Source organism: Theobroma umbraticum, unplaced genomic scaffold (assembly GCF_002168275.2).
Source record: "Theobroma umbraticum cultivar Fairchild unplaced genomic scaffold, ASM216827v3 scaffold_50.0, whole genome shotgun sequence".
NCBI lineage: Eukaryota > Viridiplantae > Streptophyta > Magnoliopsida > Malvales > Malvaceae > Theobroma > Theobroma umbraticum.
Window position 1 is genome coordinate 86,567 of NW_018397261.1, and position 72,089 is coordinate 158,655.

The window sequence follows — 72,089 nt, forward strand, 5'->3', positions numbered from 1 at the left end:
ATATAGTACATTGATTGAAAGAGATATTTTATAAGCACCTCGATAAAGACTTATAAATAACTTGGAATTCTAGGTTGGCAACTTAATCCATTATAATAAGTTTAGCGAGGAAAAGATGATTTAAATGAAGTCTTGAGGAATATCATAAGTTTATGCCTTTAATCAATTGTTTTTCTAATAAATTTTGTCTTACAACTATTAGTTTTAGTATGTTAGTTCAATTTTGGTTTTAGTTAATGTTTTAATTTTGATTACTTGGACAAAATTAGTTTGCTACAATTTTAGTACGTAGATTAAGTTGGTGTAATTCCCTGTGGAATTTGACACTCTATTTTCCTCTATATTACTTATTGTGATATGTACACTTGCACGGAGAAATTCAACAACACTAGCTTTTAACATATTAGGACAATTGATAGGATTACTTATCAAGCTTACCAGAAACATGTCAAGTACTAGGATTGTTAGGAAATGATCAAGAATGGAATGGATACATCACTTCAAGCCTCTTAATAGGCCTTTAGCCAACACTTAAGATAACTATTTATGACTATTATTATGTTTTGTCTAGTAGCGAATCCAATTATCCAATATTTAGAGGAAATTGTGAGAAATGACCTTTATAATGAGGTCACTTCAAAAATGACCTTCACTATAATTTTAACTATTTTTAAATAATTTTTGGCAAGACATCACAAGAATACCCTTTAAACCATTTAATCCAAATCAAGTGGTCCTGATTACTTTCTCCTCTCTCACCATTCAAATAAAAATTTCAAAAATAAATCTTGATTTAGCTATACTTCCGTTCAGCTCTCTAACGCCATCGGAGTATATATCTCACCGTCTAGCTCTCCAACGCTATCGAGGTCTATATTGCCATCCAACTTTCTCACGATCCCAAAGTGCAAAGATGACATTAAGGTATTTGTTATGGGTTCTTGGGTTTGTTTTTTTATATTCATAGAACACAAAAATTGATAGGTAAATTATATCAGTTTAGAAACTTAAATATGGCTGGGAGTAGCGAAATCAATCAGTTTATAGGTGATGCATTAATATTTGTTAGGCATTGTGTCACTTGTTTATTTGGATATTAGGGTGTGTGATTAGATATGAGGAATCATAACTTGTTTATTTGGCATTACGTGACTGAATATTTGTTGAGCATTGTGTAACTTGTTTGTAGGCATTACATGACTTGTTTGTAGGCTTTGCGTGACTTTATCTACTTAATGTTGAAGGTAATTATCTACTGATTCAACTCCTTTAATAATAAATTTTGTAAAATTAGAAGAGAATTAGGAATGCTTAATAACCAATTCAGCCCTCTTAATTGCACTTAACAAATTCAGCCCCCTTAATTGCACTTAACCAATTTAGACCCCTTAATTGCACTTATATTGACATTAAAAAAATTGCCCTTGTATGGGCGTAAAAAATGAAGAGTCAGTATTCATGCATATAAATAAACGGAACCATTAACCATTTTAATCAAAATAATCTAAAGCACAATCTCAAAATTGAAATGGAATCCAAATGTACAAGAGTCGATAGTGGGAAGGGGGTGGCCACTGAAGAGGCTACCCCTTGAATGCGTGCCCTGATGGACCAACTCGAGAAGATGGAGACAGAGATGCATGCCTTGATGGATAGCTTTCTGGTCAAGACAAAAGTCTTGGAGACAGAAATCTTTGGCAATAACAAGATTCTGGCTGAAATTTATGAATTATAGATGAAATTAGGAAGAAATGAACTATGGTTCATTTTCTTTGTATCATCTCCTTTTATTTCGATCTTGAATAAAATTAAAATTTTCATTGATCTCATATGTTCTTGGTTAATTTATATTATGCTAAATAACTTGGTTACTTACCCTAATTTCTTTCTTTTTATAAGAAAAGCAAATGTGAGTGGATGTTAGTTATTGCATGACATATTATTAGGTATTGCGAGATTGGGTTATAGGCATTGCATGAATTATGCAATGCATATCTTCTGTTGAGACATTACGTGAGTGGTTTGTATGTATATGGTGACTAGTTGTTATGTATTATGTGATGTTGGGCTAGTACGTGACTGGTTATGTTGGCATAACATGAATGGATATTAGGCATCGAGTGACTTATTATTCGGTATTTCGAGACTGAGGGTGCATGACTTGTGCAATTCATCTCTTGTTTTGAGGCGTTTGTTCACTAGTTTTTAGGAATTGGGTGGCTGGTTTTATGTATTGCATAACCTATTGTTATGTATTATGTGACATTGGGCCATTACATGACTGGTTATGTTGGCATAATGTGAGTGGATATTACACATTGAGTGACTTATTATAAGGTATTGTGAGGCTGGAAGTGCATGACTTGTGCAATTTGTCTCTTGTTTTGATGCTTTTGTTCACTAGTTTGTATGCACTAAGTGATTGGTTTTTATGTATTGCATGATCTGTTGCTATGTATTGCATGACATTGGGCCATTACGTGACTAGTTATGTGGGCATAATGTGAGTGGATATTACACATTGAGTGACTTATTATTAAGTATTACTAGACTGGCGGTGCGTGACTTGTGCAATTCATCTCTTGTTTTATAAAAAAGAAATTTATAAATATTAATTCACCCTTCGCCCCTTCTTGGTATATTGCCTTTAAGACTTATACACTAACATAACATTTGCATACATATTGCTTTGTTCATTTGTTATATGATTGTATTGCAAATGTTCTTTTGTAAATCTTTCAATAAATTAATGAAATATGTCTTTTGTTTCCTTTACTTGTGCACATATTTGATATACTCTTGTTACAAACCTTATGTTGTCTTTATGATCTATATATATGGTACACTGTTTTTTGTTCCTTTTTTAAAAAACCATGGTTGGATCATTTTTTAAAAAAACTTTAATGATTTAATGCTTTCAAAATTTTACAAAGATTTTTTTAAAGTAAACACAAATCCAGGGGGAGTTATTCAAGAAGCAAATTTAGCTCTTAATTTTGTCATATCAAAAGAGAGTGATTATTAGCTTTACCCTAGTTTTGAAATGAGAAAATTGATTGATCTAAATATTCTTTGGAAATTCTTAGAAAATGTTTCTAAACTTAAAGAAAATCCTTAAGAGTTTTGAAGTAAATTATGCAAAGAAATATCTTTTAGACAAACTCAAACTCTAAATTACCAGCCTTAAGAATCAACCTTTTGAAAGTAAAGAATCGATTCTTAACTATATGTAAAGCAAAATCTATTTTCTTCTTATAGGAAGAATTGATTTTCTGAAAAGAAAAAGTCGATTTTAGAAAGTAGAGAAGCTATTGGAAAAAGGAAGAACCAACAACTTGGAGAAAAAGAATCAATTCTGGAGAAACAAAAAGCAAAATTATGAAGTTCAAGCATGAAATAATTGATTCTCCATGAAGTAGATATCAGTTCCAAGCAAAGGATGAGCCAACAAGTACAAGTCTGAAAAGAAAAATTGATTCTCAAAGAAACAGATGTCAATTCTTGAAACTCAAAAGAGAAAAATCACAAACTTGGAGAAAAAGATTGAAATGAGGTGAATGGATAAGAATGGAATGTTAAAAACCATCTTCAAATTTTAAAATTTGGTGCTTGACTACAAAAAAGAATCAACACCTAGTGAAGAAAAAGTCAATTCTCAGGAAAACCAAAAAGGTGCAACCTTTAAATCAAGCTGAAAAGAATCGATGGCTTGAAAATGAAGAATAGATTTTCAAGAAACAAAAAGTTTCAAACTTTAAGGTGACATAAAAGAATTGACACCTCAAGCACAAAAAGTCAATTCTATCAAAAATCATATTTAAGTAAATATTGATTCTCAGTATGGAAGAATCGATTCTTCAAGTACGATAGACTAGGTCTAATTGGCCAAAATGTTCAGAAAATCATTGCAAATTTACCCTAATAGGTAAATACTTTCAAGGCTATAAATACCTCATAGAAATCATTAGAAAATATCAAAAGCAAGAAAAGAGAAAGAAAAGAACAAGAGAAAGAGAAGAAAACAAAGAGAGGGTAGAAAGCAAGAACAACTAAAAATCCTTTCTTTGATTGAAAAAGAGCAAATATCACAATGAAATCATTCTTTTCTTTATCTTTATAATCCTTTGAGTTGAAACATTCGTTTATCAGTTTTTACCACTCAAAAATCTCTCATCCTTTTACACTTAAATTGTTTACCAACCTTGTTAGAGGTCTTAAGCTTCGTATACTTCCTAGAATCCATTATTGTTGGTTATAACTCCACATAAAAGGTAGTGTTAATGGTTATGACTCCTCTTGAAAAGGTAAAGTTTAGTTATACCTCTGTTGAAAAGGTAGAGAGGTTGTGCTTAATCCTTAAAAGGCATTTGGTTGTAAAGGTTGTACTTGATCTTAAAAAGGCAATGACTTTTGTAAAGGTTATGCTTGATCCTAAAAAAGCAGTAACTTTTGTAAAAGTTGTGCTTAATCCTTGAAAGGCAATGGCTTGTAAAGGTTGTACTTGAATATATATTAAAAAGGCAATTGATAATGGATTCCAACTTCTTGTGCTATCAAGGGATAAGATGTAAGCTTCAAAAGTCAAACCTTTATAAAAACTTGGCTAAGTACTCTCTACTTTTTGCATTTTCTTTGCTTAGTACTCTGTTTTTTAAATATTCATACTATCTTTTTTATCTTAAAAAAATTACTTTATAACCAATTCACCCCTTCTCTTGGTTACTTTCCTTTAAGTTTATTTATCTAATACATACCAACAAATTATTAACAAATTTCATTTTTGGATATTTTCATCATCAATCAAATGATCAATTCCTTTTAGGGTGGACAAGAAAATCAACAACATTTGGATATGTTATATCAACTTGGCCATGGATAAAATCATCTCGAACAAAATTTATTTCGATATTTTTTCTTAAGCTTTCAATTATGCTTGATAAAGTTTAACTAGATGTTTCAACATATGAGAAACACGCAACTAATGGTCTTTCATGCCATATTGATGACTGACATTTCTATATTCCTTTTATTTTGTCACTTTTGTCTTTTTCTTATATCTTTTCACTAATCATCAATTTTTGGTAGGTAAAAGTATCCATCTATTTTTGGTGAATAAAAGTATCCATCCATTTCCTGTGGGTAAAGGTATCCATCCACTTCCTATGGGTAAAAATATCCATCTAATTTCGATGGGTAAAGGTATTCTTAAAATAGTGATTAGTGTAATCACAATGATTGTAATTATTATGACAACCTTTTCCACGTCCATGATCATAATTATTAAACTATGTTGCATTCACTTTATAAAATGGACGAAGTTTATAATTTTTCATCAATAACTCATTATTTTGCTGAACCACAAAAAGATATGAAATTTAAAACAAAATGTATTTTCAGATTATCTAAAGTATAATATTCTTCACTTGTTACAAAATAGATATCATACAAAGTCAATTTCATATGTTCAATTTTAAAATATCTTTTTCGAAATCTCATAGTATCAAAAATATATTTATATATATTGAGTAAAACAATGGTTGGAATTCAACAAACAAATCATATAAATATTATATATATTTTCATGCCCAACCTGATTTAATAAATCTAGGAACAAAATATGATAAATACTACATGATAGAAAATTTTACATTAAGGTTGATTTTCAGGGAATGAAAATACCAAAGAGATATCAAATTACTTACCTGATTTGTTAAACCAAAAATCAAAGACCAACTATTAAAATCCTTTTGAAGCTCGAAGATGATGAAAATTAGTAATACCAAAACTTAAGACATTAGAGAATCGTGCTAATAACATATTATGAAATATAAATTGAAAGAACAACTATGAAAGAAAAGCATTAGTGAAGTAAAAAAGATCTTATTCAAGTATGTATTTACAAATGAAGTGACGGCCTACTTATAGGCTAACAATCTTTTAAATCCTAATCTTAATCCAATTTAATCTATATATATATATATAATCAAATCTAAGAGTTCAAATCAGATTATACTTCTTATGTCTAGCCTATTACATTGTTTAACTTGTTCTGAATTTCTTGGGTTATAGCATAATAGACATTCACACATATATTCATAACAAAATCAAACTATTTAAATTTTTTAGATAAAAACAAATAAATTTAAATTATATTATAAAAATATATTTAATTTGAACTATGTTGTTTTTTCTAACTCAACTCCAACGAAATATCAGTTTAATTTGTTTTCTTAGTTTCTCTTGATTTTCACCCCATATTGTTAGTTTTGTCCCTTTCTTAAACCATGCCACCATTGATATATAAAAAGCTAGATTAACGTAATTAATCACAAAAAATTCATTAAATCAAATTATGTATCATTCTTGGTACATGTAAAATCTTAGTAAGGTCGGGGTATACAATAGATAGTAGCCTCCCTTATCCTATAAATCCCCTTTCTTCCCCATTATTTAAAATTTCAAATATGAGATCCTTAAATTGAAAATTCAAACTCTAATATTGAAATATTCCCTTATGAGTAATACTAACTATTCTCTTATATTATTGCAAGATGGCAAAAAAAGAGAGGTCAGATAGGATGGCCATTTTCATTCCTCTTTCTTTACAACGTAATATCTTGTGTTGACTATTATTATGAAGGTGTCATGTACTCATCAAAAACAATTGAAGGTTTCATGCTTCATATATATGTGATCACCATGTGTATCATTCAATCAAATATTCAAATGTAATGAATGGTGTCAAAAACGATGTATTTTAGTTACATTTTCTTTGAATTTTTATTTAAATGACTCATAATGTGATTATTATCTTTGTTTAAGAGATTTATCATAAATTCAAAATCACGGTTATTTCTATATCCATTAGGTTTTTTTGTCACATGCTTTACACAATTAGTTTTTGTTTTTTAACAAATATAAAAATAATATATATATAATAACTTTCTAAAGTCTAAAGAATTTCTCTTATAAGAACAATTTACTCATATTGATTCATTGTAATAAACATAAAAAAAAATTAACAAAATTTCAAGAAAAGATAAACAAAAAATGAAGCCAATAAATAAAACATCAATCATATAGAAGAAAGAAAAACAAACTTCATATCTAATTGTAGCCTCGCCATCTAACCTACCAAAGAAATGGAGTTGAAATATTAGTGACACGAAACCTTCATCCTCTTTCACCACAACAAATCTATATATAGATTAAATAAGATCACAAGTCACAAAATTACCAATAAATAACCATAAAATTAGTATAATAGATGCAAAGCTGATAAATAATTGGTAGTACAAATATATTTTTTGTCATTTATTGCCAATATAGAATTACAAAACCTAATTACATTGAATAAAAACTACATTTTATCAAATATCATACACAAAATTCAAGTGAAAGTGATCTAATTATTCTTTTCTCCAAAAGTTTGTTTTGCAAATCATTAATTAGTAGAATATTAAAATACTGAAATTAATATGGCAATATCTTATTCGACCATTCTAATTAATTTCAGTGGTACTTTGTAGAATATAATAATTTGAGTAAAACACTTTAAGCTAGCTAGAAGTAGAACACTCCCTTCTTACTTGTTAGCTGTTACTAAGCTACTCAAGTTAATTTAGCTCAACTTGATATTGATATTGAACAAATTGAATTTGAGTAGTTGTGTATGTCTTGAGTTGCACTTGAATAACTTACTCCATTTATATTTTTATAGACGGTTTGGAAGTAAAATAGTTTTAACAAGAAAAAAAAACATAGATACTTAAAAAAAATTTTAAATTATTTTAAAAAATTTAAATAAATTTTTATTTTTTTATTACGTTCAATAATTTTTATATTTTTATTTGAAATCAAATAAACTTATGATTAACAGTTGACTAATTATTATTAATTAAAATGTCACTTGTAATTTTATTCATCTAATGTTACTGACATGATATGTTACATGTCATAATGGACGATGACATGACATAATGATATAATCACATGACATATTTCATCCATTATGTTAATGACACATCAACGTCATATGATATAAAAATGATAAATAATATTTTAATTAATAACAATTAATCAACCGTTAATCATAAAAACTTATTTAATAAAAATAAATATATAAAAATTTAATTAAATATAATAAAAATAAAAATTAATTTAAATATTTTAAAATATTTTTTTAAAAAATAAAATATTATATTAAAATAACAACTATTACCATTTTATTTTTCGCGAACCGAACAAGTTCTCAAATTAAGAAGGTTAAGAAAGAATAAATAAGAAAGCCCGTGCCCTTCCTTCCATTGAGGTTACCTCTCATCAAATTACTCTACCATCCTCCATCTGTCCCTTTAGGCGTCAGCCGGAGCCGATTCACCGAAAGGCTGGAGGAAGGCGAAAGGCATGGAACGTGGAGACATGGGAAGGGCACGTGCTGGGCAAAAGCTAGACACGAGCGCGAGTAAAGACATTAGAGCTTAATTCAGCAGCTGAGAATTCAAAGGCAGCCTGCCCCCCCATTCGCCCCTCACCTCACGTGATGACAAGGTACGGACGGCATGGATTAAGCCCCTATTTCCTAAAATTAACCTAAACCCTTTTCTCTGCTTAAATTAATCACTTCATTAATGCTGGTCCACAACGCGGGAAATTTAAATAATCAGAGCCCTCCACTCTCTTCTTTGGCGCGTACGAAGCACCGTTCCAGCAACGGGTACCAGATTATAGGCAGTCCGTTCCGGGCTTTTGTTCGGAAAGACGCCAAAATAATTATAATTATAATTAAGGTATGTTACCAGAAATTAATTTTTAAGTATTATGATATTTCAATTTTTTAAAAAAGGTTAACTTTAAAAAATTTTAAAAATAAACAATAGTCATACGAGACAAAGTAATATTATTTTTTTCATTATTCTAATAAAAATCTTTCGTATATATCATTGCATTACACCATGATACAATGATAAGATACCAAATGCCTCTTGTATTTACAGCAAATGAAACAATTAAGAAAGAAGAGAAAAAGGTGAGAATAATCCAATATCGTTGGAGAATGAGAAGCCCGTTTTCACGGTATGAGGTCAAGCATAAATCCCGTTTTCACATCCACCAAGAAAACAACGACCCCTCTGTCCGCCCCGAAACGCTGTTCGGTAGAACGTCCCCGTCATCCCTCCGTGGCAATCTCATATTATAAAACACCAAATAAACAAAAATAAAATCTGATTAATTGACAAGAAATTATATTAAATTCCCATTGTTCCATTCATAACAGAAATTTGAGTTCTCCCACAAGCTTAAAATCCAAACTCCCTCCCTTATGCAAAACCCTTCCCCCTCTCTCTTCTTCATGTTGCCTTCTTTTGGCCGTGGTTTAGCAGTGCATGGGCGGTGGCCTCGCTCCAAAAGACCCGCCGGACAAGGAGGAGGAGCGACCCTCGCCGTCGTCTTCTCCATGGCTGTCTCCTTCGTTGGCAGGTGTACGGCTCGCCGATGCTCCTATACTTATCCTGGTTTACTTCCATGAGGCTATACGCGCTGAGCTTTCTGAGCTACGGCGCGTGGCGGTTGCTGCTGCTGCGGATGAGAAGAGTGAGTCACACTCGCGGGAATTTGCGGTTGAGCTGTCTGGAAGGTTCGAGTTTCTTAAGCTTGTTTGTAAGTATCACTGCGCTGCTGAAGATGAGGTGAGCTCTGGTATTTGCATTTTTATTCTGTTTGGTATGCTTGCCAAGAACAAGAAGAAACACCGGACTCCTCCTTTTCAGATAAAAGGAACAAACAGCGTTCTGCTGTCCTCTTTGGATAAAATCTTTGACATTTTCCTTTTCCCTCCATTTCTCAGAAGCCAAACAGAAGGCTCTGGAATTTAGTTAAATAATTGTTACTGATTCTTTTTAAATTTTACGATTATAAGATGATCAAGAATTTAACTGCGGATTATGCAACAAACACTCATTTTTGTTCAATTATCAATTATAAACAAAAGACTTTTCGTGTAACCACAGCATAAGTTGACTTCTCACATCTAATAATTCATATGTATCATCCATATGAAAATGGCCGCTAATTATTTTAAGTAATAAATTCAGATAGTCAACTAGATAATGCACTTGAATTAGGCCAGTTTCATTTCTATTTCCTAGAGTATTGAGCAAAGCTTCATATAAGTAGCTAATAAAGAATTGATCCTTCAACTTATTAAGAAACCTTACCATTATTATTGAATGACTTTGTTGGTTTAATACTCATCAAACAACTTGCTCTTTTGCAATATACTTCATAGAATGTGTCTATGTATTTGTAAGTATGTATGTGTGTGCGCATACACATGTATGTATGAGATTCTAATAGACATCTACAGTTCCAAGAGTATCAATGAAAAATTGGTGGCAGGTTGTCTTTCTAGCGCTGGATGCACATGTTAAAAATGTGGCTTGTACATATTCGCTGGAGCATGAAAGTATAGACGATCTCTTCGATTCTGTTTTCTGTTGCTTGAATGTATTCGATGGAAGTAAAAGTACCTCCAAAGCATCGCAAGAACTCGTATTTTGCATTGGCACCATCCAGTCTTCTATTTGCAAGCATATGTTGAAAGAAGAAAAGCAGGTTATCCTATTTTGCTTTTCCTTTTTCTTTTTGCATTGTTTCCTTTTTCTTTTTGCCCTCAATAGGTTGCTCTTTAGTTTCAAGTTTTGGTGGTAGTCAAGGAGACAGATGGGATTTTTTTTTTTTTTTTTTGTGGGAGTGGAAACAAAAGGTTATTTTCTTGAGATATTTGTACAGGTAATAATTATTATGCTAAACCTACACATTTTTACTCTTACTGATTTTAGGCTTATACTGTGGAACTGCTTTAGATGAGAGAACTTTACTCTCACCACATTTAAATTCTCAAAAAAGGAAAAACACGTAGAGCAGATACTTAGATAGAGGGTTAAGATTGAATGCATATATATAATAATTTAGAGGATAATTCTACAAACAGTGGCGGAGGTTTTAAACTTAATATGTAGGTTTAAATTCATGCCATGTGTCCATGGGTGATTGTAAGGAAATTATTATCCTATATTTTTATAGAGTTTAAAAACTTCACGAACTGTTTCATACATTTGTCACATGCCCATCTGACTATAAATAAGGAAGTCAAAACAACTTGCACCAAGTGAGGGCAATTGCGGTTTTCCCTTGTTCTGTTGGTCTTTGAATTGCATGACAGCATTTTCTACTCAAATACCTTTAACATTTGTAATTAGATGTCCTTTCCAAAACTAGCATGCAAAATAAGGAAACCACTATTCTATGAATAAGCAAGTTCTATGTCATCACAAATGTTTAGCCTGGAAAACACGGCAATATTGATTATTAAATGGCTTTTGTTTAAGTTAGCATGTCTTTAAGGCAATTGGCAGATGTGTAAATGGAGGAGAGTAGAATTAAAAGAAATAATGAGGGATATAAAGGACATGAAATTGCAACCTTCTCCTTTTATGCTGCTGTGTCGCTACTTTGTTTCTTTATCTTTCAACTTTTAGCTCAATACTTAAAAACTCTTAAAAGATGATACTCTCAAAATATTTAAAGTAGAGTATAGGGTAGTTTAGTAGCAGTTACAACAATTCATTCTGGATTTGCTTGTTTCTTTATGCTAAACATGTCAATACATACTTGACTAACCAGCATGTTACAATCTTATGCACTGCTTGCAGGTTTTCCCTTTGCTGGTAAAGCGGTTTTCTTCCCAAGAACAAGCTTCTCTGGTGTGGCAATTCATTGGGAGCATCCCTATAATTCTGCTGGAGGATTTTCTACCATGGATGATCTCTTTTTTTCATCCAGATGAGCAAGAAGAAATTACAAATTGTATAAAAGAAGTTGTACCAAAGGAAAAATCATTGCAGGAGGTAGATCCCTTGTTAAATTCTTAACACAATTTGGCTAATCTTTGTGATGGTAACAAAATTAAAATCATTTTTTGAAGGTGGTAGTATCCTGGCTTGGTAAGAAACACCAGACCACGTTTGGGTTTCACACTGAGCTTGCAAAAGGAGTTCGACCTCTTGATGGACCCGCCACTATCAAAGGCAAATTCAATTTCAATTTCATTAAGAGGCCTCTTGGATGGAAGAAGGTGTACTGTTTCCAAACAAGTGCTGGAAATAATCCAGTTGATGGTCTTCTTCTCTGGCATGGTGCCATACAAAAGGATTTGAAAGAAATTCTACTAGAGCTGCATCAAATAAAAATATCAAGCTGCTTTCAAAATATAGATTTTGTTGTTCTCCAACTGAAATTCCTTGTAGATATCATAATCTTTTACAGGTAATTAATATATTTCCTGAAACATTTTATTTTGATTTTATTTAAACTTTATTTGACCAAGGTGCCTACTTTAACATCTCTGTCTTTGCCAGTGAATTCCTCTATTTATCACTGCTTATATTTTTGTTTTAACAGCATGTCTAAACTTTCAGGAGTTGTTTTCTTATTTGCAGCAATGCATTGGAGAAGTTCTTTTACCCCGTCCTAGTTGATGTTTGCAACAGTCAGCTGTCTCTACCCACCCAACATCTCTATATTGCGTGTCATATTGAGCATTTACAGCACTTGCTACACTATAATGATCAAAAGGGGGTGGCAACAAATGAGTTTGTGGAGAAGCTGTTCCAGAATCTGGAGTCCTTTGTGATGAATGTTGACAAACAATTTGGGTTACAAGAAAAGGAGGTATAAATTGTTTATTTTATCACCATTCTTATATAGCAGAAGTAAGACAAGATGAGCTCTATTGAAGCTAGGGTTTTCAGTCATGATATAATTTTATCTCTTGGTAATTAGATAGCAACCACATTTCCAATAATAGCTTCCTGAAGCTTTATTTGAATGACTGTCATTAACCAATTACTACAAAATGTTTGCCTCATTGTCCTTTGACACTTTTCCAGTTTTTGTCAGGTATTCCCAGTCATTAGCAAGAATTGCAGCCAAGAAATGCAGCAGCAGCTTCTGTGCATGAGCCTTTATGTGTTGCCACTTGGGTTGTTAAAACTTGTGATTACCTGGTTTGCAGGTCATTTATCTGAGGATGAATCTAGGTCCATTCTGCGGAATATAAACCAGGGAAGTTCCTTGGTCAATAAATCTTTTGCATCGCTCCTATTGGAGTGGTTCCATTTAGGTTATTCAGGAAAAACCTCAGTTGAAAGTTTCAGGAGGGACTTGGAGAAAATGTTCAGCAACAGATGCTCTTTTCTTCCTGAGCCGATTGAGGAAGATGCTGAATCTTCTTGCTTACTTTCAGATATGTTACTTTGTAAAGGACCTAAATCTGAGCTAGTTAAACCAGTTTTTGTCAACAAGGAAAAGAAGGGTCTCTCTTTTTCTTCTGCTGACTTCCATGGCATTAAGCAGTTTGATACATCATACTGCAGTGGAATCAATCTACATATATTTTTTCCCAAAACAATAAGGGCATCATACACTTTTTCAAAATTTCCTGGTGAAAGGAGTTGTGTTGATTCTGCTGTTACTGAACCATTACCAATGGATCTAATTTTCTTCTTCCATAGGGCTATAAAGAAAGATTTAGATTACCTTGTCCTTGGTTCAGCTCGGCTGGCTGAAAATGTTGGGTTTCTCATGGAGTTCCGCCAACGCTTCAATTTGATACAGCTCTTATATCAGATCCACAGCGATGCAGAAGATGAGATTGCCTTTCCAGCTTTGGAAGCAAAGGGGAAACTCCAAAACATCAGCCACTCCTACACCATAGACCATAAACTGGAAGTTGAAAACTTCAGTAAAATATCCCTCATTTTAGATGAGATGTACGAATTGCACATTACACCTTCTAATGGTGAATCAAAGACACTGGACAGGGTGGTGAAGCACCAGCAGCTCTGTGTTAATCTCCATGATGCATGCAAATCAATGCATAAGTTACTATCTGATCATGTGCATCGCGAAGAAGTTGAACTTTGGCCCTTATTTAGAGAGTGTTTCTCCCTTGAGGAGCAAGAAAAGATCATAAGAAGCATGCTTGGAAGAACAGGAGCAGAAATATTGCAAGGTATGATACCCTGGCTTATGGCATCTTTGACTTCTGATGAACAGCAATCTGTTATGTCCTTATGGCACAAAGCTACGAGAAATACAATGTTTGATGAATGGTTAGAAGAATGGTGGGAAGGACATAAAATAGCCAAGGCAGCAGAGGAATCAACTACTCCTTCTTGGACAACAGATCCATTGGAGATTATCTCGACATATTTGCCTAAAATCCTTGATGAACAAGAAGCCATTTGTGACAATTTTTTAAGTGCTAATTCCATTGGTGCTGATATTGAGCTGTTAGGAATGTCCAATTTAGATCATAAAGCAAAGGCTTTTAAAGGAGATGAAAAGTTTTCTGAATGTTCAGGACTGTTTAGTAGGAGCAATGACAAGAAAAGCAATGAAGTAGCTGATTTGAAGGACAGGACCAATGAACCAGATCAAAATTTTCAAGTGACTGAGAACTCTGGGCAATGCAAGCATGTCCTGACAATGAGTCAAGAAGATCTAGAGGCTGCCATAAGAAAAGTGTTCTCTGACACATCCTTAGATCCTGAAAGGAAATCACATGTGATGCAGAACTTGCTAATGAGGTTGGTAGTAAGCATTCCTTATTCATTAAATGGTATCTTATCGTTTAAATTTTTAGTATCAGATTTGTGGTCCTTGTAGGCTACTTTCAGAATTATCTAAAGGTACAGGCACTTCTTTCACCTATATATAATTGGCTTGGTAGACAGAAAATCCTATCTGCAAAAGCCTATCATCTTATACATTAGTCTCCATGTCAAACCAATTAATTCTTGTTCACAACTTTGCTCACGTCCAATTGGATGAATCTTTAAATTAATTTTCACAGAGGTAGTTTTGTGAACAAATTCTGGTAATTCTAGACATCAAGAAGCCAATGACATGAACAAGTTACTAGGTGTGCTTTGGAAATATTACTGCAAGTATTAGGGAGATGGACAAAGGAATTGACTGAAATGACTCTGATTCCTAACTTTCAGAAAAAAAAAAGACTCTGATTCCTTGGGACTAGGTGTTTTTGAAACCATGGCCTGGTAGTAAGGATTCTTGCTTAAATGAGACATATGCTGCTAGAACATATAATTGGCTTGGTAGACAGAAAATCCTATCTGCAAAAGCCTATCATCTTATACATTAGTCTCCATGTCAAACCAATTAATTCTTGTTCACAACTTTGCTCACGTCCAATTGGATGAATCTTTAAAATAATTTTCACAGAGGTAGTTTTGTGAACAAATTCTGTGTAATTCTAGACATCAAGAAGCCAATGACATGAACAAGTTACTAGGATGTGCTTTGGAAATATTACTGCAAGTATTAGGGAGATGGACAAAGGAATTGACTGAAATGACTCTGATTCCTAACTTTCAGAAAAAAAAAGACTCTGATTCCTTGGGACTAGGTGTTTTTGAAACCATGGCCTGGTAGTAAGGATTCTTGCTTAAATGAGACAAATGCTGCTAGAACATATAATTGGCTTGGTAGACAGAAAATCCTATCTGCAAAAGCCTATCATCTTATACATTAGTCTCCATGTCAAACCAATTAATTCTTGTTCACAACTTTGCTCACGTCCAATTGGATGAATCTTTAAATTAATTTTCACAGAGGTAGTTTTGTGAACAAATTCTGGTAATTCTAGACATCAAGAAGCCAATGACATGAACAAGTTACATGGATGTGCTTTGGAAATATTACTGCAAGTATTAGGGAGATGGACAAAGGAATTGACTGAAATGACTCTGATTCCTAACTTTCAGAAAAAAAAAGACTCTGATTCCTTGGGACTAGGTGTTTTGAAACCATGGCCTGGTAGTAAGGATTCTTGCTTAAATGAGACAATATGCTGCTAGAACATATAACTAACACCAGACATTTTATTTTTTTTTATCTATTTTTTCATTTTTGCGGTGCTTATATATTTTCTATATGTTCATAGAATTTGACGTTAGTTTACACTGGTTCAGCCGTTGGATTCTTAAGCAACAGATATATAATTTAGAAGTAAACAAATCAAATAATGGAGAAGAAATTCAAGGTAAACATCCATCTTATCGGGACCCACAAAAACTAGCTTTGGGTTGCAAACACTACAAGCGGAACTGTAAGCTTTTGGCTGCATGTTGCAACCAGCTCTATACATGCATTCGCTGCCATGATGAGGTGGCTGATCATTCATTGGATAGGTATCCACACATTACCTCAAATACTTGCTGTTATACTTTAAAATTTCTTGGTTTTCTTTCCCGCCATCACATTTTTGCTGCTGTTTCCAAAATATATGCAGAAAATCTGTCACAAAAATGATGTGCATGAAATGCTTGATAATTCAGCCGATTGGATCCATGTGCTCAACCGCTTCCTGCAATGATATATCCATGGGAAAATATTATTGCAGGATATGCAAGTTATTTGATGATGAAAGGTGATGTACTTTGCAATGGTTCTCATATAATGTTTTCACTTTGTTGAAGGTAAATTTTAAAATCATTACTGGACACCTAAATATGATGCAACAGAACTCTAAGAGTATTGTTCCATATGACCAAACTGGCATTTGAAACATATAACGTGGTCTTTCACTGTTTATATGCTAGAATATGCCCTACATGAAACTACTATGCAAAGGTAATCCCAATGCACAATTAGAATTTCCTTTTGATGTACTTTGATATGCTTTTTCTCTAGTTTACTTTACAATTTTAAATGCTTGTTTTTGACATGCAGTCATTGGTGGGTTGTTGATTACATTTGCAGTTACTGAACATTCTCTCTTTACATAAATGAATGAACAAAAGTGAATTAATTCCAAATGTTTGAGATTATAACATTTTAAGGATGACTATGTTATACACATCCCACTGGCAGAGAAGTGGTTTTGGGCAAGTTGATTTTATAAACATCCTCAATGATTTACTGTTTTATTTATAGCCGTGTAAAAGTCGTTGTTCATCAGGGACCTCATTAAGTTTTACCAAGGGATCTTAGAACAATTTCTTGGAGCAGATGTAAAAGGAATCGAGCATTATCCACTTCAAAATCCAAATGACTTAGCCTCCTACTTACGTGAATGAAAAAGGAGAATAGTAATTCAGAAATGAATATTTTAAATAATCAAAAAGTAGAAGATATAAACACTAAAGTATTATGGTCATTCTGAATTCCAAATTGTGTTACTATTTCAATTATTCTTCCCTCAATTTCCCTGATGAATCTTTATCTAGGGAACTTCAAAGCTACTGTGCAGTACCTATCAATGTAGAAGTGGAGGGTTAACTTCTTGATTCTACATTTATGAAGTGTTTAACATGGAAATATTTTAACAGGCAAATTTATCACTGCCCTTACTGTAATCTTTGTCGAGTGGGGAAGGGACTGGGTATTGACTACTTTCATTGCATGAATTGCAATGCCTGCATGTCACGATCTCTATCAGTGCACATATGCAGAGAAAAGAGTTTTGAGGACAATTGTCCTATTTGCCATGAAGACATCTTCACCTCCAGGGCTCCAGTAAAGGCACTTCCATGTGGGCATTTAATGCATTCATTTTGTTTTCAGGTACTTCTGAAGCCTTCGCTTTTTCCCTTATAACTCTCACCCATATTCAGCCAAATATTGTTTGCTTCTCATGCTGTTGCTAGGGCTATACTTGTACACACTACACCTGCCCAATCTGTAGCAAGTCACTTGGGGACATGCAGGTCAGTTACTAAATTGCTTCTCCTTATCTCTTATCTCAATGAATGTTATTGTAATAGCGCTGAGCTGACTATATCACACTAATCATGTCAGCAAAAATCTATTCTTCTTTCTGAAATTACCTTCACATTTGATACAACTTTTGGAAACGAATTCTTATGGTTTCTCATATTTGTGCTTCATTGATGAAGGTAGGTTTAGCTATGGTAATTCTTCCCTAAAGTGAACCTGTTTGGAATCAAAATGATCTGCTTCATGCTTAAAACAGATTGTCTAGAGTTAAAACATTTCTGTAATTACAAATTATTTATCCTGTAGTTACTACCTCCGCGCTGGTCATAATTTCTTTGGATGCTTGGCAACATGAAAGATTATCTAAAAGAATTTTTTTGATTACTGCTTCAAGATATCCAAGTAGCCAAACTTTTCACACTATGATGGCGGACTTCAAGAATCAGCAATCAGGCCCTTGATAAATCGATGAATAAAGAAAACTACAGATGCAAAAATGCCTCTCCTCTCATACATAACAGATTCATCTCAAGTTTCAATTTCAATTAGTCTTCCCTTGGCACTGGGATTATGTTAGTACTATTGATAGAGATGAACAACACGCTAGCTGCTAAGATGATTGAAGTTATTTGATTTCGTCACCTTGGATTTCCCTTGACTTGGAACTTTTATCTGCTCCTTATTTTCTTTTATTTGCTGGTCCTTACTTTAATGATAACAACAATGAAATTGGAGATTCAGTTTAGCTGCTTGTTTGATTTGATTATATCAAGTGCATTGGAACTGTCTCTAGTTGATGACTTGATGCTTTGGGTGGCTCAATGATCCTTAAACCTTAAGGATGTTTTGCAGGTCTATTTTAGGATGTTGGATGCATTGTTGGCTGAAGAGAAAATCCCAGATGAATATAATGGCCGAACTCAGGTTGGTCATTGCTTTTTGTCCCGATCTATCATACTTACTCTTCTTCTAGTGGTATGGAATATATATTTTGACTAAATACAACGCAAATTATTCCAGGTCATACTATGCAATGACTGTGAAAAAAAAGGAACTGCTCCCTTCCATTGGCTATATCACAAATGCTCATACTGTGGCTCATATAACACCAGGGTTCTCTGACTCTGTTCCACCAGATGATTGCTTCTGGAGATAGAAGAAGGTGAGCTTGATAAAATGGACACGGTTACTGACATATGAGTTTCGAAATCAGTCAGAATATTCAAGATCTTAATATCTCTTCTTGTTGTATATCCATTTGAGATTTCTACCTTACATTCTGAATAAAACCATTCTTGCTATCGATCTGTGCTTAATCAACTGTATTTCCAGATTCTTCTCCAAAAAGAATGCCCAGACTTTCCTGGTGGGAAAGGCTGTTATCTGTTGTATGATTCATGGCAGTATTTGTTTGGTTTGATGGTTAAGAAAATGATCCATTTCTTGTGCTATGACCTGGCAACCGTATAGCACTATATTAGAGTTGAAAACAAGTTGATTAACAGCTAGAGGAACCCAGAAACTGTTGAGTTGCCATTGGGCCGCCATTATTGGTGTTATTATATGGCTAAAGGATGTTGTAGCCACAGAGTTTCCCAAAATTTTCTCCTTAAGAGTCCATGTAAGAAGAGCTATAACCAACATTATTGTTGCTATCCTCATAAGAGTGCAAAGCAGACACTACTGTGGTGTAAGGCTGGAACTCGATTGAGGAGAGGGAGAGCATTACTAGTACTAGGCGGGGCCATGCAGATCGTCAGGCATGGAAGAAATCTGATGCTGTTGCCTGTACATCTCAAGCAGTGCATGCACTGCATGAAAAAGATGACCCTCGAGCATCCACATGTCTCTGAGCATTGGCTTGCTACTTGATGGAACCAATGGCCGGGCAGGATCCAAATTCTTTAATATCTCAAGAATGCGATCGTGGCTGGGAAACATGGTGCAAGATCGCTTCTGGTACTTGCATGCAGCGTAGGCACGGGCGGTGCCACCCACCACCCAAATTATACATTAACAGTATACATAAAAGGAAATACGACTAGAGTGTGTTTGTGTATATACATACACATATATACAAGTAAAGAGGAAACAATGGCCAAACTCAGATGAGAGAAGCACTGTGGTGAAAAAAAAGGGAAATGTGAATGAAAGGGTAGGAAGAGAGGAGACTGCTATGACTATGCCTTTCTCTATACCTATCCTAGAAACACAAAACGATACAACAAGTGAAGCATTACATCGACCCAGCAATTTGAATTAAAAAAAAAAAAAAACCCCTAGTTTATCTTCTCTCTCCCCCAAGTACAACAGTAATAATTAAACATGTAAACAGATAATGGTAGTGATCAAACATGGACTATCAAGGGGTGGAAGTGAGGCAGTGCATGTTTTTCTTTTCTTTGTATACCTTCCTAATGGATAATGGAATACAGATTACAAAGATGAAAGACTTTGCGTCACATGGCATGACATGCTCAGACAGCACTGCAGATACTATTATAATATCAAATAATAATATGCAAGACTGAAATTCAGCATCAATATCAAAGCTGAAGGAGGGAAATTGGGATTTGGGAGAGAGGACTTGCAAGTAACTAGAATTTTTCTTGAGATCCGACAAAAAATCACTATGTAATGTATGTATGTGTGTATGTATGTAACCCCAACAGCATCAGCATCAGGATTCAGGTTGACAACAAAACTTTACCATAAGCTGGAATATGAAGAGTAGAAGACCCTAGGGAAGGGGCCCTGATGTTGATCTATACAGAACCTCTTTCAAATATTGGGGGACATAATTTTGGAAAGAAAGACAATCTAGCACAGTTTCTGAATCTACTAACTTCCCCCACTTACAATTGCTATATCCTCCTGGCAATGATCTTGAATGCATTCATGGGTCTGCCAAACACACAATTTTTCTCAACCAAATCCACCTTATTAATTAGGAAGTATTTTGAGGCAGGAGTTCCAATAAACCAACTTCATGCTCTTCCATTATCTGATTTCCTCATAATTTAAAACAAAATCTCTTTCCTTACATCATTTCTTCCCTTAAAAGACCACTTTCTCCTACCAAAAACTCGTTGAATTTCAAAACTCTTCATTTTTATATCACAACTCTTTTTTTGTAACAAAACTTCTCAAACTTCCTGTTGAACCAATTTTGCATGCTTTTACTGTATGAACTGCATGGGTGTAAGCTGCAATGTGACTATGAACAACACCTTACCACCAACAGCTATCAGATGCCAAACCCTTTTTAAGCTCAATGCTATCCGGTGTATAAATAATGTGACAAGATTCCACCAAAACTGGTTAATTTACAGCTTCAAAGAAAAGAACCTGTGGTTGCAAGTGCCCTCGTTCACACATTTTAACAACATCAGCCCAGCCACCAATTACCTGGACATCAAAAATCAGATTGTGATACCAGAAATAAGGGAATAAATTGGATAACATACTTGACAATAGAACACAAACTGACCTTTACAGTTTTGTCATCATACATTATCCATCTCTCATGATCATGACTATAGGCAAAACAATGATAATGTTGCCCATAATAGCAAACCTAAGAGTTTCAGAAGAAATATGAAAAACACAATAAAATCAAACCTTACAACCAATGTGCAATAATTACTTCTTTCTTCATTTTAAATTTTGCGTTCACAAATAAAATTCAAACACACATACACAAGACACACACACACACACACACATAGAGAGAGAGAGAGAGAGAGAGAGAGAGAATACATATACATACCACCGAGACTAAGTTATGCTTATTTTTTGGATCAAGACCACGATAAAGGACACTGATATCTATTTCAGTATTTAAGGCAGCCAGTGTTGCTGCTATGTCATCAGCACTTTCACATGTATTCTGCCAACCAAGAACTGCAAGACCAAAAATGATAATGATTTTAAAAGTATAAACTACTGATTAGCTAAGTATAAATTCATTTAACAACTTCAAGGACAACCTGTTGTGAAAACATGCGGTGGATTTGAGAGAATGTGATGGATATAGTTGAGCCTCCCACAGCCACCAGCCTCTGGATCACAAGCTAACTGATGGTTCATCTCAACAAGATTTAAAAGCTCATCAAAAGAGCTCTCTGCACACATAACCTGAATGGCAAACAAATTTGGTAGGAAGAACCAAGAAAAGAATTTAACAGGAATTCTGGCACAAACTTTTTTGTAGATGATGATACCTTCATAGTTCGCAGCGCACTGGCATTTATATTATGAAAGAAAGAAGTGTACTTCAAATGTCTGGACTCCAGACCACAACTGTAGCAATTCATTCGTTCAAAGATATCCATTCCAAAAAGGGAATGCACTATACAAGCACTGTTTGCACAATCCCAAGAGCCTGTGCAGTTGCTGTCCGCAGAATCAGCATCAGAAACACTCGAACCAGAAGTAAAAGATCGATGAAGGCAATCAAATATTACAGCCAATACTTCAGAAGCATCGTTCATCTGAGCCTGTAAATTGCTACAATTTTGTAAGAACTTTCCAACACAGACATCCATCTAAAATCCTAATTTATGGCTAGTGATGAGAAATCTACTAGTTAGGAAAGCCAAGCTGTAAAATAAAAACTGAATTTACCTCTTGGAAAAAGCTACTATCTGGATACAAGTTGCTAAGAGCTACTCTAAGTGATGTAGGGGCAACTGGTTCTCTCCGTGCATCAGTAGATGAAATGTTCAGTGCAGAGAATATTTCATATAGTGCACAGACAACACATGGATCTCCCACATGAACATGACCTGATGTTGATCTCCGCAAGACTTCATCACGAAACCGTCTCAAATGCCACAAGGACTGAGCTTATACCGAAGGCAACAAACAATTTAGCAAGAGAAGATTTCATATAAAGCCAGTTCAAAAATGGTGGGCTGAAAGAGACCATAAATCACTCATACAAAGAAAAACCAACCTGTATTATAACATTCAGAAAGCAATTGTATTCACCAACTTCATTCTGCAGGCCTGTACCAAACACATCAGTTTCATTCAAATTTTCACTCGAGACCTCATTTGGTGAGACACCGTGGTTATTTACTTGCAAAGGTACCCTTGGTGCTGTTCTCAAACTTGAAGGCAAAGGCATTTTTTGTTGTGCTTGGTATGTGTCTGAAAGATGACATAACACCAGGTTACAAATGTGCTGAAGTAGCCAAGCTACTCAAGGCAAGTGATAACTAGAAATTAACACCAAGTCCATGCTTAAACAATTTGCCTAATTTCCTGACCAAGCTGCAATCAGTCCTATAGAAGAATGGTATACAACTGAACATAGAACTACAGTAGTGGATATTTATATGAACAAAATTGCAATATTTAGGCTTAAACCATATGGAATCCAATTCATACAAGTAAACCTTCATTCAGCACATACTGAAGCATTCATGTTAACATTTACAAGCAACTATGCAATAGACTACCAAATACACTGATAAACACTTGCTAGGATCGAGCCAAAACTACCAAGTTAAATCCTGACGCACAACATGGCAGTTCTCATCCAAAAAATTTCAAGCATTAGCCAATCAGATTGAGGACTCCGATATTTAACCCTTGTAACAAATACCCAGCAAAAGAACTTCTGTCCAAGTTTGTCTCCCCATAAACCTTATAATAGCAGCTTATAATGAATGCAAAATGTTCCTTATATAGATGAAACCAAAATTTTTTTTGCCACTCAAAAGTCTATAGGTGAAATCATTTTACAGTTTGTTCATAAGATATTATGGAGAAAATGAGTGCCCAAGACAAATCACCAATCATACACTAAAATAGTTCTTTCAGGTTCACCAAGTACAACTAGTGACTTGTTTCAAGACACCAATCCCAAGCACAACACTTGTAAGAGTAGCATAAAGATAAGAAGCATGCATAAATAAATGCAGTCAGAACATTACCAAGGCTTTGGCGAACAGCCTGCTTAAGGTCAGCTTGGAACCTTTCTTCATCATCTTCCTCAGCTTGCAGTTGTCTTAAAGTCTTTGTACCACCTTCTCCAGTGATAGGAGCAACTAATTCCACAGAAGTACCCATATCAACTTAGTTCCCAAAACATGGACAAAAATCTGTAAAGCAACTGACACAATAAAACTAAAGACAGTAATAATAGTAATATAAATTTACACTGACAGATGGTCTGTACCCATTATGGCATGGAGATAAAGAGAGCATGGTCAATGGAGGAATCAGACACATATCTTAAGGGCAAACTGCAAAAAATGACACTAACAATACACTTTATTTCTTGAATTCTAAAGCTTGCATATGCTTTTCCCCCTTATATATTATAGATAATAAGAAAATATGCGTGGAATGGGTTAACATGATATAACTGCTGCACTTTAAAAAATTAAGCAGGAATTCTTAATTTTCCAAAATAAAAAGTGGTAAGTGTAATTTCAGAACAACCTCATGTTGAACTTTCTAGATTTACCAAATACTATGACATAGTAGCCAGAACAACATTTTGAATAAGCGGAACACTGATAGGTGATTGAACAATGACATAATACACACAGGCAACATCAGAAAAGAAACTTCACAGAAAATATGTCCATAGTCATGAGGACATGTGTAGACAGGATATGCAGTAAATTTAAAAACTCCAGCTCAAGCACCTATTGGTCAAAGCTAAGATCTAATGAGATATCAAAATATCACTTGCTTCAATACGACATCACGAGACACGTGACACAAGAGTACATGCAGAAACAAAGAAGGCACTTAGAAGATGTCTAAATTACTTTTCGAATGTTAATTTTACATAAACAAGGGAATATTATATGCCAGGGCAATTTCTCAGATGCCAAAGTCAAGTAAGCATTCAATGAAACAAGAACCAAGTGGTATGTTACAGAAAGATATAATTCCCGTGGTAGCACAAACACATCCAATAATGTGAACAGTTCAATGTCAAGACATTATCAAGAAAATCCAGCAATTTGTTTCTAGTTTGAAGACATCCATGCAAAATTCATAGAGAAGAAAGTAAATTAAATCTCTCCTTTTTTGTCTTCTGTCCCCACAAATTGAGGAAAAAAAAAAGTATAATTGACTGCTTCCACAGTTTATATCTGAACCCTCTTTCAATCACCGTAGAACCATTTGTCCATTCATACAGACCTCTTGGTTTGTAAACATTTGCACAGAGTTAAGCAACGCAAAATATAACATTCTAGAATATAAAATGTACAAAATGTATGCGAAACTTACCACTGTCCATGGGGAAACCATCAACATATCTAACTTGCTCTTCCACATTACCATGAGAGCTTCCAACTCGAATGCTTTCCTTTTCAGATGGCACGACTTGATACTTTCCATCAAGAAATTTGTTGGAACTCTTTTGTCGTCTACCTCTTCTTCCTGCCCGTCGATCACTAGGAAAAAGAGCATCATCTGGGACTGCACCCTTAGATAGTCCTACATAATATAAAAGGATTATGAGATCTACCAAGCACTACGGCACACACTAGCCTATTTCACAAACCTTGCTATATTGCTAACCTTGTTTAAATTTTGCATAAGTGCCGGAAGTATCAGCAGTCACTGCCACAGCTGAACCATTTGCAGTGCTAAGTGGTATGCTATCCAAATTGTTCATGACCCTGTTACTTATTGCCAAATGTTCCTGAAAAGAGAGTTTGTATAGTTTTCGGATTATCTCATTATGCTTCCTCTAAAAGTAACAGCATAAGCACATCTCAGCACAATAGCTTCGACCAACCATCTCATCATGTATAAAACGAAATAGTCAACAATGGAATGCTTACCTGAATGTCTAGATCACCGGCTTCCAAGTCAGCATCACGCAATCCATTTGCTGCTTTCTCTGCAAATGCTTCATTAGTTTTTTTATGTTGCTCGGCAAGGTGCTTCTGCTTAGCCTCATTCTCAATCCGTCTTTGATACTCCAAAGTCTCTTCAAGCTTTCTTTCCTCTGCTTCAAGCTCGATTTTTCGTCTAAATTCCTCTTCTTGTTGTTTTAAGTCATCACTATTCACAGAAACAACTTCAGAATCCAGATGGTCACCATCAGAAGCAACTGCAGAAGAACTGCAAGAAAACACACTTGAAAATGTACATTAATATTAGACTACACAAAAAGTAGTACTAGCACTCATGCGAAGAGCAGAATGCTTTAGAATAGATAAATGAGAATCTGCAAAGACAAAACAGAAGGAAACATACACTTGCTCAGCAGTCTCATCATTAAGCATATGCTGCTCATTTGCACCAGAAGCCTGAAACACTAAGAAAACATTAGACCTGCCTCATGGAATATGTACCTTAAATAACTTCCAGATGAATATAAGAATTAAGAGTAAACCATACCTTTGAATCCTTGGATTTTCTGAACTCCTTGTTCTTTTTCTTATCCTTGCTTTTCTCCTGTGCATGTCTCGAATTATCGCTTCCCCCCCGACTACCCTTCTTAGAATCACGTGCAAGCTCAGCTAAAAAAGCTTCTCTTGCAGCATCAGACTTCTTGGTGGCATCTTTCTCCGCCAGATCCTCCAAGTGTGCCTGAATTTAAAAACATTAATCAAGATATATACATTGGTCTAGAAGAACATCACACAAAGTTCAACTAGTTTAATACAAACCCTCAAGTATGACTTCGCTAAAGGCAGTAGTATTAATCGATAATCATGTGCAGACGCAGGCTCAAGTTTGAGTTCCAACTGCTGCATCCCAGTAACATTTCGCATAATTCGTGCATCAATTTTGCTCAGCTGCTTGACAAAAAAAAAGTTAAGAACGGAAAGTTAAGAATCAATTCTTTATATTGAAACTTGCACCTAAAGCAAAAGACAAACCTCGAGTGATAATTGTTCCTTCTGCCTCTGAATGGCAGCCTCTATGCAGGAATCCACTTGATGCAAAGAATCCTTAGTTCTCCAGTCATCCTCTTCACCAGATTCCAAGTCACATAACTGAGAAGTCACACCAGCATAAGTATCCTCACAGCCAGATTGATTCAAATTCAGTGCTTCTGCTTCGTTTAAAACATTTGATATAGCATCTAACTCAAATCTACTGCTGAGGAACATAACATCATTCTCACTCTCAATAAGTTCCTCTCTTCGCTTTTTAAGGACAGATTTATAGCTTCGATGAACAAATTCAGTTGCCGTCTCCCTCTTCTTACCTTCTTCAAGACAGAGATCCTCCACAGCCTGCAATGCTTCCTCATAGCTTATATGGTCACATTTTTTCTCACAGAGACTCTGTAGGTGATAAAACTCCTTCTCCAGCATCTGAAGAATTTCCAATCCTTGCTGTGTTTTCTCTTCTTTCATGCGTATCCATGATGCCAATTGATCCCCACTTGAGGGGCCTGCAAAGATCCAGGACAGCAGAGAATCAGCATCCTGTACAAACCCATATCCATTGCTACCATTAGCATTTGCAAGAGCAGCATCTTGTATTGCCACATCAGGCAATAAACGTTCTTCCAGGAGGAGACACGAAGCATCTCCATTAAGAACAATCTTCTCTTTAACCTCAAGAATCTGACTGGCTCGATTCACATCATCCACAGGGGCGGTCTTCTCAGAGCATCTAGTCAGACCACAAGAATGAGATAACTCCTGCAAGAATTTGAGGATTTTTCCAAGCTGCATAGCTCCCAGAAAACAGATGCACATGGGAGTTTGATCTATGCCATGATTCAGAAGTTGAGATCCAGAAACCAAAGTCTGCAACTCATCCATTGTGAATTGTATCACCTTGTTAAGATGGCTTGCAGCAAGGTATTTATGTCTAATAAGCAGTTCAAATGTAGCATGAATTCTTTCAAGCAACTTTGTGCGCTCAGCATCATCCACTGTTGGCCAACTATCCCCATGGGTATATGCTACAGAACCCTGGTTTCCATCACATTCTTTGCACTCGATGCTAGAAACTTTGTCACAATTATTGCCCTCTACGCTAGTACAATTGTATTGATCCCCCAAATGTTCCTTCTCAGGAGATGAACTCCGTGCATCTTTGAAGCAATCATCACACTCCTCATTATGGTTACCTGAGTAGAAATCCTCGGAAAACTCTGAGTCCTGGCAGTTAGACTCATTCCCAATCATTTTAACAGCAGCAGAAATATCCAAAGGATTCCAAGAACAGTTAAGGAGCATCTCAATCCACTCACTGTCAACACTCTGTGGCAAAACGGTCTGCATCTTTGGCATGAGGTTACCCATATGTTCCTGAACAACATGCTGCATATGAGACTCTGAATCTGCAAACTTCTCACTACACCGACAACAAACCCAAAATTTACAAGTCTTATTAAGCTCAGCAAATGCTAAAGCCTCTGATAAAACCTCACTCGCCAATCCATCTTTCAACAAACCAAAATACTCCTTGAGATCACTAACCCTAATCCTAAGCAAATCTTTCTTCCAATCAACGCTCATTGAATTCCAAAAGGATCGAACCCAATCTTTCCTTTCAGCAGTAGAAGCAATCTTCCTCCTCCTTTCTACTCCTCCTCTTTGTCCACTTCCTGATGTCAAATCGAGTCCATTCCTCTCTCCCTCGCTTTGCAACAGTGCTGAAGAAGCTGCCTCAGATTTCTGCTGCTGCAACAGCCTGGCAGCAGCAACTCTAACCTCAATCTCTTTCCTCCTTTCTTCGGGAGTCTTTGTAGCTTTCTTAATCTCATTAGGCCTTCTTGTGTGCACTAACCTAACCTCCATTGGATCCTCAGTAACTCTCCGAATCGGAATCAACCTAAACTTCTCTTCTCCATTCCCTAAATTCTTCATCCACGTAGAAATAGAAGCAATATTCGATTTCTGAATTAACGACCTAAGCTCACTTTGCACGTGCAAAATCCTAGCCTCCGCCGTTGATATTTTCTGTTGACTCTCTTCTTGTAAGCTTTCTTTGGCCGGATCCACCGGATTCTCAATGGCCAACGCGCGTTCGCATTCTTGAACCACTTCTTCGTACTCTTTCCCATCGTTGGCCGCTTCATACAGTAAATTAGCATAAAAATGAGAAAACTCGATCGAGTTGGGAGATGATTCCACGGCTTTTTTTGCCGAGTCAATTGCATTTTTCAAATGCCGATGTTTGGCGTTAGGGTCGTCGATGATGGAAGCCACTTTCACACAGACCGTGCCCTGAACGCGGTGGATTAAGGCCGCATGAGCCGAGTTCTCGTGACGAGTACACGATTCTTTCATCAACCGAAGCGCTTTCGTGTGGTTGCCACGTCGGAGCGCCGTTAGGGCTCGCTCGCACTCAATCTTAACCGCCGCATAGGACGAGGAAGACGAAGCGTCGGATTCAACGGTCACAGCCGCAACCTCGATCTTGGCATTATTCCCTGTCAGCTCGGATTCAGCTGAATCGTTAATGACATCCACCAGCGTTGTGGCAGCCACCGGCGGCGGCTGCGACGACGGTCGTTTAGAGCGTGGAGCAGCGTTCTTTTTTTTGTGCCCCATCTAATTTTATCTCGAGCGAATCAACATGCATAACATATCCTATATATTGTATTATCTGTTTGTTTCGAGGGAAAGAAATTGGGAGGGAGAGATGGAGAGGAGAAGTGAAAAGCGAACGGACTTCCTCGAAATGTGAGGGGTAAAGTTGGAAATTCAGAGGGGTAACGGAGAAGGATCGGCGATGAAATCGAAGCGAGAAGCTAAGAGTTGGGGAAGAATCGCCGCTTCTTCTTGTTGGTCCTGTGAGTGAGCGTGACGGACAGACAGGCACCTACCCATGGGAAGAGGGTGAGGCTTCTAAAATGGGGATTAAGCAACCGCTTGTTTTGATTTTCCTTTTCTTTTTTTTTTCTCCTTATACTTGCGGGGTTTATTAGGGAAAAATGTTTGGGATTAATGGGGATTGGGGATCATGGCTTATGGCCGAAACTAATATTAAGATAAAGGTCAAGAAAAGTAAAATAAAAGGGTGAATGTGTGTTTCACACCAAAATGAAGGCTAGGTAGGTGTAACTTGTAAGTAATTCTACCTTTTAATCTGTATTAGGAATAAAATACATATATATTAGCATGGATATTTTTAATTAAAAGGAATATTCAATATTTACTTATCTCTTGCCAAATTAGGTGTAGTAATTTTATAATTGAGAATTTTGTAAATTCTGGTATTAAGTTTAATATGGAGGTGAACAACTCAAAAACTTGTCTTACAAGAGAGGCTATAATTAATAAACATATATATTTCAACACATAAGATCTTATGGGTCAGGTATGATATTTTTACTCTCTATATCAATATTAAATATAATAAAAAATAAAAAATTTATTTATTTTTTTAATAATTAAAATAAATTTAAAAATATTAAGTCAATTTTAAATAATTTTATTTTACTTTAAAACCAAAATCTGCAAAAGAAAATGATTAATGAACAGGAAACCGAAAAGCCAGTCCCAATCCAACAAATCATGTCATCTCATCTTCCCTAATTATTCACCTCTTTCTTACTTCATAAATTATTGTCAAACATAACTTGGACAATTAAAACCCTAATTAGACTTTTTAATTTTTATTGTTTTCCCTTCTTTACGCTCTCCAAAGTCAAGGATAATAGCAACACAATAACACAACAAATTTCTTGAAATTAATTTGTTCTCCCTATTCTCTTCTGTTTTTGGGTACCAGTATAATGCTATCATATCATGATTGAAATTACAAAATCTGTGAAAGCAATTTGAGTAGGTGTTGGAAAATGAAAACTGTTAGCTAGAATGGCCAATGCTCTACTATCTGCTGCCTGCATGCACTCCATTTTCTAAGATTGGTGGGAAGTCAGACACTAATGATATGGGGGCATGGGCATCAGGCAACACTTTTCCCTGCCCAACAGCCAGGAATGTTTTTCGGTGAGACCCATCTACCATTTGCAAGCAAGGTTGGAGATGGAAGCTCATTTAGTACAAGGCAGCCTGCCACAAACGGGTAAACAGTCACTAGGACAAGCAGTTAGAACAAGGTTTTTGTTAACCCAAAAAATGTCATCTTCAGTTGTTTGATGCCAAATGCGGTTGCCACACCAGCAAAATATTGACATCTCCAATTCTGGTTGATGCCTACTTACAACTGAAAGGGAAAGGGATGCCCCATTACCAAGATATCAACTGGGGCGTTTTGATTGAGAGTGTTGCTGTTGCCCAAACAAAATCAGAGTAAAAGCCCTTGAGAGATTGACTAGGAAGTTGGACCCTGTTTCCATGGGACAGGCGGAGTAATAAGCCCCAACCACCCCAACCTCACATGCAGAAGAAGAAGAAGAAGAAGTTAGACTTCCCTGGTCAAGCATGTGAATTTAAATATAAACGTGTCAAAAGGAAGAAATACGGTTTTATCATCCTATAATGAGAATATGGGGATGAAATTTCCTGTTACTTTTGGACAACGTTTCAACAGCCATGGCAAGGCAAGTGAAACAGTGCAACTACCATATCTAAAGTTTCCACCATTCACTCTGGTTTTGCTTGTGAAGTCAATGGCTTGCGAAGACCAGGGAAGTTTAAAATTTTCCTTCTCATTTGGAAACACAAGTAGTTTCAATAGAGACCATAATATCATAAATTTGAGAAACACAACTAGGAAACCAAGGCCTTGCGAAGACCAAACAACTTTAACCCACTTCAGTTCTAGTAGCCACCCCACCAAACTTGACAGCCCAAGTATTTATAACCCATAACATACAACCAACAAGTCCGCATAAAAAGAGTCAACAGAGCAAATGGAAAGGTTAAAATCATAGGTTGAAATGGGAAAGGTCAAAAAAATGAAAAAGCTGCTTTCAGTGGATCATGTAAAAGATAAACAGAAAGCAGAATCAAGCAAAGTAAGCTGGATATAAATGACCATGATCAACTGACTTTTCCAATCTCTTTCTTAACAAGTTGTGTTCAAGTGTTTTGAAGGTTAAGGTTACGGATAATTGCTTAACAGCCAAAATAAAGACAACAAGGTAGGAGAATAGAACCACTCAGCCAAAAAATGTTGCCATTAACACCATAATTATCCGCTGCTCAATCGACCACCAGTAGTTCGTTGCAGGTGGATCCAAAATTACAGTGAGGGCTGCAAAAAAGGGGGAGAAAAGGCACACATCCTATATTCTTAGTGCACCAGTTATGTAATCACAATTTTCAATCAAAAGCTGATCTAAACTCTAACACAATCAAAAGCTGGCATCAGCTCCTCATTTAACATTATATTTTAAAAAGCTGCAATCATTCAGATATACACAAAACCTCTTCCAGTTCCCGCAACAAAACTCTGTTTATGCTACAATGATGGCAAACTACAGTAAATGCATCCGCTCCACATATGATTGAAGTAACCATCTGTTAAGAGGCTCTCCACACCCCACAAAACAGCCAGAATTTCCATTCTCCGTAAAAAATGGAAAGCTAAAAATACTGAGAAGATCCTGAACTGCCTGTCTCACAAGTGATGATCCTGTAACCCTGCTCCGCCGCCCCCATCCAGTCACTATATCAATCCTGCTGGGACTGATCCCAGACACTAGCATTTGCTGGCGAAACCAGGCAAGTGTCCTAGACAGTGCTGTTACAGCAGTACCATCTGACATCACATGAAGGTTGATCAGCCAATAACACGAGCTTTTCTCTCTAACAGCATCCGGATACACATTCTTCTGTGCGGCTACCTCCCAAACAGATCCAGCCTCCTCCTTGAGCCCTGATTTGTGAAGAAAATCCACCACAGAATCCACAAGTCCCCTCTTGCTCTCTCTATCCTCACTGTGCATCATATCCAAGAACTTACCCACATGATCCCGCACATTTTGACCATCAGGTCCTGCTGAAGGCATGGACAACAGAAACATATGTGCAGGATGACCTGTGACTGCCATGAGCTGGCAACAAAATCCCATATCATAAGGTGACCTGGCTTCTGTACAACAGCTTAGGAGCAAGGTATAAGTTTGCAAAGAAGGATTTAAACCCAAAGCCAGCATGTTTTGGAGCAAGTTATAAGCATCTGACAACCTGTGCACTCTAAGGAAAGCACTGAGCAAAGAATTGCAAGTAGGAACATTGGGACGCAGCCCTGCATGTAGCATGGCCTGATACCACTGCCAAGCCTTTTCCACATTACCAGCCTTTCCCCATAAGTCAACTAGCAGACCATAAACAGGTTCATCAGGCACCCAGTTTTTCCTTTTCATCTCAGCAAAAATTGATTCTGCTTCATCCAGATAACCACAGTGTCCAAGCACCTCCATTACTATGCTGTATGTAACCTTGTCAGGGTCAAATCCGGCATTCTGCATATCACGATAAAGTTTTAATGCACTCTCATAATTCCTAGCCTTTGCTTGTAAAGCAATCATGATGTTGTAGGTAACTAGATTAGGAACACAACCCTGACCAACCATCTCACAAAACAGCCTCTGGGCAGCAGGTAAGTGCCCTGCCTTTCCAAGGCAGTTGATTATCACACTATAAGTGAATGTATCAGGAGAAAGGCCAACTGCTTGCATTCTTTGGTACAAGTCCATAGCAACATCAAGAAACCCAGCTTTGGCATGGATATCAATAAGAGTACAATATGTGACACGATCAGGTTCACAATCTGCTTCCTGCATTTGATTGAACACATTGATAGCTTCTTTCAAGTAGTTTGCACGTCCATAACTATGAATAAGACGATTGTATGTCACAACATTTGGCTGACATCCATCCTTCACCATCTGATCAAGTAATCTATTTATTGCCCCAAACTGCCTTGCACGACCAAGGATACCCACCATGGTGGTGTATGTATGACCATCATGCTTGAATCCAGCCTGCCGTTTTAACCAATAGAAAAAGCCAAGAGCAACTGTGTGATCTTGTATTTGCTTCAGTACTTGGTTCGCTTGATATGCATCCATTGAGAAGTTGAGATTTTCAAGTGCCTGTTCAGCAGCAGGACCCCAGTTCAGCTGTTGCAATATGTGGGAAACACTTTCAGTGACATGCCGAGTGCCTGCCAAAGGCCTGGTCATAGGAACAACTCCTGTTGGCATTTTCATGTCCCTAAAGGATTTTTTAAAACCTTCTGTGCCAGAATCTGAAAATTTTGCATCTGAAGGTAGTACACTGGAGTTAAAATTTGACATGAAGCGATGAGAATGAGCTTTCACTCTCTGTGGCATAGGCTTCTCCTTATCACCAGTATTTGCAGTCGTACTATGAGTTTCAGATGAACCTACTGATGCAGCATTTGAAGCTCGCTTGTAACCTCGAACATTGGGCTTGCTACCTCTATCTTTCATACCATGGTAGCTAACTGTTGATTTTGGCCCTGCTGCTATTTCAGATGATGGTTTTGGATAGACTTTAGCAAAGTTCTCTCTTTTGACAGGTTTGACAGCAGGAGATTTTATATTTGGAAGTTGCCTCGATGATTCAACCACACAGTTTTTCGGTAAGCTTAACATTACACCCCCATCTGATAAAGGAAGCTTATAATTCATCATGTCAGACAAGAATGACACAGCTGCAATGCCAGCTTTAACAAATTGGTCAGAAATAGGGGTTGATGCCTGCCCATCAAGTTGAACAGCCTCAATGTTGACATCATAATTTACATTGCCAGATCTATGCAAAGGAATAGGATTAGAGACAAGCTGTGGTGCTCTCTCAGCTTCATGAGAACCAACAGCTTTGGATGCAGTCCCCAACGCCAGGGTTCCCCTACCTGAGGATTTGGACAGAACTTCATTTCTTATGCTCCGCTTTCTGGAAACACAGGACTCATCTTCAGGGCACGTGCATGAATTTCCGTCTGATGCGCTACATCGTGACCCACTAAATAAAAATGACCTTGCACTACTTGAGAGGTTACCAATATGCTTTGCTCGTAACATGATCTGCACAAACCAGAAGATTTTCAAGGAAGAGAAAAAGTTTTACACCACATGTATTAATCAATTAAAAAGACATTGGTAATTCAAAGCTGTGGCACTTAAACAAACCAATGGCAAAAGGGCATAATCTACACCCTTGCTACAAAAACAGAAAATCAAGAATAACAATACATGCCACCAGATGCAAACTATATATTTTGCAACACATGAATATCATATAGAGAATTCTGCTTCCAGCAATGCCCTTGATATCTTCACTGAAAGCTGGAAAAGTGAGGTATAGGAGTTGTTATACGTCCCAGATTAGGAGATGTAATTACATTCATACATCATATAGCATTTCTGCACCATGAAATTCATAATAAGAATCACAACAAGTTAACAACTTCAAACTACTCAACGGAATAAACAAGGGCCTGCCCTTTAAACAACGTTTTCTGTGACTTGGACATTTCCGAAAGATTTTTCAGGCTCTAAGCCTCTTTATCAATTCCAAACGGGAGCACTGTATGTGCCTTTGACATTTCCACCAGCAATATTAACCATTCTGGATACTTTATTTATACTCCAGAGGTGCCAGGAAGACAAGGTGGTATCAAGTTGCAACTATAGAAAAATGGTTTTGAGGCAGCAATAGCATCAAGCTGATGATAATGCAACTATCCCGGAGGTGATATTCACTTGCATATAAAGTGACATTTGTACATAATGGGTAAACAGAAATAGGCCACATAAGCGATGTGACAATGGCCCATGAAAAGTAAGACATTTTTCCTCTGTCAAAAGAAATAAACCATATTCATCCAGACTCCATGCCAACACTTCAAAATCCATTGGAAAACAAATTAGACGCTACTCTACCTTGTCAATCTCCCAAAAAAGCAGTGGAAAACTTAAAATGCAATGCTCCAATGGATAGAAAATAGGAAAATTTATTGAACTTTATCTGAGAATTATATGATTTACGGTCCTTTCCCTCCTTTCAGCGGGCAATTATCTACTTACTTCAGACTGAAACTAAGGAAGGGTACAACAATAAATGCCAACAAAACCGCAGTCACCAGCAAATAGACCAATCAAGTACTGCAAATGACTTCAACTAACATCGTGCTCTCGTTTTTGCAGAAACAAAAAATCAATAAAAATAACAGAATAAGCAGCCAACGCAACCGCCCCCCCCCGCTTTAAAAAATGCAGTCCTATTGCAGCTTTTTTCTTTTCCCATGACTAATCTCATAATGCTTATTTGCACATCAAGCCATCTAGTTCTTCATCTTTTTTTTTAACCAAAAAAAATAACAATTTAAACCCAAGATACGATGAACACAATATAATGAAAATAAAGGCGAAAAAGAATATCAATTTCCTCCACATCTGAGAATGAACCAACAAAGCTAAGTTCAATAATCAAAATAAGAAAGAAAAACACCCACGAGTCAAAGAACCAAAACGATTAAAGAAAAAATGGTGCAATATAAAAGCAAAACAGCTTAAACCCAGTAAACAATGAGAAGAATATAATGCAAAAAAACAAAAGGAGCATGGTTTGTGGGGAGACAGGTACCTGAAAACGGAGTTCAAAACTTCTGGGTCTGTTTCCAGAGACAGAGAGAGAGAGAGAGAGGGAAAATGAAAATCTTTTTAGAGAGAGCAAGAGAGGCGGCCTCTCTTCTTTTCTTTCTCTGTGTTGTCAACCCTGTTTTTTTCCAAGCAAGTTGGGGAGTGGCTGTGACGGTAGTTGTTTGTCACAGCTTTTGTCATTTGCCTTTTCTTCTTGCCTGCTTTGTAAATTGTGATCGTTGGCTTTACTTTCTCACGTGAGAAAAAAAAAATAACTGGCCTGCTTAATTACATGTCAAATTTATAAATATGGATTTTTTATAGTAAAAATAAGAGTTTATTCATTAATAATATTTGCCACCCACATTCTCAATCTCTAACAATTTACTCATTTTTAATTGAGTGTCTAATTTATGTTTTTAATTGTTTACATTTTTGTCAATGTTATTCAATTTATTATAAGTAAAATATTGTGAAAGCAAAAAAGTAAATACGGGTACAATAAGAAGCAAAAAAATAGTCTTAATCATTTGAGAAGCAAACGTAGTAACAACATTTTACTCAACTATTAATAAAAAGAGTCTATTTTATGAAAAATAAAAATATAAAAATTTAATTGATAATTTTATTAAATAATTTTAAAAAAATTTAAATATTATATATATTTTTTGCAAAGCTTATTCGAGTTGTTGTAACATGGTAGTTAAACATGATAATAAGGAGAAAGATTAATAGTTATAAATAAAAACAGAAAGTGATAATTGATAAAGGAATAAAACATTGTATTCATCTTGTTATATAGCAAAATGAAACTAATAATAATATCCAATTACTAGTAATTCAATTCATTTTGCGGGTGTCCCAACCCAAGTCTAGTCTTGCTTTGAATTGGTCTTGTGACATTTTTTATTAGGCAGATTGAGTCATCAAATACGACATAATTGGGCTACTTACACCCCTTTCTTTATTCCAGTTTGATAAAAAAAAATAAAAAATTCATTTCTAATATGAACTGGACAGTCGGTCAATCTTTTTATTTGTTTACTTTGAATTTTGATTGTGTACAAAGTCAATCATAGCGTGACAGAAGATTCTAGAGATGGAACGGCACTGATGCTGAGGCTGTAAAGCAAGCCGCGTGGGCGAAGAGCATTGGAACACTTACGCCTTAAAAAATATCTACGTGGAAAGTATAAGCACCTCATCAATAATAATAATAATAATAATAATAATAATAATAATAACAACAACAATATAATTGTTGATTGTTCCTTGGCTTGGCTTGGTGGTGAAGGCAGAAGCAGGATCTTGGCGCTGGCAGCTTCGTAGTAAATCTCGGGAATCCAGGGCGGACAGCGACAAGATACTTTTGTTAATTCTGTTGCCGATTAGACCTTAAAAACGAGTATACGCGCCCACCAGAGCCACGTGTTTAACACAACAGAGTCGGTACCAGTTTGGATTGAGTCTGGCTCCAGCCCTCCACCGTCAAAAGGCCACGCCATCCCACTTCCACTTGAAGTTTCTCACCCATCAACGCTGAAAGTTCTTTTTTGGCCTTTCTCGGTTTGAGCATGGAAATTTCATTTTTATAAAATTAAATTTTACCAGTTAATAAAAAAATTTATATTCGTTAATGTAAATGTTTTACTTTCGAAAAAACGTAACATATTTTTTATTTTTTTTCCAAATAGATTTCATTTAGAAAATATTGACTCTCTTTTCACTAATGATCTCACAAAACAATAAAATAATAAAATATTATTATTTTTTCATTTCTTTATTTGTTATCTTTTTAATAAAATATTATTAATTATTTAATAAGAATCATAGTACTATAATTAATTTTTATTAAAGAATTATAATATTTGATATAATACAAAATAATTAAGGTCAAATAATAAAAAAAATTATATAAAATAGAAATAAACTTCTCACACATAAAAATCTTTCTTTTCTTTTAATTTCTAGTTATGATTATTGACTTAATAAATTAATCAGTATAATAATATTATGATAAATAATTAATTATAAAAATTAAATATTATTTATATATATAATATTTTCAATATTAGTAAAATATTTTTGATGTATTGCATAATTAATTAATGTTAATTTTTTAGACATAATATTCAAAAAAGTCTTTAAACTATGCAAGAAAATTTAAATAAATCTTTCTTCTTCTATTATGTTCAATAAAATTCCTATATTTTACTTTAAATCAAATAATCACTTATTACTAATAGTTGACTAATTGTTGTTAATTATTTATTGTTTCATATTCACATGACACTAGCATGATGTTGATGTAGAAGTAAAAAATGTTATTAAGTCATATTATCATGCTACATTAGTATACTATATCATTATAAATTATAATATGTAAACATGTCACATAATTATCAATATGACATGTTAGTATGCCACGTTAATGCTATGTGACAGAGAATGACAAATGATATTTTAATTAAATTATTTATTAATTAAAAAAACTTATTTAATTTAAAATAAAAATATAAGAGCTTATTTGATTTAAAATAAAAATATAAGAGTTTAATTGAATACGATAAAAATATAAGAATTTATTTGAATTTTTATAAATAGTTTAAAGATTTTTTTAGATATTATGCCATATTTTTATGATGTTATGATAAAAAATTATTAAACATAAGTCATGATTTAAAATATTTTTCATAAGATGATCTGAAAAATAAAAAATATTTTTGACAATTTATATAAATGATAAAAAATATTATATTTTTTCATAAAATATTTTATACTCAAAAATTTTCATTCAATAAGTTATTTTTTAATTATCAAACAAAGTCTTAATTTGTCTACCATTTTTATCTTTTTCTTTAAGTTCTATTTTTACTCAATTTGTTTAATAAGTTTAAAAAATATAATATAAAAAAGTTTTCTATTATCTTTTAATTAGTCAAATAAAATAATTTTAAAATTTATTTTTTAAAAAATCAATGATTATGCACTCGAACATTGGATTCTAATTGTTACACGTTCTTATCCCTTCTCTTAATTTAAAAAAAAATCAATATTAAATTTTTTTTATAATTAAAAAATAAAAAATTTAAATTTTATTTTTTAAATAAAAAATAATATATCAATTAATAAGTTAAATACTTTGTTTATAAATCGGTGTTAGATTGAGTTTTAAGAAAATTAAAAAACAGTAGAAAAAGCACGAAAAAAATCTTCTGTGATAAACAAGATTGAAAAGAAAGTCGATGAATAAATGTGGATGGAAATATATAACCTTTTTCAAAAGTTTGAGCCTTTTATAAGTAAAAAGAGAAGCTTTTTCTTTGTAAACCCAGCCCAAAAGCACACAGAACCAATAAAAAAAAGAGTAACTAATGAAATTATATTAAAAAAAAAAGGGAAAGGGCAAGAAAGAGAGAAGATGGGCCATAGTTTCAGCCTTTGAGGGCTTGTCGTTGAGAGGAAGTGAAGGAATCTATCAGCAGCAGCAAGTGAATAAAGTGAAAGTAGAGAGAATGTTCTAGACCGCTCTCCTCAGTATACAAAATCTTGAGCACTCTGTAACTTGCCATCTACATTTGCAAGCCTAACATGAATTTTGGGCTGATATTGATTGCATCTCATCATTTCTGTCTTTGGGTTATGGATCTCAATGTTGATATGAACTTGCAAAATATGAACTGGGCCTTGTTCCTTGAGGAATGGTACAAATGCTTGCCCAAGTCTTTTATTTTTTTTTATTTTTTTGTATAATATCTTAAAAGGTCTTTAAATTATTTGGAAAAATGTGAATAAGTTTTTATATTTTTATTGCATTTGATTAGATCTTTATATTTTTAATTTGAGTTAAATAAGTCTTTATATTTTTATTTTAAGTCAAATAAATTCTTATAACTAATTATTAGTTTAATCAAAATGTGATTTAATCAAAATAAAATTTGTCATTCTATACTACGTGGCGCTAACATGATATACTAACATATCATAATTAATGATGATGTGACATATTGACATATTATAATTGATGATGATGTAACATACTAATTAGGCATAATAACATGATCATGTAACATTTTTCACCATTCACATTAACGCAATATTAGTGTTATGTGGATATAAAATGACAAGTGATATTTTAACTAATGATAATTAATCAATCATTAGTTATAAGAATTTATTTGATTTAAAAATAAAAAATATAAGGATTGGATTGAATGCAATAAAAGAATAAAGACTTATTTGAATATTTTTGAATAGTTTAGAAAGTTATTTAAAAATTATACCTTTTTTTTTCTCAATCACAGTGATTTTATTTCAAACTTTCAAAATAGGTGATTGAATTTATGCAAATTGTGAAATTTCTTTGATAAAATCTTTTATTACAAACTTTCAAAATAATAAATTTATCTTTTACGTAATGAATATTATATATCAAGCATGTTTATAGACAATAAATAAGAATATAAAAATCTATAAACAGGTGCAAAAGCTTAACCATGAACAAAAATAATTGGTAGTTATATGAGAAAAGCAATAAGAAAAGTAGAAAAGTGTCAAAGTATCGATTATTAGCCAACATTCAAAAGATATTTGGAATAGAAAGTTACAATTAAGAGTGTTTTACAGGACCCTTTATGTAGATGTTATAGCCAAAGAAACTACAAAAAGATGTTCTATATAATTTGGCACATACTTCATTTGTTGTGCAAATGAGATTGTTCAAAAGATGTGGACAAAATATTAGTAAGTGTTGCTATACAAAACATAATAATTGTTTGATTGTCTGTTAATTTTTACCATAGTCAAAACTATACAATGGAGTACAAAAAATATGCTCCAACTATAGTAAAAATTAGCTCATCCTTTTTCAACACAGCTTTCTTTTTCTCCCTGTTGCTGTTGCTGTTGCACTTCTGCTGGATTTGCTATTTAGATAAAATGATAAAATATGTTTAGTTTCTTGCTTATCGTTCTATTGCAGTTATAATAAAAAGTATGCTCATTAATATAATTTATCTCCTCGGTTTTGCTGTTTTTCCTTGGTAACTCTTCTAGGAAGAGTTCTTTGGAAACTTCTATGATGGTCGAGGATGAGGGTACTTCCATCTGGGGCTATCCCATAGTCAGTAACGGCGTCTCGGAGGGTGTTGGGTCTTAGCTCGTGGAACATGAGGCTGCTTCAAATTTCTAAAACAAACTACAAAGCTTTGTCTACAAAAAATTTTTTATCGGTAAATTTAGTTAATATATCGAAAAAAATTACTGAGAAAAGATTTTTTGTCAATATTTCATCAGTAATACAATGGCGTGAAATTACTGAAAGGCTTACTAAGATTATCCATCAAGATATTTTGTCGGTAACTTCTTTATTGATAGAATTTATTAATCAAATTTAGAACATAGGTATTAATTATTGGTGAAAATTTCGTTGGTAATGACTTTAAACCTTAGCGATTGAATTACCAACAAAAATTTTGTCAGTAATTACAAGGGTAAGACTAGTTTAGAGTTTGATAATTTATTGACGAAATTTCAATCTACGTTTAAAAAAAGATTTACTGACAAAGTTTCTGTTGGCAATTTCATCAGTAAACTAAATTAAAATCCTTAAATGAGTCTTTTAGCCTCAGTTCTCCGTTCTCATTTTTCCCTTAACTTTCTAACCCTTTGCCTCTCTCTTACTTGCCGCCCCACCCAACGCGACCTTCAGTCAGTTACTCTTCACCGGATCGATGTCAATGAAGGGGTCAACCCATTCACCAATTGATTTCTCACCGGAGAAGCCCGCTCCTCTCTTCTCCTTCTTTTCCCCCAACTCTTAAATACTCTGCCTCTCTGCCGCCTGTCGCCCCACCCTAACACCAACTCCTCACCGGATCGACACCAATGCCAGCTTTTCTCTCTTTTCCTTAAACATATTCGTTGGTTGATTTCTCCCTAAAGAAGTTCGTTTGAGTTCATCGACCCCTTTGATTTGAGGTCTGACCCTATGATTTCTCTGCCCATTGAAGCTTCAGCGGGCTACTCTTCTAAACCATACGGTAAGCTTTTTGCCACTTAGCAACTAGTTGTTTAGGGTATTAATTTGGGTCTAGGGTTTATTGTTTAAGGTATTGTGTATGCTATTGAAAATTTAGCAATTAATATAATTAATCTATTTAGTAATCTATTGGTGACGATTGCTTGAGTAATCTGTTGTTGTTGTTGAGTTCAGTAATGCATTAATTTGTTGAGTTTAGTTTAGTTTAGTTGACTTGAGTTTAGTAATTAATTTGTTGGTTAAGATTGTGCGTTGTTGTTTGGGGTATAAGCTATTGATTTGGGTTTATGGTGTTAAGTAATTTGTTGTTGATAATCTATATACAAAGGAAATAGTAATACCCAAATGCAAATTAATTAAAGAATTTAACTAAATAAAAGAAAAAAAATGTTTTAGTTATTAAGCAAGTAATTAAATTAGTGATATTTTTTAATTTAAAAAATATTTAAACTAATTAAGCTGTGAATTAATGAGTTAAGTAATTAAGTAATGTAGTGTATAATAATTAAGTAATTAAACAATTAATAAAATTAGTAAATTTAGTAAAATATACAATTATTTGGATTAATAAAGATTGTGTTAAATTAATTAAAGAATTTAACTAATCAAACGAGAAAATGTTTTAGCAATTAAGCAATGAAGTAAATTAGCAATATTATTTAATTTAAAAAATATTTGAATTAATTAAAGTGTGAATGAGTAAATTAAATAAATTAGTTAATTAGTAATGTAATGTGTTACAATTAAGTAAATAAGCAATTAATTAAATTAGTAATACTATATAAAATCTTATTTATTTAAATTGATTAAGGGTTTAGGGAATTAATTACATAGTTTTACTAATTATAAAAAACATGTATTAGTAATAGGTTTACTAATTATAAAAAACTTGTATTAGTAATTAATCAATTACCTTAGTTTAATCAATTTTCTAAATTTTAAAATTATTTAAAGTAATTAAAGGTTTAGGGTAAATCAATTAAAAAATATTATATATTTTAAATTCATTTAAATTAAGTAAGATTTTAATAAAATAATATGTTGATAAAAATATAATTTTTATAATTTTAGTATTATAAAATAATCTTTTCAATTAATGTTTGTGTTAATATCTGTTAACGAACAATATTATATATCCGTTATAATATTTTTCTTAGAATGGAATGAGATCGGAGTTAGATGATTTTTGAGTTGATTCAAGTTAATTTTTGAGGACAGAATTTGTGAATGGCATAGATGAATTTATATCATTTGCGCCAGCCAATCAAAATATGTGACTGAGAATAAAATCAAATGTCTTTCCTCTTAGTTATTGATAAAGTTCGAGAGCACTTATTTTGTAAAAGGTTTACTGGTGCATACATAATATGGGATGTTGGACACTCATTCCATGTTGGACAATCATCGGGGCATTTTTTTGATGAGCAAAATGGAGTTAATGAAGTCAAAAGAGAAAACCCATATGCTCAAATGGTTATAGATGCTTAACGATCGGAGTTTCAGTTCAATGATGAAACCCGAAATGAACCTGTCTTTCCTGAAGATCCAAAGGTGTTCTAGTAGATCTTGTTCATGAATTGGTCGGAATTAGACACAATTGGATTTTTACTAGCAATGAGCCTTTTGTTTTAATAGAACAAGCAACTCTAGTATACTACACGTTGTATCCATCAAACAAAAGATATTAACGTGATTGACGAGCAATGTTCAAAACGAAAAGGTGTATGAAGAAGATGAAATTACTTTCAATTCATGATTTGATCATACTTTGATTGACCTTGACAATAATACAATTTTTGTTAATGGTGAATATGAATAGGTTAATTCATTTGTGTATGTTGAACATAATGAAGAAGATGATAAAATTGATAAAGCTAATTAAGCTGAATGAGAATACAACGAGATAGAGGAAGAATCAAACAAATAAAATGAAAATGATATTGATGATGAAGAAGATGAGAATGAAGAAAATGAATTCACTTGTTCAAATGAAGATTGATGGAAGCTTTTTTTTTTTTGCAAAAAAAAGTACGAATTTATTTTTTGCTCTTTGACATTAAACCTTTATGAAGTTGTTTCATTATATATATCATGTTGTCTATTTATTTATTCATAGTTAAATTAATGTTTATATTCATTTAAGTAACTTTTTTTATAGTTATAATAACGGTTGTACTTTTTTTTTCTTATTCGACGGACATGGTTAAGCTCAAAAAAGAAGATGAAGGAAGGTTATCGAGGACACATTAGTAGTGATGGCCTTTCGACTAACCGACCTCCTATAATGCATCATCAGTCGCATCTTCCCTTTAAACCACGGAGTCCCACTTTAGTAGTAGATACTGAAGTCGAGCTAGAGGAATCGATGTCAAGTTTGACTACTCTAGTCAAACCTTAACTTTGGATGCTACTATTGCATCCAACAACATATTGTAGGCTAAGAATTGAGGGTCGAGTCTCAACTTGCTTATTCCAACTCATCCAGACCAATGGTTACTTCATCCTTTCAGAGAGAGGTAGTTTTCTCTACTCCAATTTGTATCATTAATTATACACAGTAAATTTAGTAAATTATTTTATGCGTTTTACTAACAATAACCCTATTTTGTAGTACTTTTGAAGGGACTGGCATTACTTTGATAATTACATGGATTATTAGGAGTAACTTTAGTGGATCTTCGTCAACATGGAGGCAAGTTCCTCAAGAGCATAAAGATAACATGAGGTGTAAATTAGAGGTAACATAAAGATATACTATTAGTTTATATTTATAATAATTTTTCATACTAATATATATTTTTCTTAGATGTGGGAATCTTTTAAATGGGCTGATGCAGATGTGACAAAGGTCTGGTCCATATGGGAGAAGAATTGCAAGGATCACCTTAAGGATCTATTAAGGGATGAATGCGATAAGGCCAAAAGGGAAACAGACGACCTTATCATCGATCTTCTATTAACGAAGGGTAAAGTACGACCTTGGATCACTACCGAGGTATGGTGTCACGGATCGCAGCTCAGCACATTAGAGGTGGCCCAAGGGTGTTTCGGAGTATTGGTATGTGGGGGAGTATTACTGGGAGAGAACCCCCACTAGATAGCATAAGGCAAGTGCAGGGTGCCAGCAGGGGCGCACAGCACAGGCCCTTGGGAAAGCCAGCCCGACAGGGTGCCAGTAGGGGCACACAGCATAGGCCCCTAGGCAAGCCAGCCCTCACAGAGCCAAGCAAACTGCGCGTAGGCGCGTCAGCCCACACAACAGGGGTGCGCGGCACGTCGACCCACACAGCATGGGTACGCGGCACGCAGGCTCGGGGCTGTCGGTCCAGCAGGGGTGCCCGGCACGCGGGTGCGCACAGTATGGGCGCACGGTATGCAGGCTTGGGGCTCATCGACCCAGCAAGGGTGCGAGGCATGTAGACCCGCACAGCATGGGCTCGCGACACCCAGGCTCGGGGCTCGTCGGCCCAGCAGGGGTGCGCGGCATGCAGGATGGCACGGCAGGGGCGTGCGGCACGCAGGCCCGCACAGCGCCCAGACAGACTGCCTGCCCGTGGCCTCTGCGCACCAGTCCGCCAGACCCCAGGCACACAACCTGTGCGCGGCCCAGACCCACCAGAAGGCCCAGGATGATGCCAGCCCTCCAGACCATAATGGCTTGAGCTGCTGAAATTTTAGCTTCACTTCTAAATATTTTGGAGGGAAATATTTGGGTGAAAATTGGCTATAAATAAGCCCTTGTAGATTGTGTAAATCATTCAATTCATTCAATAAAAGTTCAGCTTTTCTTTTTCTAGCACTCTCCTCTCTTTTCTTCCTTTCCCTTTTATGCAAGTGTGAGTGTGCCGGCTGACCGAAAAGTATTGTGCTGCGTGTGGGTGTGCTTAGTGCTTGCTGGGCGGGTGTTGAGCGCTAAGGCTGACTTGGGTTCTAGTACCGGGATAAGGGTTGAACCCAAAGTCGCATGGTGTGTGGTCTGAAAAATCGCCCCGTGACAATAGGACTAGCTTGTTGATAACATATGGTCCACATTAAATGGTTGTCACGCTCATGCAAAGGCAAGCAGAATCGCCTTATAGAGAAGAAGGGCAACGTTGCAAAACATACAAGCAGTTCCTTACTTTTCGCCCTACACCAGAAAAGGATGGTACGTGATTTTATTTTAATACTACAAAAATCATGCACTTTAATAATACAATTCTATATGTTGTTAATGATCATGATACATTTAATGATGTGTTCTTTATGTTGGAATGGCATGAAACTCATAGATAATAATTATCATACGTAGTGGAAAATAAGAATTTTAAACGTACCATGCCATATCGCCACTCATGGATCACGTTAGTGATTTTAATACAAACAAAATTTAAGAGGAGTAATAAATATATATTACCTAGCCACGTGTAGTCATAATCACAATGGTAAATCCTCTTGAATGAAAGAAGATACAACACTACTCTTCTTTCTACTCAAACCTGTGTACACCATAAAAGGAGGAAGAACCCAAACCGCCTAAGTATTTGGCTTCCAACGGTTGCACACACAACACTTAAACCTTTACAAGGAGGGAGCTTTCTCAATTATGCCTTTTTACTAGCAAGGTGGACAACAGCTTCTCTTCTCCACACAATCACACTCCTCCTAGCTGAGTCATAACGTTGGAAAACTATATTTCAAGTCACTTAAGAAAATGTGCGACTAAGCTTTCTTGTTTGTTATTTGACAACTCAAAAAACTAACTATTGTGTTTCACTTGTATTATGAGTAGTAGTTGAAAAGTGATATTTATATCTAGGTTAATTAACTTCTGAAATTGCAAATAAGGCCTCAATATTATGACTTTTTATAATATTGGCCTAACACTTAATTAAACCCTTTTAAGTAAGTCATTATAAATTAAAATTAAATTAAATTTACTTTAGTTTTTTGCAATTAAGGCTTTAATATTATAACTAATTACAATATTTTCTTTACACTTAATTAAATTATATTAATTAAGTCATTAAAAGTTAAAAACCTAGTGTATGATTTAAGTTCAACTTAAATAATCATACTTTCAGTTTAATTCATAATGCAACTTATTATGTGTGACTCATTAGGTTCTTAATATGTTATCAATGGAATCAAATTATAATTTTTATTAAATTAATTACTTCAATTCGATAAATCAAGACTAGCATTTAGCAATAACAACCTTTCAGTTTACAGTCTATCAGTGTAATTCATTCTTCATCATATATCTCAAAAATGATAAGACATGATACAATGTTTACTTTTATTGATCTCCACATTCGTTCTTGTGGTTAGATTGTTATCCTTTTAGAGACTTATAAAACTCTTTTTTCATAATCTCTAAGTCGCCTTGGCTAAAGACTTTAACAAGCTAATATCAACCAAGAATTGTTAAGATATGTCTTTTAAATCACTTGGGGTGATGATTCCTTTCTTGACCATTCATTTTCCTTCACATACTTTAACTTATACTCAAAAGTATCTTGTTTTGGCATCCTTGGTTAGGTACCCATAGAGATGAAATCAAAGCATAGTAATCCACAGATAAGAGAACTTAATATCTTAAGTCTAGAGAGTATTTATACAACTAACACATGAGAAATATTGCATAAACACTTGAGTGAAATACCCTTAGAATAGTTGCCAAGGTAAGAGTTTAAACACCTTAGATAGTTAAATCTAAGAAGATTGTGAATTAAGAGTTGTTGGTTGAGTTTGAAATGTAGTTAAGCTGTGAAATGTCGAAAATGCTTTTAAGTTAAGAATTGAGCTCTTATGTTCTATTTCGAGGAAGTTTAAGCTTCAAAAACTATTGGTGAGCAAGGATAACTCAATTTGCTTAATTGATGGAAATCACTTGCTAAGTGAGTGAGACTTATTGGTTAGACATTGGATGAATGCATGTAATGCATAATACATGTAGATGTGCTGCCATGGGACATATTTGAGTCATATTTGATAAGTTTACCTATGGGTTTATGTATGTATATGAGTATACATACACATGTGTGTGTGTGTGTGAGCTGTTATTGTAATGCTTAATGCAAATAAAATGCCTAGGCTGATGGGTTACTTGAGTTGTGATTATAGCCATGTGAGTAATGAATTTGATTTCATTAAAAAGTTATATGAATATATGTTGGCAATGGGATATACGTGGTTGATATGTGTCTAAACGTATTATGCTTAGGCCAACGGTTCAATGCTAGCTACCTTATGGCTATGCTTAGCAATAATTATGTTTGGTGAAAAAGACTTGATATATACATATCTTGAATGGGAAATAAGCACATTGAAATGTTTAAACCATCCAAATGGTTTCTTGAATCCTGCTTTGGTCCTGTATAAGCCACATAGTGGTGATTGTGCTTGATTATGTTTGTATTTGAGGCTATATATGCTGACTTTGCCAATTTGTTAGCACATGCTTATGTCTTGATGCTCTTATATTATGCATGTGTATGAACATTATTGCTTTTAAGTAATGAATGCTTCTTATGAGCTATTGAACTTGAATTGTGAAAGTTTATTAATTTATTGTTTAATAGTATCCGTGAATGATGCTAAATAATTATGAAAATGACATCTGCACATGGGGTAGCAACATGGTGGCCAATGTTAATTTGATTTTGTTCGATGAGTGCATTTCGGACGATGATATGGACTTGTGGAGTGGGATGCCTGTCCTGTTTACCTTGAAGGACCTCTTGATTTGATGTTATCCAATGAATGAGATTCCGAACATTGATATGGACTTGTGGAGTGGGGTGCATGTCCCATGGTCTTATTTATCATCAATGGCTTCGACACTAGACGTGTCTTGTTTACCCAGAGGACCTTTCTCTTGTTACCATCTTGTTAATAGTATATGGATGTTTAAAAGCTAACGATAAGTAGTTTAATGAGTAAATGTGTGCTCTGATGGGTTTGGTAAATTACTACGTATATGCATTTTCATATATTTGCATATCTTGAGATTGTAGTTTTATGTGAATTGCTTTCGTTATGCATATTGGTTTTTGCCCACTCACTGAGTTAACAAGAGCTCACCCTAATGTCTTGTTCCCATGTGCAGATAAATTGCTTTTGGGGATTCTTATACGGAAAGAAGTGGTTAGTGTTATTTAGGTTTATCGACATTTTTGGCATCCGATAAGAAATCACAATTGACGAGTCCACTCCTCTAATTTTGATAAAGTGTTAGAAGTTAATTTTGAGTGGTTGTATGTTGCCACTATGATGTGTAAACCCTATTTGTTTTTTTATATAGGCCTAAACCCATTATGTAGCCAATGTTTGGCTTTTGTGAATAGTACATGGTTGTACTTTTGTATCTAAAATTTTATGGGCAGTTTTTTATGGATGTATTTAAACTTATGTTATGAAATATGCCATTTAGGCCTTGTGACTTATTGAAAACATCTACTTATCTACTCGTTTTATGCAGGGCTTGTTCGGGTCTCATGGGTTACCCTCATTGGACTTGTGTGCCATTCACAGTCTCTAGGTTTGGATCTTGACAATTTAATTCCTACATAGAAAAAAAACCTTACGATATAGGTATTATCGATGAAATTTATCTATTAGCGATGAAATTCATCAATTATTGACAAAATCACTGATGAAATTCTTCCTTTATTGATAGAGTTCATATGAGATACAAATGGAATATCGATGGAATTATTGCGATTGCTGACGGATATTGCTTGTAAGCTTCAAAGTCGACTCTTAAGGCCGTCCATTAGTTATTTCATCAATATTCACTGATGGAATTTATCGACAGATCTTAATCCATCGGTACCTTTACCGATGAAAATAACTGATGGAGTTTCCTTATCATCGACGAGATAATGATCGACGGATTCAAGCCTTTAATAATGGAATTACTTATGGATCAATCAGTCAGTATTTTATTGATAGAATAATCTGTCAACTTACAGATTTGCCATTATCGACCATTGTATCTTCGATTGAGTACCGATTGAAACTTTTGTTAATAATTCCGTTAGAAATGAAACATATCGATAGAATTTTAACTATGGATGGATATTTTTACCAATAATGCCCTATTTTTTGCGGTGAATTTTGAGCTTTCATGTAAGGTTTGTTTGACACTATTTAGCAAAAAATCTTGTACACTATCAAACCTTAGTCAATGGTTTTTTTTTTTTGGTTAGCCTTACCTTTAATGTTTTTTATGTGTTGATTAATGCCTTGACAGGAGCTGAAAAAACCAACTTGTATATTGATCTGATTGCAGCTAGTTTTGTGATGGTAGCACCAATCAATTTTTCTACTTGTTGACCAAAAGCAAGCATTTGAATCTTACCAATTTGATCTTCCACTGTAAGCTCCAAAATTTTTCTATAGGAAATATAAAATGATTGTTAGGTTTTTTTTATTTATGATATAATTGTTCTCACTGAACTTGAGAAAAAATATAGTTTAGCCTATTTACATTAAAACTAGTGTCTTTTCATCATGTGTTAGACACCAAAATTATTAGATGCAGAATCGCAAGCCTACTACACATTGGTTGCAAGCATTGTAGTACCATCAAATTGGTGTTTCCACATTCACAATTGTTGCAGTGAGTTCAAACTTGTTGTTCTGTGAAAGTTGAATATACAATACCATACATGTCATTAGGAATTTTAATCATTGTTAATGAGAATTGTCTAAGTAATATTTATTATAAGTCTTATGGTGGCATAAAGGGAAAATTCTACCGTTATTTTTCTTGGCTTCGTTTCTAGCATTTGCAATAGTAACCTTTGACATTCTAATTGGTTGATTGAGCTGTAACTGGCTTTCAGTTTCAATGGTTGGAGTTGTGGTTGAATTGGTTGTTATCGGTAACTGACAATTAGTTTTAATTGGAAAAAATATTATAGGTTTAAATGTAGTTGTTAATTGTAAACTTAAATAGTATAGTGTGTGTTGACATTACTTTACCTTCACTTCATTGACTTCTTAAATGCCTGGGTTAATGTACATTCTTATTTCTGAACAAGAAGAGGCATATAGTGATCATACAAAGAATATATAGTAAAATGTTTATGTATTTTGCATATAAAGTTCTCGTTGCGATAAGTAAAAACGTTTTCTGTGTTGTACTTACACATGTAACTTTGATCATCACTCCAATAGAGATAAGCACAACATTTGTGCTTCGATAAAACAATTCCTTTTCTTGCATGTTCAATGCTAAGCCTCGTACAACACAACCTTCAAAGTCTCCTAGTTGTTTAAACATATCGAAAAGCTAAGTAATTTAAGTAAGAGGATAAATGATATCAATGAAAAAGATGAGTATTTGTTTGTATTTTTCATTTACGTCGTATTTTGAATATATATGTCTCACTTCTACATAAATAGATCTTTGTTGTTGAGCTGGACCTTTGTTACTAGATGCATTGTCATTAATAGTCCAATAATATATATGATATTTTCATGGAAATAAGAGGACACAATGATTAAAGTATCAATTACAATATAAAGTAGTATAAAAAAAGGGTTTATTTATAACACCTGTCAAGATTTTCTTTTGATGTATCTGGTCATGAATGGTACTGTACTGTATGAAGTTGAAATGATAGGAAGGATATCCAGTAACAAGGTCATGGACTTCTCTCACTATCACCAGTCTAGAAAAGATAACCATGATATCTCCAAGAAGAGCATTAAAGTTGTTCTTAGCTTTCATCACCTGAAATTTGTCAATCAAATAAACAAATCTTTCTTTCAGTATAGATGCAAACTATGCTGTATCTAATCCTTTGATCATTGCTTGGATTACATTTTTCTATAGTGAAAAGAATCAATTAATTGTTATTTTACTGTGAGTTTGAACAATTGTATAGATTACATTGACATCTGCAAGTAAAAGGTCAAAGCTGATAAGGTTTTCAAGATTATCAGGAGTCGTTGACTGCCACATCCTTAGCACTTTGACTTGTATGGCTTTTGCTAGTTTGAACAATTATAGATCATTTAAATATTCTGAGTCATTTGTACCTGAGGACAAACATTTAAGAACATTAATTTTATTACATTTTAAATAGTCTTGAAAAATTAGACTTGTACTATTCATTGCTTTATATATCTTTGAATCTGATGGTCTCAAATCGTACATAAGCAACAGTTGGAAGAAACAACATCAGGTGGGATTATTTGTAAGTACAAAGATAGATAGTCGAAATTAAGAACATTTACATAATACAAAAAGAAAGCACGTTAAGCTCTAAACAATTTTCTTTAAACAAAAGATAATAAGAAATGATAAATAACACTACACAGAGTAAATGTAGCAAACAATGGTTTTGTAATAGCTAAAGTTTTACTAACCTAAAAAAAGATTTTTAACTAGAAACAATTCTATTAAGCAGAGGAAGAGATTACTATAACCTTTTTGTAAGTTTTCAAATATTTCTTTGTAGATTATATTTTAGTTTCATTTAACTATTGTTTGTCTTCATTCAAGATTAAAATCTTCAATCTTTGTCGAGATGTCACTCTTGATAAAGCCACATATAATTGACCATACATAAAAATAGGATTTGGTAAATACAAACTAATAATATCAAGAGTTTGTCCCTAACTTTTGTTTATTGTCATACTATAAGAAAATCTAATTGGGAATTGTTTTCTTTGGAAAACAAAAGGCCATTGTTGTTGTTTGACTGTCATGACTATGCTTGGAATAATACTATCCTTTTTGCAAAAGCTCTTGATATTATTTTTCCTTTTATGACATTAATAGCTAGTTGAGTAACCAAAACTCTAGTTCCATTGCATAATCCATAGCTTTGGTTTATGTTCCTTAATAGTATAATAATTGTACTTACCTTCAGATCCAATTGATGATTAGGAATACTAAGACAACTAAATGAGTTTAAAAATTCTACCAGATACAACAGTTCGTGTTTTGTAGAATGATATGAAGCTTTTGATATTTGATCAATGCTATAATGACATTAATGTACATGGAATAAGATCAAGTAAATATGAGTTTATTAAATCCATAATTTTATTATAGGGAGTTATTATGAACCTTTGTTTTAGATAATCCAAGTTAGCAAAATTGTCTCTAAGACTATCATACATACTTGACACAATAGTTTCTATTGAGTTTTTAGTATATGGAACCAACAATCTTGTGGTATCTGTATCTAGCATGGCTCTTTGTTAAGATCATAGCTAGAAGCACTAAATTTTCCTTATTTTATATCTAGTAACTACTAAGCAAAAGTTGAGATTTCAAATCTGGTTTATTCTTCAACATAAAATTGGAAAAACCTCATGTTCGTTGTCGAACAATGGATATGGCAATTCTTCCATAAGAATAGCTGGTTGATAGATGCATTTAGAATTTTAGATTTTGTTCCACCCTCCACAATAGGTCAAATTTGCCTGAAGTCTCCTCTTAGCAATACTATTTTCCCACCAAAGGCTTTTTAACATTTTCAGAATGATGATCAGTAAGTATATCTCGTAATCTTTTATCCAAAGCTTCAAAATAGTGTCTATACATTATAAGAGCTTTATCTTAAACAATAAGACTAGTATTCTAAATCAAACAGCAAGTTGTATACCTTGTTTTATTTCACAAGTTAAACATTCATTAACATTCGAAGGGATTTTGAATATGGAATGTGTCGTTTTACCTTCTAGTAACAGTAGAGATGCAATTCTAGACAAAGCAACAACAAGAACAATTTTTCTTGTTGATCTAATTTTAGAGATTATCATGTTCCATAATTAGCTTTTACATGTACCATCTTGGCCATACACAAACAATAGTCAACCTTTATTATTCTTAATAGATTGTTTAATTTGATAAACATCTAATTGTTCGACATTCAAGTTTAGCACACATTGTAAATGTTGTTGTTGGTTCATGTAAAGCATAGTTAACCTCTTCATGAATCAGTTTGTTATGCATTGTATACATTGAACCTTCTATTGGTTTTGGCAAATTGAATTTTGAAAACGACCTATAATTTTTTTTGAAAAATCATTCTAAAGCAACCAAAGTGTAGTTCTTTGAGATCTCTATCTAGAATTTCATAATTAATAGCGCTAAAAGCCTACCTCAATTAATAGTTAATGTCCTTGCTAAAAAGTTTCCAATTGTTTTACCACAGTGACAATGGATTAGCAACTTCACATAACATAATATCGGTGACAAAAAGTTGTTGTAATTGTTCACTCATTGCCCATTTTGAAGCCTGTACAATCGCATTTGTCCACTCTCGATCATCTCCCAACAAACCTAATGCTTCACATGTTGCTTGAAATGTACTAGGAACTACCGCTTCAACTATTTTTATTTCTTCAAAAGTCCTTGGACCTTTCACAATATTCAACAACAACATAATAAAGTAAAGTTCTCATGCGGTTGGATGAATATATGTAATCCTTCGTATTGACTTACCTATTTTTTGTTTCTTCCAAGTTGTTCCAGACTTTGACCAATCCTAGTTTGTTGGGAAGTCAACATAGATCAATTCTCTTACCTTTGTATGTAGTTGATTTGCGTACATCCACTCTGTGAACATTGACTTTCTCACATCAAGTCTTTAAATGACTCTAGATAGATCGTCATTTTCATTGAAAGATACATTCTGTTTATCTAGCATATGGATGACTAACCTTTTAACTATTAGTTCATGGTGTATGTCAGACAAAAATTCTCTAACAAGATTTATATGCAGATAAGTATCTGCAGTCCAAATACCCCTCAATTTCATCATTATCATTTCCTATATTTTGTTGTTTTACATTACTACTCATATTGTTACTCACAATTATAGCTCTCGCTCTATCTGGTTCATTGTTAATATAATTGAATAAGTCTTTGATAGATCTTGATCAACTACACAGTTCTACATTAGTATGGTCCTAATATTTCAGAGTTAAATCAATATTATGAGCTACAACAAATCTATTTTCTACTTCAACACCATTTTGAACCACAAGACACAAATCATTGCTTACTTATCTTTTTTTGTAAATAGCAAACCTCTATTCATTAATGGTAGTTTTCAATTGATACTATTTGGGGAAAATTTTGGAACATTTACCTTTTGCCATACATGGAGAAAAAGGATTGAGACCATTGCATAGTCCATGTATCATAAAATTTGTGACAGCTTCATGTTTAACTAGATCGTCCTTTTTATTCAATATTTCAACAGATATTATCTTATCAACATTGTTGGCATCTAAACATTTTGAAGTAAGATCTAGCCAAGGCAATATATGAATGTGTGGGAGGCCACATTTTTGGAATTCAATGATATACGTAATTGCAACATATGATAACAAAAGGCAAAAGAAAATTGTTAGTGACAAGTAATAATAAGAAAAAAAATCATAATTAGCAACATAATTAGTATCTTTAATAGGTTACAAAATGTTACCTCGGAATGCGAATCCAAAATGTTTCACCCTAGAATAAAATTGTCAATAACATATAAAAATAAGTAGAGATTAAAGTTTACCATTATATGGAAAAAATGTTGAATAGATCAAAAAACTTTACTTACTAATATTGGTCCAAAGTGCTTCTTTATAATCAACTCTTCCATGAAATAACAAAGCTTTAATCTAAACACTTTTGAAACTATATCAAGTCTATCTTGTGCTCGCTGATCAGGAACTATAAATAAAGCTTTTTTTATTTTTGACCATTTCGCATTATGAACAAATTTGGACATAAATTTAGAAAACCATAATATTGATAGATTGCCATTACATTTTGCTAATTTTGGAATATGTAGCAAGCACTTCCAGTAAATGTCATAGGAAAAATTACCTATTTTCTTAACTGGACTACCTTACACATCTCCTCTCAACACATCATCTCTCAAACATTTATAAACCTCAAACCTTAAACTCTTCTGATTATCTCTTATGAATTTCAATCTCATTTCTTCAATTATAGAGAATGCATCAACAATAAATGGTTGAAGTAGTTTGCTACCTCTTAACAAAGTACTGTACACAGGATCATGCCATTGAATGATATAAGCATAATATTCCCTCATTGAAACATGTTAGCTTGAAAATGATTGTAGTTTTGATTATGACAAAATGATCAAATCTATTTGAACATTGTTTAAATAATTCTTGACAAGTTTTTGAAATGATTTAACTCTCATACATTTATCTTTACGTAATTACAAGCTTGATTCTTGAAGTTATTGAACTATATCTATAAGCTTGTATGATTTAGTTGTATGAGTTTATAATCCTTCTAATATTTATCCTTCAGATGTTAAAACTACAAGTTAAGTTCACAAGTGGTGGAGTTTATCCCAAAGCATTCAAAGATCATCAATTTATACTATACCAAGTTTGTTTCAAGTCAAGAAACTCAATCATCACTCAACATTTGATCATAAGGAAGATATGGCCAAAGATATATGCTAAATTTTATAGAATCTTAAAAAAACAAAACTTCAATCGATCTTATAGCAAGGCAAGTTGATCCTATGATAGAACCAGTAAGAATGAATGAGAAAACATGAAGAACAAAAAAGCCATAGTCGACTCCGGCACACTTATAGTCAACTTTAAGGTAGAGAGCTCATGGAAATGAAGTTCTTCCAAGCCATAGTTGACCTCGACACATGCGTAGTTGACCTTGATGAGCCATATGTGTGAAAATAAGACTTTTCAAAGCCATAGTTGACCTTGGCAAAGCTATAGTCAACCCTCTAAGCTTTGATGTCAAAAATACAAGTTTTCTAGAAGTGGATTGACTAGAGAACTTCTATACTCGATTATAGATACTGCTGGGCACAAAATGCAAAAGGAAAACAGTTAGTTTCTTACCTTAATCACTTCCAACAAATTTAAGACTTCTCCAACTATAAAAAAGATCATTTGAAAGCATTTCAAAGTGAGAAAAAAGAAAGAAAAAAGAGCCTAAATATTGAACATCATGGTCTTGGAAAGAAAATAGAGAAAAACAAGCAAAACCAAGCCTATTTGAGCTAAACCTTCTTTGTGCTTACATTTCAATCTTTATATCTATTATAGGCATTCTTTCTCTATTATACCAAACTAACAAAATCTACCTCTTAGAGGCAATTTTGCTATTCTTTTTAAAGGTTTTAACTCAACCTTGAAAAGTTAGTGTGGTTTGTGGTTGAGCTCGTTAAAAACCATGGGTTATACTTGTTCTCAGTAAAAGCCATTTGTAAGGTTTATGGTTGATCTCGTTAAAAATTATGGGTTGTGTTTGCTCCCGGTGAAAGGCATTATATGGGTTCCACTTAGTCCCCATTAAAAAATGTTGTAAGAGTTATAGTTGCTCTGTAAAAAGCCATTGTAAGGGTTTATTGCTTGATCTTGTAAAAGCATTTTTTCTTGAGTACATTTGAAATTCCTTAGTGAGCTAAGGGAGTGGATGTAGGCATTTGAGAAAGCCAACCTTCACTATTTGTCTATTTCTTGTTGACAAGACTTCTTGAACAATTCTTCTCAAGTTATTTTTATTTGATCTACATTTGGAAAACATTTTTTTGATAAAGGATCAACTATAACTTTATTATAGTCGACTATACCTAGTTTATTTTCATTTTTCAAATTTTTAATACCCAATCCACCTTCTCTTCGATATTCATTGTTTGAGCTAATGTTTCTAACACATGCTTTCTCTTTGGCCTTTCTTTGATAGGAGTATCAACACAGCTAATATCAACATAGCTAGTATCAACCCTAAGGGAATAATAGACGATATTGCATTGCAATGAAAAAAAAAGGATGCAACTCACTTATTTACTTTAATCCATTAGTTCTGTGCTCAACAATGATGTCATAGTGACAATCAAATTCCTCTATCTCATCGACAATTAATCCAGCAAGGGTTGCATAAATTCTCTCTTGGTTAATCTATGCTCCAAGAGACTTGAGTTAGATTGGAAGGTTAGTTTATTCCCTAAACCTGTCTTTTGTTGTCCTAAATACTTTAACTATTCCAATAGTTTCATCAAGAATTTTTATTAAATTTTTTACTACAAATCTATCTATTACATTACTAGTGCTTTCATTGTCTGTGTCATATGTGTAAAGTTGTGCAAACTTAGGCTTATGTCCCAAAACAAGAAGCAAAGAACCAATACGATGATGATTTTGACCATTTATTTTAAAGATATATGGACCTGGATGACTATTTATAATATTATCTATTCTTCCTGTAATTGATGTAAATTGAAACATAGAATTGTAAATACTAATGTTCACTTTAAATTTACTACTCTTGTTACATCCTTCATAATCTAATAAACAATGTAAGAAATCTAGTGTTTGCCTAGATGAAGGTAATCGAACCATACCTTGTTGACAACATAATGTAAATGTACAAAAAGTTGTACTGTGAGTTGTATCAACTCTTTCTTCATACCACATTATAGTATTACAAAGAAGATATATATGGTTTGGGCCTCCAAAGCTAAATACTAAGTTGTACCTTCCTATTATATAAGTACAAAATAATCAACCATTCATGACTGAAATTTTACAACTAATTGGTCTAATAAAAACTTTTTTCAATTTAAACATCACTTACTTGTATGTTGACTATACGTTAATTGATTTGATCTTTCAATATTTTGTTCATGTTGCTGAAGCTCAGAACATAAAACTCTTGATCCCCTTAATGTTTCCCACAAAAACAAAAAAATGAGTCCACAGAAATCATCATCATAGTAAATTATTTCGAGAACTATGAGACATAAAGGTATTTTAGGTAAAGTTTTTATAGAATTGTACATTTACCTTGAACATCACTTCTCCCTTCTCCATTATTGGTCAAAGGAACAAGTTGTGTAATTGATAATCTATAATAGGCACTTCATATAGACATTCAAAATCAAAGTTAAATATCTTAACAGTTTAGACTAACTGATCATCCAAAATCGATAATTGTATAGATTTTCAAATTGAAAATCACATACTCCAACAGGGCACTCAAAACAGGCTAAACCTTCATTGTTCAAATCATTATGAATAGTAGAATTGCTAATAGTTTCAATAACATCAACATTTATTAGGATAAGATGTTGTTCCATACTAAACAACGAAGATTGTTCGTCAACAAAAAGGACATTATAAAACTCATCACAAAAAGCGTGACTATAGTTTGAAGACTTGGTAGATTTTTTATATTTTGTTTTTTTTCTCATACCTTCATTTGACATTGTGTTAATGATTTCTCATGCAAGTGTTTATATCGCAAACAAGAAATATAATGATAACGTAGAGTATTTTTCTCACGGAGCATTGTTTATTTCCTATTTCCTAACTACTAAAATTGACACACCCTAATTTTATCTAAATAATAAAAATAAAATTAAAAAGCCAAATTATATTTAACAAACTTAAAAACTAAAACTAATCTAAAATCACTCAGCAAAATTATTTTATTAAACTTGATTGACTACCAGACCTAAAATTATGATATTCCTGAATACTTCATCTGAATAATGTCTCTTTCTTTTAACTTAGTTTAATAGATTAGGTTGTTAACGTAGAGTCCTAATTTATTTATACATCTCTATTGAGTTTTTCATAAAAATATCTCTCCCAATTAACTTACTATATGTTTAAGCAAATTAAATTGAAGAAAGATTCATTAAGTTTGTAATCTAATTCTCACTACGTATGGCTAATAGGCGTATGTCTACCCTATATGCAAATCAAAAAACCTAATCAACAAAGTACATTCGATCATATGCTATTTTGTTCAAGGTTTACCTACCTTCGTTAAGATTTAACTTAGGTTTTCAAATGAATCTAATTGGTGATCAAGCAATTATAAGCATTAAGAATAGAATAAAATAAATAACTTAAAACCATCAAAACGTAAGTAAAAAAGAGATAAATAATTCAAACTATGTTTTGAGTTCAATCATAATTTTAGATAATTAGATTAGTTTCCCATAATGTCACAAATCATCATCAAATAAAGTTTAAACATTGAAACCAAACCAAGAAAAATAAAAGAATAACCAAAAGAATAAAAAATTTTGAGAATTGCAATCTTGATCTCTAAATCTTCTTGAATCCCTCAATTACTTCTTATCTTCAATGAGACTTTTTTCAATAATTTTGTGGTTGAATCCCAATTCTAAATTTGGTGTTTCGTACCTTTAAAAGTATTCCAAAAGGCTATTTTTTAAGACATTAAAGTTAGGCCAAGTCGAATGAAGAAATAAGTCAATTTTAACCAAGATTTCCTCATCAACTATGTGAGCTGCGGCCTTGACCATATAATTTGCAAAAATCGTAATCTCTCCAAGACCGCTACAGTGCTTCAATTGTAAGAAGGTTTTTGACCACTTTTTAGGCCAAACTAGGCAAAGTTATAAACATGAATGTTGTAGATATTTCTCTTAACTTTCTAATGGTTTAAAGAAAATTTTATTTGGAGTTCTATAGAGAAAGTTATAATCAAAATATCGAGACATGTATAGTGAAAATCTATACCCCAAAATTTCTCTATTTTCTTCCATTAAAAGTCCTTCAATAAACACCTACAAAGGCACATATAAATCAATAATAACTTATCTTAAGTACATAACCATTAATTTAAACATTAGATTAACTAAGATTAGATTGACTCACCTAATTAACTAACTTAAAATATTAGATAAAACTTAAATTAATTTGTAAGCATTATTATAAAAACTAAGTTAAATTACTATCAAAATTATGTTCAAATAACTCTATATCATAGAGTTATCACACCCCAAACTTAAAATTCTACTAATCTTCAAGCAAAACGTAGAAAAGAATGTAACTTACAAAAAAACAATTTAAATGGTGAAAACAACATAAATAAAGTTTGTCTATTAGTCTTTAGCTTAAGGAAAAATATAAGCATCATTCAAATTCATGTTTCAATTCTAATGCAAGCACATTCTTAAATGGATTTTCGTGTGTGTGTGAAATCTTTTACTAAAAATATCATGACATCCGAATGAGTTTTTACCAACTCAAAATTCAAATTACTACTAGAATTCCATAAGTTTACCTTTCATTTCTCTCTCCACTAATGTAAATTAACACAAAGTTAGGAATTTCTAGGACTTTATAAAGCTTTTAATGTATAGCTAGGGTCAAGGTAGGATAAAAGATATAATGTGGCTCAAATCACCTTTGGCACATGATTATTCTAAGACTTGTATATAAAGCTCTATTTTCCTTCAACACATACAACCTTCTGTCCACATTTGAACTTTTCTTTTGTTCAACACTTTATTCTTCCTTTTTTCTCTTCCCTTTTTTCTTTTATTTTTTTCACAATTCCAATATCTTACACCCCTAAACTTATTTCTTCGTATTGTTAGTAGTGGGGTGATTTTAATATTTTAAACTTTTTTCACATCAACATCACTTTTCTATCATATGTATTTAGCTCAATATATGTTTTCTAAAACAATATACATGCTCAAGAGTAAGGGTTGCAAAATTAAAAATTTTATTTTAAGGCTAGACTTATTATTTTCTGCTTAAACGAAGGAAAGGGAAATTAAGCTCATAGAAGTATCTTAGGGATAAAAATATATCAAGGTTAGCTTGAAAGACTCAAATGGTCTCAAGATGGCCTAAATTATATCCTAACTAAGTATTGCCTAGGATTTCATGCTAAGAAATAATCAAGCAAATTCTAGAATTTATAAAATAATCTAAAATTCACATCAATATAAACCTTCTTTAAATATTCACCCTAAACCCTAAACCCTAAAGCAAAAGGTATAGTGTGCAAAATTCAAGAAATCATATCCTCACAATGACACTAAACAAAATAATTTAGCATGAGCTAAACAATATCCTTATTCACCTAAAGCTAAAGGTGCAAGACAACTATATACCATCATGGGATATGTAAATCATCGAAAAATTTGACACAACTTTACTCTAAATTCCTAAAAAAATAAAGTAAGTATGCAAATAAAATTAAATTTAAAACTTCAACAAAATATTCACCAATAGAAAAATAAATTCACCACCCTAAACTTAAACTAAACATTGTCTTCAATGTTAAAAAAAAAAAAAAGGTAAAAAATACTTCCTTGATGGTTGAATGAATCTGAAGAAGCTCTAATCTTTTTCTTCTTCCTCATCATCCTTATTGTCACTAGTAAGAGGATTTTTTGTGTGAAAAAAATAAATAAAAGAGATTAATGTAAAAATATAAATAAAATAAAAATAACTGAAAATAAAAAATAAGAATTTCGAAAGCTTGGGTTGTCTCCCAAAAAGTATTTCTATATAGTCACAAACTTAACTATGGCATCCCTTTCTACACTACTTTATAAGTCTCAAGACTTTCTTTATTGACCTTGACTACTTCGGTAAGCCAACTATAAATCTCAACAACATCATAAGGATGAATCTTTACCACCTTGAAAGTTTTCCACCAATATGGTATAAGATTCCATGGCAAAAGATGGAGTTCCGAATTGAAAAATACTACTCGTTGTCCAACCATGAAGTCAAGATGAATGGAAGGTGGTGGTGATTGTTTCAAGAGTTGACGCTTGCTTCGTTGAAGGTGGTGGAATAGGTTTACCTTTATCGTCATTAACTAAATCCACTTTATAGCAACTATCTATATAGGGATATTGAGTTGTATTGAACAAATTAAATACTACTTCCTCTTTTCTAATTTTGAAAGTTATTTTGCCATTCTTCACATCAGTAATTACTCCACTGCACTTAAGAATAGTCTACCTAAAATAAAAGGAATTTCAACATCATCTTCAATCTCAAGTACAATGAAGTTCATCGGAATGTGCAGATGCTCAACTTTAACCAAAACATCATCTATAATCCCAACTGGGTACCTGATTGTTTTGTCTACTAATTACAAGGTAACTGTAGTGGGTTGTATCTCCTAAAATCCAAATTTCCTGGTAGTAGACAAAGACATTATTAAAATACTAGCACCTCAATCACACAAAGTTTTAGAAATTTTAAAACTACCAATAGTGAAAAGAATAGAAAAACTCTTTGGATCTTTAAGCTTTGGTGGAACTTATTCTAGATTATAGCACTGCACTCCTCAGTAAGTGTTACTTGCTAAATTAATAAGATATTGACTTTAAAAATTTTCTTAATTTAGCAAAGACATCATGTAAGCACACATGGTCAACAACTAATATAGTAGTAAGTAAGCATCGTCTCTGTAAGGAATCGTATTTAAATGCTTACTAAATACTAAAATTGAGCACCTTAATCTTATCCAAGCAAATTTAAATTGAAAATTAATTAAAAACAAAATTAAACTAAAAAGGCTAAACGAGGGAATTAAAGCCAAAAAATACTAGAGAATCAATGAAGTATGGTCTAGGATTGTGAAATTACTCTACTTTTCTTTTGAATTTAATCTCCCTCTTTATACTTATATCAATGGGTTGATTGCTAGCTTAGAGTCCGATTGTATCCACAAGTCTCCGTCGAGACTTTGTAAACATGCCTATCATAATTAATTCTCCATATATCTATGTAGATTAATTAAGGTAGGTTCACTAAGCTTATGCTCTAAATTTGGCTGCACATGGTATTTAGGTATATTTCCATCCTAAATATTAATCAAGTCACTTAAGCTCTAAGTGAAGTGAACACAAGCTATTCAATCCCTTGGTCAATTCTAAACTCCCTTTGTCAAGTTACATTTAGAGACCTAACTCAATCTAATTATTAATCAAGCAATTAGAAGCAATAAGTATAGATTTGAAATAAACAATACAAACAACACAATACCCATTAATAATAAGTAAAAGAAAGTTAAAATATCCAAACTACATGAAGAGATCAACCACAATCCTAGAAATAGATATTTAGTTTATCATATTCTCAACAAACATCATCCATAAGAAAGAAACCATAAATACAACAAAAGAAAGTAAGAGAGAACAAATCTAGAGATAGAAACAAATTTTTGTAGCTTTTTGAGCCTTAATCTTTCTTTCTCTTTCTTAATTCTTTTGTTTATGATTTTTTTCTCCTTTGAAAGCTGCTCTAACACCTCTTTCTTGAAAACCACCTCAAAATGGTCTATATATACCTTCTTTAAAGCCCTAGAGTCAAAATCAAGAATTGCAGATTTTACAAACCTTGCGTGGGCATTGCGGTGTTGGGTGGTTAGCGCTTCGGTGCTCAGTTCTCAGTTTGTGTGGGAGATAGTGGCTACTTATAACTCGATTTTGACCATGCTCTAATTCGAACTAGGAGATATGATAAACATAAAAGTTGTATCCATTCCTCTTATTTTTCCAATGTTCCAAGAATCACGTTGATTAGACTTTGTAGCTTGAGTTATGTTTGAAATGCCACAGCATATTTGGTGAAGTCTACACTGGGCCAACTTGTACAATTCCTTGCCACGTGACCTTTTTTGTTTTGAGGACCTTTAAAAATATAGGACTAAAATAACTATAAATATGAACTAAATAGGCATTGTTACTATACAAATGAACTAAAATAACTTGAAGTAAACTCGCTCAATTATAAGTTAACTAGTTAAAGAAAAATGAAGAAAACTGCTTAAAGTTTTGCCTAAACTCCAAGACTTAGCCATTTCATCACTCAAAATATGATAAGATAACTCTATATAATAAAGTTATCACACTCCCAAACTTAATATTTTGCTAGTCATCAAGCAAAACTTAAAATAAAAGGAAATAACATAATGAAGAAAACGTCTAACTAGAAGTAGTTTGCACCAAGTTAATGATTACCTTTAAATTCCTCATAAGTCATCTCATTTTCTTAACTCAAAGCAAAACATAAATATTATTGAAGTTCACATTTCAGCTCAAATGCAAGCTCATTCTCTAATGGATTCCCCCATGTGTGTGCATGCAATCTCTTACAATGAACATCATGCAATTTGGATAAATTTATGCTCATACAAAATCCAAATTAGTCTAGAGTTTCATATGTTTGCTTTTCATCTCTTTCTCCACTAATGTAGACAAACACGTTATTAAGGATCCTTAAGACTTCATTTGGCTTGTAATGTATGGCCGAGGTGAAAGTAAGATATAGGGAATTATGCGGCTCAATTCACCCTAAGCACATAGTCAATTTAGGACCTACTTAGAGCTTTATTTTCTTTCACCAAGTATACTCCTTTTTCCTCTAATATTTATTTTGTTCAACACTTCATTCTTTTTCTTCTTTTTCTTCCCTTTTTTTTCTCTCAATTTCCACACCTTCAAACTTATTTATTTTATTGGGTAGTGAGATGAATACAATCATGTTTTTGAACTTTTAATCACTTTTCATCTATACTAACTTTTTTCACTATCTAGGTCATTACACTTCTTAAATTGACTTATGCACTTAGGAGTAAGGAGTGCAAAAATTGAAACTTGTTATGTAAGGGTCTAGGCTAAAAATTAAGTGTTTAAACAAAAAAAAGATTACATTAGGCTCAAAGGGGTATTCAAGGAATAAATATATATAATAAGGTGGCTTGAAAGGCTCAATCGGTCTAAGGATGGCATAAGTCCTTTCCTTAACTAAGTATTGTCTATGATTTTGCCTCGAGAGAAATTCAAACAAATTCTAAAAGTCAGACATTATTCAAAAATTTTCATTCACATAAATCTTTTCTAAAAGTACACAACAATTCCATGCAAAAGCTATAGTGCTCAAATTGTGAAAAATCTCATCCTACAATGATGTTTGTCATGAGAGTTCAACATAATACTCAAACAATATTTACATCTACTAAGAGAAAAAGATATCAAGATAATTGATTTTTCATTATTAGATAGGTGAATCACGAAAATTGATGCAACTAACTCTAGTTTAGAATCTTAAAATATGTAGAAAATTAAATGATGAGCAACTTAACTAAACTTAAAGTCTAAAAACATAAAGAAAATAAAGCTTAAAAATTAAAAAGTGCCGCCTAACTTAGAATTAACATTGTCCTCAATGTTAAAAACTAAAGAAAAAAAGTCAAGAATACTCCCCTAGGTTGCATAGATCCTCTAATCTTCCTCTTCATCTTCATTATATCCAAAGTTGTTGGGAGGATTTGTTAAAGAGACAAAAATTTAAATAAGAAAAAGAATAAAAACAAATTAATAGGAAAATTTGAAAAAAAAAAACCTTCCAATAAAAGATTAAGAGTTTCAAAAACTTGGGTTGCCTTCCATAAAATGCTTTTTTATAGTCACTAACTTGATTGATTCACCCTATTCTACATTTCTTCATCCATATCATACAGCTTGAGGCTCATTATGTTGACCATAAGCGCTCTAGTGGCCTCATTCTCTATCTCTATTATCCCACACAGATAAATCTTGATCACTTTACAAGGACGCAACCATCTTGCCTTATGTTTTCATGGAAAAAGTTTGAAGTTAGAATTACTGAGTGACACTTGCTATCCAACATGATAATCAAGACAATTGAAAAGGGGTGGATGATTCTCCTCAAGCGATTTCTCTATTTTGATCTATGAAAGAGGTAGCTTTAACCCAAAGGTTGGTGCTTGATCACTTATAAGTGGAGAAATAGGCTTACCCTTGCCCTCATCAACCATATCCATTCTAAAGCAACTAATAAAAGAGGTAGGATGCTTAATTGCATTGAAAATATTAAACTCTACTACCTATTCTCCAACTCTAAAAGTTATCTTGTCTTCCTTCACATCATGAGTGCACTTGCAATTTTCAAAAAAAGTCATCTTAAGATTAAAAGAAATTTCTCATTTTTTTCCATCTCAAGCATAAGGAAGTCAACCGGGATGTAAAGATGCCCCACTTTAACCAACACATCCTTTAGGATCCTGACAGGGTGTCGAATTATTTTGTCCACTAATTGCAGGGTAACTATAGAAGGTTGAATGTCCCTAAGTCTTAGTAACAGATAATGGCATTAATGACACACAAGCACCCAAATCACACAAAGCTTTAAAAAATTAGAACCACCAGTAGCATAAGGTATAGAAAAACTCCCTAAATCCTTTAGCTTTGGTAAGAGCTTGTTCTGAATAATAGTGCTGCACTTTTCAATGAGTGCTATTGTCTCAGACTCTTCCAACTTCCATTTCTTTGTCAAAATATCCTTCAAACCCTTAACATATGAAGGCATTTGTTCCAAAACTTCAGCAAAAAGGATGTTGATGTGAAACTTCTTGAATACCTCTAAAAATTTTTGAAATTGAACATCCAACATTTACTTTTGGAAGTGTTAAGGAAATGGAGGAAAAAGGTGTGTTAGCGGTGCACCATTGACTTGCACTTGCTTGTTTGACTCTTCAACTTCAGATTCATTCGTAATTGGCTTCTTTTGTGGCTTTTCTTGCTTACTACTGCCGCCAACCTTTTTTCCATTGCAGAGGAATACTTCCATACAAGGCTCTTTACTTTCCCTCCTAAGATTAAGTTTAGTATTACTCGATAAGGTCCCCTAAGATCTATTGTTGACAGCATTGTCTAATTGCCCTACTTGAGTCTCAAGATTTGTGAAAAAAGCTACTTGAAAATGAATAAGGGTATCCGTTTTAGCCATATATTGCATGAGTAGTTCTTCCATAGACGATTTTGTTTCTTACACTAGGGGTCTAGGTTGCTATGGAAAACTCAAAGGAAAATTCGATCTTACAACTGATGAAGGGCCATGATTGTTATTGCAAGAGAAGTTAGCGTGATTCCTCCACCTAAGATTATATGCGATTGAGTACGCATTAATTTTCTGTCTATTTTTCAAAAATTGCACTGACTCCATGCTTAAATGACTCTGATCACTTGAATGCCCCTCACCATAGTAATCATAGGAAATAAAGGGATTTTGTATTGAATGAACTCCAAAAGAATCATTTTCTTAGTGAGAGCGGCTACTTGAGTAGTCAAAGCATTAATAACATCTAGCTCATGAACACCGACTACCTTCCTTAGTAAGGCCTTCTCAGAATGCCATTAATAGTTGCTGGAGGCCATCTCTTTTAAAAAATCATAAGCATCATCAATCGATGTAGCCATGAGAATGCCACCAGTCACGACATCAATGGTAGTTTGAATGGGATTTAACAACCTATTATAAAATGCTTGCACTTGCAGCCATTTCGGTAGACTATGATGTGGGCATCTCCGAAGCAAGTCCTTATACCTCTTCCATTCTTCATATAGAGACTCAAAATTGAATTGCATGAAAAACGTAATATCGTTCCTCATCTTTACAGTCTTCGCAAGAGAGAAGAACTTGGCTAGAAACTTTTATGCAATGTCATCCCAAGTAGTGATAAGGCTAGTATGAAGAGAATTTAACCAAACTTTGGCTTTATCCCACAATGAGAAAGGAAACAGCCTCAACCGAATGGTGTCATCAGTGACCTCATTGTGCTTGAAAGTGTCACAAATCTCCAAATATTAGAAATACGCACATTAGGGTCATCGTTGGGGAGGCCTCCTAATTGAACAGATGTTTCAATCATTTGAATGATGGCTGGCTTAATCTCAAAATTGTTAACTTGAATTACTGACCTTCGAATGCTTGAATGAAGTCCTTGGACAAATGGAACAACATAATCCCTTAATGATCGGTTATCCACTACATATCCTTGAATTTGCTACTCACCTTGATTCTCAGCCATTATATCCGATTTATTGAAGTTCTGAGAGTTTTGTCTAAGTAATCTCCAAAAAGTCTTCTCAATTTTCGGATCAGAAGGGATAATTTCCAAGCTCGTTACTCTTTTCACACACTAGCCAAAAAGTACCTGAAAATAAAGAAACCATAGATTAAATTAAGACTAAATTGCTTGGTATTAATATTAGCAAAAGAATAGAAAACCAACTCCTCGGCAATGTCATCAAAAACTTGTTGCTTGCTAAATTACTAAGATATTGGCTTTAAAAATTTTCTTAGTTTAGCAAAAGCATCATTCAAGAACACATGGTCAACAAGTAATATAGTAGTAAGTAATTATCGTCTCTAAAGGAAATTGTATCTAAATTCTTGCTAAATACTAAAATTGAGCACCCTAATCTTATCCAAGTAAATCTAAATTGAAAATTAATTAAAAACAAAATTAAAGTAAAAAGGCTAAACTAGGGAATTAAAGCTAAAAATTACTAGAGGATCAATGAAGTAAGGCTTAGGAATATGAAATTAGTCTATTTTTTATATGAATTTAATCTCCCCCTTTTATACTTATATCAATGGATTGGTTACTAGCCTAGAGTCCAATTATATTTACAAGTCTTCGTCGAGATGTTGTAAACATATCTATCATAAGTAATTCTTCATATGTCTATGTAAATTAATTAAGGTAGGTTCACTAAGCTTATGCTCTAAATTTGGCTGCACATGGTATTTAGGTATATTTCTATCCTAAACACTAATCAAGCCACCTAAGCTCTAAGTGAAGTGGACACATGCTATTCATTCCCTCGGTCTTTTATAAACTCTCTTTGTCAAGTTGCATTTAAAGACCTAACTCAATCCAATTGTTGATCAAGCAATTAGAAGCAATAAGAATAGATTTGAAATAAACAACACAATACTCATTAATAATAAGTAAAAAAGAGTTAAAATATCTAAACTACATGAAGAGATAACCACAATCTTAGAAATAGATATTTAGGTCATCATATTCTTAGCAAACATCATCCACAAGAAGAAAACCACAAAAATAGCAAAAGAAAGTCAAAGAATAACAAATCTAGAGAGCGAAACAAATTTTTACAACTTTTTGAGCCTTGATCTTCCTTTCTTTCTCCTCCTTTATTCTTTTAGTTATGATTTTTCTCTCTTATGGAAGCTGTTCTAATGTCCCCTTTTTGAAAGCCTTCTTAAAATGGCCTATATATACCTCTTTCAAAGCCCTAAAGTCAAAAATTAAGAATTACAAATTTTAAAAACCCTGTGCAGGTGCAGTGGAGCTGGGTGGCTGGTGCTACAAAGCCCAACTCTCTATTTTGTGTGGGAAACATGTCTTTTGGGCTTTTCAAGCTATCTAATGTAGAACTGCTATAATTAGTTACTTATAACATGATTTTGACCATGTTTTAATCAGAACTGGAAGAAGTAATAAATATGAAAGTTGTAGCATTTCCTCTTAGCTTTCCAATAGTCTAAGAATCACATTAATTGGACTTTTGTATCTTAAGTTATGTCTAAAATACTAAAGCTTAGTTGTTAAAGTCTACAGTTGGCCAACTTGTACAATTCCTTGCCACTTGGCTCCTTCTTTTTTGAGGACCTTAAAAACGTAGGAACTAAATCAATCATAGCTAAAAATAACCATTTTTACCATAAAAATGAACTTAAATAAATTGAAGTAAGCTAGCCCAATCATGAGTTAACTAATTAAAGACAAACGAAGAAAATTATTTAAAACTTTGCCTAAACTCAAAGACTTAGTCATTTTATCACTCAAAATATAGCAAGATAACTCTATATAATAGAGTTATTAGTAAGAGTAATTGTCTCAAACTCTTCCAATTTTCTCTTTTTGGTCAGAATGTTTTTCAAGAATTTAATATAACTTGGCATTTGTTTCAAAGCTATAGTAAAAGGAATATTAATGTGCAACTTTTTAAATACCTCAAGAAATCTTTGGAAATGATTGTCAAGTTTTTGTTTTTGAAAACATTGAGGTAAAGGTGGTGGGGGTGGGGCTGGAGGTGCAGGTGCAGGTTTTAATTGTGATTTTTCTTCTTTTGAATTTTAAACAATTTTTTTAATTATAATTTCTTTTCAACATCTTTTTCAATTTCTTTTTCATTAGATTGAATTGACATTTCAGAATTTAAATCCTTACCACTTACCTCTTTACTTATCTCTTTTCCATTACGGAGATTGACTACCTTATAATGTTCTTTACCTTCTCTTCTTGGGTTTGGCTCAGTGTCACTAGGTACAGCACCTTGAGATCTGTTATTAAGAGCATTGGCAAGTAATCCCACTTGTGTCTCAAAATTTTTTACTGATGCTACTTGACCATGAATGATGGCATCAGTCTTTGCCATGAAGATATCATTCTTTGTCATGAAGGCATCAATCTTTGTTATAAAGGCATCAGTCTTTGTCATGAATTGCATGAATATATCCTCTATTGAAAACTTTTTCTCTGGCATAGGAGCTCTAGGTGGAAATCCAGGAAGCAAGTTTGGCGTAAATGCTAATGAAGACCCTCAGTTGTTACTTCATGAGAAATTATGATGATTCTTGAAACTAGGATTATAAATGTTGGAATAGGGATTATTGTTCGGATACCTATTTCCAACAAATTGACCAAATTCAAAATAAATGGGATAATTGTCATTGGAATGTCTTTCTCCATAAAATTAACAAATCACAAAAAGGCTTTGAACAACATTAACACTCAATGTATCAATTTTTTTTTTTGTGATAGAAGACAATTATGTAGATAAAGAATTAATCGCATTTAATTCATGCACTCTAGTAATTTTTCTTGTACCCAATCTTTCAAAAAACCACTAATAGTTATTAGAAGCCATCTCTTCCAATAAATCATAGGCCTCATCAGTGGATTTACTCATAAGTGCACCTCCAGTGGCATCATCGATGGTAATTCTAAAAAGTTCCAACAAACTATTATAAAAAGTCTAAACTTTTAACCACTTAGGTATCCATGGTGAGGACACCTTCTTAACAAATCCTAATACCTCTTTCAAGCCTCATATAGTGATTTAGAATCAAATTGCATGAAATAAGTGATCTCATTCCACATCTTTGCTATTTTGGTAGATGAAA

General features: G+C 33.5%; 3 protein-coding genes, 1 long non-coding RNA gene and 1 other non-coding gene across 8 annotated transcripts; 3 read left to right on the forward strand and 2 right to left on the reverse strand.

Moving 5' to 3' along the window:
- The first annotated feature begins 9,253 nt into the window (after positions 1-9,253).
- LOC110418238 (zinc finger protein BRUTUS-like At1g74770) lies at positions 9,254-19,105 on the forward strand. Of its 3 annotated transcripts, none has more exons than XM_021430906.2 (12): positions 9,254-9,689; positions 10,399-10,614; positions 11,715-11,909; positions 11,987-12,327; positions 12,501-12,732; positions 12,961-14,651; positions 16,056-16,274; positions 16,376-16,513; positions 17,415-17,649; positions 17,733-17,792; positions 18,643-18,726; positions 18,823-19,105. In XM_021430906.2, exons 1-12 carry the CDS (start codon positions 9,387-9,389, stop codon positions 18,922-18,924), a joined length of 3,816 nt encoding a protein of 1,271 aa, XP_021286581.1. In that variant the 5' UTR covers positions 9,254-9,386; the 3' UTR covers positions 18,925-19,105. The 3 variants fall into 3 exon arrangements, with proteins under 3 accessions (XP_021286581.1, XP_021286582.1, XP_021286584.1); XM_021430907.2 differs by having other exon boundaries at positions 18,655-18,726; XM_021430909.2 differs by having other exon boundaries at positions 9,264-9,660.
- A 1,067-nt stretch (positions 19,106-20,172) lies between these two features.
- LOC110418237 (uncharacterized) lies at positions 20,173-29,671 on the reverse strand. 2 transcript variants are annotated; one of them, XM_021430904.2, is made up of 15 exons: positions 26,667-29,671; positions 26,454-26,582; positions 26,182-26,373; positions 26,038-26,090; positions 25,620-25,917; positions 25,354-25,477; positions 25,060-25,269; positions 23,745-23,858; positions 22,760-22,956; positions 22,429-22,644; positions 22,026-22,301; positions 21,792-21,939; positions 21,572-21,705; positions 21,293-21,379; positions 20,173-21,210 (listed from the first exon to the last, which is right to left on the reverse strand). In XM_021430904.2, exons 1-15 carry the CDS (start codon positions 29,301-29,303, stop codon positions 21,124-21,126), a joined length of 4,902 nt encoding a protein of 1,633 aa, XP_021286579.1. In that variant the 5' UTR covers positions 29,304-29,671; the 3' UTR covers positions 20,173-21,123. The 2 variants fall into 2 exon arrangements, with proteins under 2 accessions (XP_021286579.1, XP_021286580.1); XM_021430905.2 differs by having other exon boundaries at positions 25,620-25,902; positions 26,667-29,670.
- Positions 29,672-32,009: 2,338 nt separating this feature from the next.
- On the reverse strand, positions 32,010-36,456 carry LOC110418456 (pentatricopeptide repeat-containing protein At1g74750-like). The gene is made up of 2 exons (XM_021431190.1): positions 36,282-36,456; positions 32,010-34,720 (listed from the first exon to the last, which is right to left on the reverse strand). Exon 2 carries the CDS (start codon positions 34,715-34,717, stop codon positions 32,141-32,143), a length of 2,577 nt encoding a protein of 858 aa, XP_021286865.1. The 5' UTR covers positions 34,718-34,720; positions 36,282-36,456; the 3' UTR covers positions 32,010-32,140.
- Positions 36,457-41,757: 5,301 nt separating this feature from the next.
- Positions 41,758-49,695, forward strand: LOC149527065 (uncharacterized). Its single transcript, XR_016351346.1, has 5 exons — positions 41,758-42,318; positions 44,526-44,833; positions 44,929-45,055; positions 45,124-46,464; positions 49,408-49,695. It is a non-coding gene; the product is annotated as an uncharacterized LOC149527065 (long non-coding RNA).
- An 18,743-nt stretch (positions 49,696-68,438) lies between these two features.
- Positions 68,439-68,545, forward strand: LOC149527066 (small nucleolar RNA R71). Its single transcript, XR_016351351.1, has one exon. It is a non-coding gene; the product is annotated as a small nucleolar RNA R71 (small nucleolar RNA).
- The last annotated feature ends 3,544 nt before the right edge of the window (positions 68,546-72,089 follow it).

Bases quoted from the DNA above. Each gene is read 5' to 3' on its own strand.
- LOC110418238 (XM_021430906.2), top strand. From the start codon at position 9,387: ATGGGCGGTGGCCTCGCTCCAAAAGACCCGCCGGACAAGGAGGAGGAG. The intron at 9,690-10,398 runs GTGAGCTCTGGT...AATTGGTGGCAG, and splicing joins ACTGCGCTGCTGAAGATGAG to GTTGTCTTTCTAGCGCTGGA. The intron at 16,514-17,414 runs GTGATGTACTTT...ATATTTTAACAG, and splicing joins AAGTTATTTGATGATGAAAG to GCAAATTTATCACTGCCCTT.
- LOC110418237 (XM_021430904.2), bottom strand. From the start codon at position 29,303: ATGGGGCACAAAAAAAAGAACGCTGCTCCACGCTCTAAACGACCGTCG. The intron at 23,859-25,059 runs GTAAGTTTCGCA...CTGTGGAATTAG, and splicing joins TGGTTTCCCCATGGACAGTG to TTGCTCCTATCACTGGAGAA. The intron at 22,302-22,428 runs GTAAATTCAGTT...AGCAATTTACAG, and splicing joins ATAGTAGCTTTTTCCAAGAG to GCTCAGATGAACGATGCTTC.
- LOC110418456 (XM_021431190.1), bottom strand. From the start codon at position 34,717: ATGTTACGAGCAAAGCATATTGGTAACCTCTCAAGTAGTGCAAGGTCA.